Source organism: Schistocerca nitens, chromosome 6 (assembly GCF_023898315.1).
Source record: "Schistocerca nitens isolate TAMUIC-IGC-003100 chromosome 6, iqSchNite1.1, whole genome shotgun sequence".
Classification (NCBI taxonomy): Eukaryota; Metazoa; Arthropoda; class Insecta; order Orthoptera; family Acrididae; genus Schistocerca; species Schistocerca nitens.
This window is the reverse complement of record NC_064619.1, coordinates 730,053,040-730,125,128: the sequence shown is the minus strand read 5'-3', so window position 1 is coordinate 730,125,128 and position 72,089 is coordinate 730,053,040.

Below are 72,089 nucleotides of genomic sequence, written 5' to 3'. Positions count from 1 at the left end.
GCAGTAAAGAAGGAATAGTGCATCGGAAAGGAGATAGTGGCATCCCAAAAGAAAATCCTGTCGTTTCCATAGAAACCTTACTCGATTTAGAAGGAGAGGTCGTAGAACCCACAGTATTTCATAGCGACGCAATTTCTGTGTTAATTCGTCAGTGTGAGGGAGGGAGGGATAAAGTAATGAAGGAATAGTGCATCGGAAAGGCGAAACTCGTATCCCAAAAGAAAATGCTGTCGTTTCCATAGAAACGTTAATGGATTTAGAAGGAAATGTCATAGAACACATAGTATTTCATAGCGACGCAATTTCTATGTTAATTCTTCAATGTGATGGAGCGAGATAGTCGTACCCCAAAAGAAAATCCTGTCGTTTCCATAGAAACGTTACTCGATTTAGAAGGAGAAGTCATAGAACTCATTTTATTTCATAGCGACACAATTTCTGTGTTAATTCTTCAGTGTGAGGGATCGGCGTATGCAGTAAAGATGGAATAGTGCATCGGAAAGGAGATACTCGTATCCCCTAAGTTAATCCTGTCGTTTCCATGGAAACGTTACTCGATTTAGAAGGAGAAGTCATAGAACACATAGTATTTCATAGCGACGCAATTTCTGTGTTAATTCGTCAATGTGAGGGAGCGAGGGATGCAGTAAAGAAGGAATAGTGCATCGGAAAGGAGATAGTGGTATCCCAAAAGAAAATCCCTTCGTTTCCATAGAAACTTTACTCGATTTAGAAGAAAATGTCATAAAACCCATAGTATTTCATAGCGACGCAATTTCTGTGTTAATTCGTCAATGTGAGGGAGCGAGGGATGCAGTAAAGAAGGAATAGTGCATCCGAAAGAAGACACTAGTACCCCAAAAGAAAATCCCTTCGTTTCCATAGAAACTTTACTCGATTTAGAAGAAAATGTCATAGAACCCATAGTATTTCATGGCGACGCAATTTCTGTGTTAATTCGTCAATGTGAGGGAGCGATATACTCGTATCCCAAAAGAAAATCCTGTCGTTTCCATAGAAACGTTACTCGATGTAGAAGGAGAAGTCATAGATCCCATAAAATTTCATAGCGACGAAATTTCTGTGTTAATTCGTCAATGTGAGGCAGCGAGGGATGCAGTAAAGATGGAATAGTGCATCGGAAAGCAGATAGTTGTATCATAAAAGAAAATCCTGTCGTTTGCATAGAAACGTTACTGGATTTAGAAGGAGAAGTCAGAGAACCCATATCATTTCATAGCGACGCAATTTCTGTGTTAATTATTCAGTGTGAGGGAGCGGGGATGCAGTAAAGATGGAATAGTGCTTCGGAAAGGAGATACTCGTATCCCAAAAGTAAATCCTGTCGTTTCCATGGAAACGTTACTCGATTTAGAAGGAGAAGTCATAGAACCCATAGTATTTCATAGCGAAGCAATTTCTGTTGTTAATTCGTCAATGTGCGGGAGCGAGGGATGCAGTAACGAAGGAATAGTGCATCGGAAAGGAGGTACTCGAATCCCAAAAGAAAATACTGTCCTTCCATAGAAACGTTACTCGATTTAGAAGGAGAAGTCATAGAACCCATAGTATTTAAAAGCGAAATAATTTCTGTGTTAATTCGTCAATGTGATCGAGCGAGGGATGCAGTAAAGAAGGCATAGTGCATCGGAAAGGAGATACCCGTATCCCAAAAGGAAGTCCTGTCGTTTCCATAGAAACGTTACTCGATTTAGAAGGAGAAGTCATAGAACCCATAGTATTTCATTGCGTCGCAATTTCTGTGTTAATTCGTCAATGTGAGGGAGCGACGGATGCAGTAAAGAAGGAATAGTGCATCCGAAAGGAGACAGTAGTACCCCAAAAGAAAATCCTGTCGTTTCCATAGAAACGTTACTCGATTTAGAAGGAGAAGTCATAGATCCCATAGTGTTTCATAGCGTGGCAATTTCTGTGTTAATTCGTCAATGTGAGGGAGCGAGGGATGCAGTAAAGAAGGAATAGTGCATCGGAAAGGAGATATTCGTATCCCAAGAGAAAATCGTGTCGTTTCCATATAAACGTTACTCGGTTTAGAAGGAGATGTCATAGAACCCATAGTATTTCTTAGCGACGAAATTTCTGCGTTAATTCGTCAATGTGAGGGTGCGAGGGATGCAGTAAAGAAGGAATAGTGCATCGGAAAGGAGGCAGTCGTATCCCAAAAGAAAATCCTGTCGTTTCCATAGAAACGTTACTCGATTTAGAAGGAGATGTCATAAAACCCACAGTATTTCATAGCGACGCAAATTCTGTGTTAATTCGTCAGTGTGAGGGAGCGAGGGTAAAGTAAAGAAGGAATAGTGCATCGGAAAGGCGAAACTCGTATCCCAAAAGAAAATGCTGTCGTTTCCATAGAAACGTTAATCGATTTAGAAAGAAATGTCATGGAACACATAGTATTTCATAGCGACGCAATTTCTATGTTAATTCGTCAATGTGATGGAGCGAGATAGTCGTACCCCAAAAGAAAATCCTGTCGTTTCCATAGAAACGTTACTCGATTTAGAAGGAGAAGTCATAGATCCCATAGTATTTCATAGCGACGCAATTTCTGTGTTAAATCGTCAATGTGAGGGTGCGAGGGATGGAGTAAAGATTGAATAGTGCATCGGAAAACAGATAGTCGTATCCCAAAAGAAAATCCTGTCGTTTCCATAGAAACGTTACTCGATTTAGAAGGAGAAGTCATAGAACTCATATTATTTCATACCGACGCAATTTCTGTGTTAATTCGTCAATGTGATGGAGCGAGATAGTCGTACCCCAAAAGAAAATCCTGTCGCTTCCATAGAAATGTTACTCGATTTAGAGGGAGAAGTCATAGATCCCATAGTATTTCATAGCGACGCAATTTCTGTGTTAATTCGTCAATGTGAGGGTGCGAGGGATGCAGTAAAGAAGGAATAGTGCATCGGAAAGGAGGCAGTCGTATCCCAAAAGAAAATCCTGTCGTTTCCATAGAAACGTTACTCGATTTAGAAGGAGATGTCATAAAACCCACAGTATTTCATAGCGACGCAAATTCTGTGTTAATTCGTCAGTGTGAGGGAGCGAGGGTAAAGTAAAGAAGGAATAGTGCATCGGAAAGGCGAAACTCGTATCCCAAAAGAAAATGCTGTCGTTTCCATAGAAACGTTAATCGATTTAGAAAGAAATGTCATAAAACCCATACTATTTCATACCGACGCAATTTCTGTGTTAATTCGTCAATGTGATGGAGCGAGATAGTCGTACCCCAAAAGAAAATCCTGTCGCTTCCATAGAAATGTTACTCGATTTAGAGGGAGAAGTCATAGATCCCATAGTATTTCATAGCGACGCAATTTCTGTGTTAATTCGTCAATGTGAGGGTGCGAGGGATGGAGTAAAGATTGAATAGTGCATCGGAAAGCAGATAGTCGTATCCCAAAAGAAAATCCTGTCGTTTCCATAGAAACGTTACTCGATTTAGAAGGAGAAGTCATACAACACATAGTATTTCATAGCGACGCAATTTCTGTGTCAATTCGTCAATGTGAGGGAGCGAGGGATGCAGTAAAGAAGGAATAGATCATCGGAAAGGAGATAGTCGTATCCCAAAAGAAAATCCCGTCGTTTCCATAGAAACTTGAATCGATTTAGACGGAGAAGTCATAGATCCCATAGTATTTCATAGCGACGCAATTTCTTTGTTAATTCGTCAATGTGAGGGAGCGAGGGATGCAGTAAAGAAGGAATAGGGCATCGGAAAGGAGATTCTCGTATCCGAAAAGAACATCCTGTCGTTTCCACGGAAACGTTAATCGATTTAGAAGGAGAAGTCATAGAACCCACAGTATTTCATAGCGACGCAATTTCTGTTGTTAATTCGTCAATGTGAGGGAGCGAGGGATGCAGTAACGAAGGAATAGTGCATCGGAAAGGAGGTACTCGAATCCCAAAAGAAAATACTGTCGTTCCATAGAAACGTTACTCGATTTAGAAGGAGAATTCATAGAACCCATAGTATTTCATAACGACGCAATTTCTGTGTTAATTCGTCAATGTGAGGCAGCGAGTGACGCAGTAAAGATGGAATAGTGCATCGGAAAGCAGATAGTTGTATCATAAAAGAAAATCCTGTCGTTTGCATAGAAACGTTACTGGATTTAGAAGGAGAAGTCAGAGAAGCCATAGCATTTCATAGCGACGCAATTTCTGTATTAATTATTCAGTGTGAGGGAGCGGGGATGCAGTAAAGATGGAATAGTGCATCGGAAAGGAGATACTCGTATCCCAAAAGTAAATCCTGTCGTTTCTATGTAAACGTTACTCGATTTAGAAGGAGAAGTCATAGAACCCATAGTATTTCATAGCGAAGCAATTTCAGTTGTTAATTCGTCAATGTGCGGGAGCGAGGGATGCAGTAACGAAGGAATAGTGCATCGGAAAGGAGGTACTCGAATCCCAAAAGAAAATACGGTCGTTCCATAGAAACGTTACTCGATTTAGAAGGAAAAGTCATAGAACCCATAGTATTTCAAAGCGAAGTAATTTCTGTGTTAATTCGTCAATGTGATCGAGCGAGGGATGCAGTAAAGAAGGAATAGTGCATCGGAAAGGAGATACTCGTATCCCAAAAGAAAGTCCTGTCGTTTCCATAGAAACGTTACTCGATTTAGAAGGATAAGTCATAGAACCCATAGTAATTCATTGCGTCGCAATTTCTGTGTTAATTCGTCAATGTGAGGGAGCGACGGATGCAGTAAAGAAGGAATAGTGCATCCGAAAGGAGACAGTGGTACCCCAAAAGAAAATCCTGTCGTTTCCATAGAAACGTTACTCGATTTAGAAGGAGAAGTCATAGATCCTATAGTGTTTCATAGCGCGGCAATTTCTGTGTTAATTCGTCAATGTGAGGGAGCGAGGGATGCAGTAAAGAAGGAATAGTGCATCGGAAAGGAGATACTCGTATCCCAAGAGAAAATCGTGTCGTTTCCATAGAAACGTTACTCGGTTTAGAAGGAGATGTCATAGAACCCATAGTATTTTTTAGCGACGAAATTTCTGCGTTAATTCGTCAATGTGAGGGTGCGAGGGATGCAGTAAAGAAGGAATAGTGCATCGGAAAGGAGGCAGTCGTATCCCAAAAGAAAATCCTGTCGTTTCCATAGAAACGTTACTCGATTTAGAAGGAGATGTCATAAAACCCATAGTATTTCATAGCGACGCAATTTCTGAGTTAATTCGTCAATGTGAGGGAGCGAGGGATGCAGTAAAGAAGGAGTAGTGCATCGGAAAGGAGATAGTCGTATCCCAAAAGTGAATCATGTCGTATCCTTAGAAACGTTACTCGATTTAGGAGAAGTCATAGAACACATAGTATTTCATAGCGACGCAATTTCTATGCTAATTCGTCAATGTGAGGGAGCGAGGGTTGCAGTAAAGAAGGAATAGTGCAACGGAAAGGAGATAGTCGCATCCCAAAATAAATTCCTGTCTTTTCCATAGAAACGTTCCTCGATTTAGTAGGAGAAGTCATAGAATCCATAGTATTTCATAGCAACGCATTTTCTCTGTTAATTCGTCAATGTGAGGGAGCGAGGGATGCAGTAAAGATATAATAGTGCATCGGAAAGGAGATACTCGTATCTCAAAAGAAAATCCTGTCGTTTCCATAGAAACGTTAATCGATTTAGAAGGAAATGTCATAGAACCCATAGTATTTCATAGCGTCGCAATTTCTATGTTAATTCGTCAATGTGATGGAGCGAGATAGTCGTACCCCAAAAGAAAATCCTCTCTTTTCCATAGAAACGTTACTCGATTTAGAAGGAGAAGTCATAGATCCCATAGTATTTCATAGCGACGCAATTTCTGTGTTAATTCGTCAATGTGAGGGTGCGAGGGTTGGAGTAAAGATTGAATAGTGCATCGGAAAGCAGATAGTCGTATCCCAAAAGAAAATCCTGTCGTTTCCATAGAAACGTTACTCGATTTAGAAGGAGAAGTCATACAAAACATAGTATTTCATAGCGACGCAATTTCTGTGTCAATTTGTCAATGTGAGGGAGCGAGGGATGCAGTAAAGAAGGAATAGATCATCGGAAAGGAGATAGTCGTATCCCAAAAGAAAATCCCGTCGTTTCCATAGAAACTTTACTCGATTTAGACGGAGAAGTCATAGAACCCATAGTATTTCATAGCGACGCAATTTCTTTGTTAATTCGTCAATGTGAGGGAGCGAGGGATGTAGTAAAGAAGGATTAGGGCATCGGAAAGGAGATACTCGTATCCGAAAAGAAAATCCTGTCGTTTCCACGGAAACGTTACTCGATTTAGAAGGAGAAGTCATAGAACCCATAGTATTTCATTGCGTCGCAATTTCTGTGTTAATTCGTCAATGTGAGGGAGCGACGGATGCAGTAAAGAAGGAATAGTGCATCCGAAAGGAGACAGTAGTACCCCAAAAGAAAATCCTGTCGTTTCCATAGAAACGTTACTCGATTTAGAAGGAGAAGTCATAGATCCCATAGTGTTTCATAGCGTGGCAATTTCTGTGTTAATTCGTCAATGTGAGGGAGCGAGGGATGCAGTAAAGAAGGAATAGTGCATCGGAAAGCAGATATTCGTATCCCAAGAGAAAATCGTGTCGTTTCCATATAAACGTTACTCGGTTTAGAAGGAGATGTCATAGAACCCATAGTATTTCTTAGCGACGAAATTTCTGCGTTAATTCGTCAATGTGAGGGTGCGAGGGATGCAGTAAAGAAGGAATAGTGCATCGGAAAGGAGGCAGTCGTATCCCAAAAGAAAATCCTGTCGTTTCCATAGAAACGTTACTCGATTTAGAAGGAGATGTCATAAAACCCACAGTATTTCATAGCGACGCAAATTCTGTGTTAATTCGTCAGTGTGAGGGAGCGAGGGTAAAGTAAAGAAGGAATAGTGCATCGGAAAGGCGAAACTCGTATCCCAAAAGAAAATGCTGTCGTTTCCATAGAAACGTTAATCGATTTAGAAAGAAATGTCATGGAACACATAGTATTTCATAGCGACGCAATTTCTATGTTAATTCGTCAATGTGATGGAGCGAGATAGTCGTACCCCAAAAGAAAATCCTGTCGTTTCCATAGAAACGTTACTCGATTTAGAAGGAGAAGTCATAGATCCCATAGTATTTCATAGCGACGCAATTTCTGTGTTAAATCGTCAATGTGAGGGTGCGAGGGATGGAGTAAAGATTGAATAGTGCATCGGAAAACAGATAGTCGTATCCCAAAAGAAAATCCTGTCGTTTCCATAGAAACGTTACTCGATTTAGAAGGAGAAGTCATAGAACTCATATTATTTCATAGCGACACAATTTCTGTGTTAATTCTTCAGTGTGAGGGAGCGGCGGATGCAGTAAAGATGGAATAGTGCATCGGAAAGGAGATACTCATATCCCCTAATTTAATCCTGTCGTTTCCATGGAAACTTTACTCGATTTAGAAGGAGAAGTCATAGAACACATAGTATTTCATAGCGACGCAATTTATGTGTTAATTCGTCAATGTGAGGGAGCGAGGGATGCAGTAAAGAAGGAATAGTGCATCGGAAAGGAGATAGTGGTATCCCAAAAGAAAATCCTTTCGTTTCCATAGAAACTTTACTCGATTTAGAAGAAAATGTCATAAAACCCATACTATTTCAAACCGACGCAATTTCTGTGTTAATTCGTCAATGTGATGGAGCGAGATAGTCGTACCCCAAAAGAAAATCCTGTCGCTTCCATAGAAATGTTACTCGATTTAGAAGGAGAAGTCATAGATCCCATAGTATTTCATAGCGACGCAATTTCTGTGTTAATTCGTCAATGTGAGGGTGCGAGGGATGGAGTAAAGATTGAATAGTGCATCGGAAAGCAGATAGTCGTATCCCAAAAGAAAATCCTGTCGTTTCCATAGAAACGTTACTCGATTTAGAAGGAGAAGTCATACAACACATAGTATTTCATAGCGACGCAATTTCTGTGTCAATTCGTCAATGTGAGGGAGCGAGGGATGCAGTAAAGAAGGAATAGATCATCGGAAAGGAGATAGTCGTATCCCAAAAGAAAATCCCGTCGTTTCCATAGAAACTTTAATCGATTTAGACGGAGAAGTCATAGATCCCATAGTATTTCATAGCGACGCAATTTCTTTGTTAATTCGTCAATGTGAGGGAGCGAGGGATGCAGTAAAGAAGGAATAGGGCATCGGAAAGGAGATTCTCGTATCCGAAAAGAACATCCTGTCGTTTCCACGGAAACGTTAATCGATTTAGAAGGAGAAGTCATAGAACCCACAGTATTTCATAGCGACGCAATTTCTGTTGTTAATTCGTCAATGTGAGGGAGCGAGGGATGCAGTAACGAAGGAATAGTGCATCGGAAAGGAGGTACTCGAATCCCAAAAGAAAATACTGTCGTTCCATAGAAACGTTACTCGATTTAGAAGGAGAATTCATAGAACCCATAGTATTTCATAGCGACGCAATTTCTGTGTTAATTCGTCAATGTGAGGCAGCGAGTGACGCAGTAAAGATGGAATAGTGCATCGGAAAGCAGATAGTTGTATCATAAAAGAAAATCCTGTCGTTTGCATAGAAACGTTACTGGATTTAGAAGGAGAAGTCAGAGAAGCCATAGCATTTCATAGCGACGCAATTTCTGTATTAATTATTCAGTGTGAGGGAGCGGGGATGCAGTAAAGATGGAATAGTGCATCGGAAAGGAGATACTCGTATCCCAAAAGTAAATCCTGTCGTTTCTATGTAAACGTTACTCGATTTAGAAGGAGAAGTCATAGAACCCATAGTATTTCATAGCGAAGCAATTTCAGTTGTTAATTCGTCAATGTGCGGGAGCGAGGGATGCAGTAACGAAGGAATAGTGCATCGGAAAGGAGGTACTCGAATCCCAAAAGAAAATACGGTCGTTCCATAGAAACGTTACTCGATTTAGAAGGAGAAGTCATAGAACCCATAGTATTTCAAAGCGAAGTAATTTCTGTGTTAATTCGTCAATGTGATCGAGCGAGGGATGCAGTAAAGAAGGAATAGTGCATCGGAAAGGAGATACTCGTATCCCAAAAGAAAGTCCTGTCGTTTCCATAGAAACGTTACTCGATTTAGAAGGATAAGTCATAGAACCCATAGTAATTCATTGCGTCGCAATTTCTGTGTTAATTCGTCAATGTGAGGGAGCGACGGATGCAGTAAAGAAGGAATAGTGCATCCGAAAGGAGACAGTGGTACCCCAAAAGAAAATCCTGTCGTTTCCATAGAAACGTTACTCGATTTAGAAGGAGAAGTCATAGATCCTATAGTGTTTCATAGCGCGGCAATTTCTGTGTTAATTCGTCAATGTGAGGGAGCGAGGGATGCAGTAAAGAAGGAATAGTGCATCGGAAAGGAGATACTCGTATCCCAAGAGAAAATCGTGTCGTTTCCATAGAAACGTTACTCGGTTTAGAAGGAGATGTCATAGAACCCATAGTATTTCTTAGCGACGAAATTTCTGCGTTAATTCGTCAATGTGAGGGTGCGAGGGATGCAGTAAAGAAGGAGTAGTGCATCGGAAAGGAGATAGTCGTATCCCAAAAGTGAATCATGTCGTATCCTTAGAAACGTTACTCGATTTAGGAGAAGTCATAGAACACATAGTATTTCATAGCGACGCAATTTCTATGCTAATTCGTCAATGTGAGGGAGCGAGGGTTGCAGTAAAGAAGGAATAGTGCAACGGAAAGGAGATAGTCGCATCCCAAAATAAATTCCTGTCTTTTCCATAGAAACGTTCCTCGATTTAGTACGAGAAGTCATAGAATCCATAGTATTTCATAGCAACGCATTTTCTCTGTTAATTCGTCAATGTGAGGGAGCGAGGGATGCAGTAAAGAAGGAATAGAGCATCGGAAAGGAGATACTCGTATCCGAAGAGAAAATCGTGTCGTTTCCATAGAAACGTTACTCGGTTTAGAAGGAGATGTCATAGAACCCATAGTATTTCTTAGCGACGCAATTTCTGTGTTAATTCGTCAATGTGAGGGTGCGAGGGTTGGAGTAAAGATTGAATAGTGCATCGGAAAGCAGATAGTCGTATCCCAAAAGAAAATCCTGTCGTTTCCATAGAAACGTTACTCGATTTAGAAGGAGAAGTCATACAAAACATAGTATTTCATAGCGACGCAATTTCTGTGTCAATTTGTCAATGTGAGGGAGCGAGGGATGCAGTAAAGAAGGAATAGATCATCGGAAAGGAGATAGTCGTATCCCAAAAGAAAATCCCGTCGTTTCCATAGAAACTTTACTCGATTTAGACGGAGAAGTCATAGAACCCATAGTATTTCATAGCGACGCAATTTCTTTGTTAATTCGTCAATGTGAGGGAGCGAGGGATGTAGTAAAGAAGGATTAGGGCATCGGAAAGGAGATACTCGTATCCGAAAAGAAAATCCTGTCGTTTCCACGGAAACGTTACTCGATTTAGAAGGAGAAGTCTTAGAACCCATAGTATTTCATAGCGACGCAATTTCTGTTGTTAATTCGTCAATGTGAGGGAGCGAGGGATGCAGTAACGAAGGAATAGTGCATCGGAAAGGAGGTACTCGAATCCCAAAAGAAAATACTGTCATTCCATAGAAACGTTACTCGATTTAGAAGGAGAAGTCATAGAACCCATAATATTTCAAAGCGAAGTAATTTCTGTGTTAATTCGTCAATATGATCAAGCGAGAGATGCAGTAAAGAAGGACTAGTGCATCGGAAAGGAGATACTCGTATCCCAAAAGAAAGTCCTGTCGTTTCCATAGAAACGTTACTCGATTTAGAAGGAGAAGTCATAGAACCCATAGTATTTCATTGCGTCGCAATTTCTGTGTTAATTCGTCAATGTGAGGGAGCGACGGATGCGGTAAAGAAAGAATAGTGCAACGGCTAGAGCGACGCAATTTCTGTGTTAATTCGTCAATGTGAGGGAGCGAGGGATGCAGTAAAGAAGGAATAGTGCATCCGAAAGGAGACAGTAGTACCCCAAAAGAAAATCCCTTCGTTTCCATAGAAACTTTACTCGATTTAGAAGAAAATGTCATAGAACCCATAGTATTTCATGGCGACGCAATTTCTGTGTTAATTCGTCAATGTGAGGGAGCGAGATACTCGTATCCTAAAAGAAAATCCTGTCGTTTCCATAGAAACGTTACTCGATTTAGAAGGAGATGTCATAAAACCCATAGTATTTCATAGCGACGCAATTTCTGTGTTAATTCGTCAATGTGAGGGAGCGAGGGATGCAGTAATGAAGGAATAGTGCATCGGAAAGGAGATAGTCGTATCCCAAAAGTGAATCACGTCGTTTCCTTAGAAACGTTACTCGATTTAGGAGAAGTCATAGAACACATAGTATTTCATAGCGACGCAATTTCTATGCTAATTCGTCAATGTGAGGGAGCGAGGGATGCAGTAAAGAAGGAATAGTTCAACGGATAGGAGATACTCGCATCCCAAAATAAATTCCTGTCTTTTCCATAGAAACGTTACTGGATTTAGTAGGAGAAGTCATAGAACCCATAGTATTTCATAGCGACGCAATTTCTCTGTTAATTCGTCAATGTGAGGGAGCGAGGGATGCAGTAAAGATATAATAGTGCATCGGAAAGGAGATACTCGTATCCCAAAAGAAAATCATGTCGTTTCCGTAGAAACATTACTCGATTTAGAAGGGGTAGTCATAGAACCCATAGTATTTCATAGCGACGCAATTTCTGTGTTAATTCGTCAATGTGAGGGAGCGAGGGATGCAGTAACGAAGGAATAGTGCATCGGAAAGGAGGTACTCGAATCCCAAAAGAAAATACTGTCGTTCCATAGAAACGTTACTCGATTTAGAAGGAGAATTCATAGAACCCATAGTATTTCATAGCGACGCAATTTCTGTGTTAATTCGTCAATGTGAGGCAGCGAGTGACGCAGTAAAGATGGAATAGTGCATCGGAAAGCAGATAGTTGTATCATAAAAGAAAATCCTGTCGTTTGCATAGAAACGTTACTGGATTTAGAAGGAGAAGTCAGAGAAGCCATAGCATTTCATAGCGACGCAATTTCTGTATTAATTATTCAGTGTGAGGGAGCGGGGATGCAGTAAAGATGGAATAGTGCATCGGAAAGGAGATACTCGTATCCCAAAAGTAAATCCTGTCGTTTCTATGTAAACGTTACTCGATTTAGAAGGAGAAGTCATAGAACCCATAGTATTTCATAGCGAAGCAATTTCAGTTGTTAATTCGTCAATGTGCGGGAGCGAGGGATGCAGTAACGAAGGAATAGTGCATCGGAAAGGAGGTACTCGAATCCCAAAAGAAAATACGGTCGTTCCATAGAAACGTTACTCGATTTAGAAGGAGAAGTCATAGAACCCATAGTATTTCAAAGCGAAGTAATTTCTGTGTTAATTCGTCAATGTGATCGAGCGAGGGATGCAGTAAAGAAGGAATAGTGCATCGGAAAGGAGATACTCGTATCCCAAAAGAAAGTCCTGTCGTTTCCATAGAAACGTTACTCGATTTAGAAGGATAAGTCATAGAACCCATAGTAATTCATTGCGTCGCAATTTCTGTGTTAATTCGTCAATGTGAGGGAGCGACGGATGCAGTAAAGAAGGAATAGTGCATCCGAAAGGAGACAGTGGTACCCCAAAAGAAAATCCTGTCGTTTCCATAGAAACGTTACTCGATTTAGAAGGAGAAGTCATAGATCCTATAGTGTTTCATAGCGCGGCAATTTCTGTGTTAATTCGTCAATGTGAGGGAGCGAGGGATGCAGTAAAGAAGGAATAGTGCATCGGAAAGGAGATACTCGTATCCCAAGAGAAAATCGTGTCGTTTCCATAGAAACGTTACTCGGTTTAGAAGGAGATGTCATAGAACCCATAGTATTTCTTAGCGACGAAATTTCTGCGTTAATTCGTCAATGTGAGGGTGCGAGGGATGCAGTAAAGAAGGAGTAGTGCATCGGAAAGGAGATAGTCGTATCCCAAAAGTGAATCATGTCGTATCCTTAGAAACGTTACTCGATTTAGGAGAAGTCATAGAACACATAGTATTTCATAGCGACGCAATTTCTATGCTAATTCGTCAATGTGAGGGAGCGAGGGTTGCAGTAAAGAAGGAATAGTGCAATGGAAAGGAGATAGTCGCATCCCAAAATAAATTCCTGTCTTTTCCATAGAAACGTTCCTCGATTTAGTAGGAGAAGTCATAGAATCCATAGTATTTCATAGCAACGCATTTTCTCTGTTAATTCGTCAATGTGAGGGAGCGAGGGATGCAGTAAAGATATAATAGTGCATCGGAAAGGAGATACTCGTATCTCAAAAGAAAATCCTGTCGTTTCCATAGAAACGTTAATCGATTTAGAAGGAAATGTCATAGAACCCATAGTATTTCATAGCGTCGCAATTTCTATGTTAATTCGTCAATGTGATGGAGCGAGATAGTCGTACCCCAAAAGAAAATCCTCTCATTTCCATAGAAACGTTACTCGATTTAGAAGGAGAAGTCATAGATCCCATAGTATTTCATAGCGACGCAATTTCTGTGTTAATTCGTCAATGTGAGGGTGCGAGGGTTGGAGTAAAGATTGAATAGTGCATCGGAAAGCAGATAGTCGTATCCCAAAAGAAAATCCTGTCGTTTCCATAGAAACGTTACTCGATTTAGAAGGAGAAGTCATACAAAACATAGTATTTCATAGCGACGCAATTTCTGTGTCAATTTGTCAATGTGAGGGAGCGAGGGATGCAGTAAAGAAGGAATAGATCATCGGAAAGGAGATAGTCGTATCCCAAAAGAAAATCCCGTCGTTTCCATAGAAACTTTACTCGATTTAGACGGAGAAGTCATAGAACCCATAGTATTTCATAGCGACGCAATTTCTTTGTTAATTCGTCAATGTGAGGGAGCGAGGGATGTAGTAAAGAAGGATTAGGGCATCGGAAAGGAGATACTCGTATCCGAAAAGAAAATCCTGTCGTTTCCACGGAAACGTTACTCGATTTAGAAGGAGAAGTCTTAGAACCCATAGTATTTCATAGCGACGCAATTTCTGTTGTTAATTCGTCAATGTGAGGGAGCGAGGGATGCAGTAACGAAGGAATAGTGCATCGGAAAGGAGGTACTCGAATCCCAAAAGAAAATACTGTCATTCCATAGAAACGTTACTCGATTTAGAAGGAGAAGTCATAGAACCCATAATATTTCAAAGCGAAGTAATTTCTGTGTTAATTCGTCAATATGATCAAGCGAGAGATGCAGTAAAGAAGGACTAGTGCATCGGAAAGGAGATACTCGTATCCCAAAAGAAAGTCCTGTCGTTTCCATAGAAACGTTACTCGATTTAGAAGGAGTAGTCATAGAACCCATAGTATTTCATTGCGTCGCAATTTCTGTGTTAATTCGTCAATGTGAGGGAGCGACGGATGCGGTAAAGAAAGAATAGTGCAACGGCTAGAGCGACGCAATTTCTGTGTTAATTCGTCAATGTGAGGGAGCGAGGGATGCAGTAAAGAAGGAATAGTGCATCCGAAAGGAGACAGTAGTACCCCAAAAGAAAATCCCTTCGTTTCCATAGAAACTTTACTCGATTTAGAAGAAAATGTCATAGAACCCATAGTATTTCATGGCGACGCAATTTCTGTGTTAATTCGTCAATGTGAGGGAGCGAGATACTCGTATCCTAAAAGAAAATCCTGTCGTTTCCATTGAAACGTTACTCGATTTAGAAGGAGATGTCATAAAACCCATAGTATTTCATAGCGACGCAATTTCTGTGTTAATTCGTCAATGTGAGGGAGCGAGGGATGCAGTAATGAAGGAATAGTGCATCGGAAAGGAGATAGTCGTATCCCAAAAGTGAATCACGTCGTTTCCTTAGAAACGTTACTCGATTTAGGAGAAGTCATAGAACACATAGTATTTCATAGCGACGCAATTTCTATGCTAATTCGTCAATGTGAGGGAGCGAGGGATGCAGTAAAGAAGGAATAGTTCAACGGATAGGAGATACTCGCATCCCAAAATAAATTCCTGTCTTTTCCATAGAAACGTTACTGGATTTAGTAGGAGAAGTCATAGAACCCATAGTATTTCATAGCGACGCAATTTCTCTGTTAATTCGTCAATGTGAGGGAGCGAGGGATGCAGTAAAGATATAATAGTGCATCGGAAAGGAGATACTCGTATCCCAAAAGAAAATCATGTCGTTTCCGTAGAAACATTACTCGATTTAGAAGGGGTAGTCATAGAACCCATAGTATTTCATAGCGACGCAATTTCTGTGTTAATTCGTCAATGTGAGGGAGCGAGGGATGCAGTAACGAAGGAATAGTGCATCGGAAAGGAGGTACTCGAATCCCAAAAGAAAATACTGTCGTTCCATAGAAACGTTACTCGATTTAGAAGGAGAATTCATAGAACCCATAGTATTTCATAGCGACGCAATTTCTGTGTTAATTCGTCAATGTGAGGCAGCGAGTGACGCAGTAAAGATGGAATAGTGCATCGGAAAGCAGATAGTTGTATCATAAAAGAAAATCCTGTCGTTTGCATAGAAACGTTACTGGATTTAGAAGGAGAAGTCAGAGAAGCCATAGCATTTCATAGCGACGCAATTTCTGTATTAATTATTCAGTGTGAGGGAGCGGGGATGCAGTAAAGATGGAATAGTGCATCGGAAAGGAGATACTCGTATCCCAAAAGTAAATCCTGTCGTTTCTATGTAAACGTTACTCGATTTAGAAGGAGAAGTCATAGAACCCATAGTATTTCATAGCGAAGCAATTTCAGTTGTTAATTCGTCAATGTGCGGGAGCGAGGGATGCAGTAACGAAGGAATAGTGCATCGGAAAGGAGGTACTCGAATCCCAAAAGAAAATACGGTCGTTCCATAGAAACGTTACTCGATTTAGAAGGAGAAGTCATAGAACCCATAGTATTTCAAAGCGAAGTAATTTCTGTGTTAATTCGTCAATGTGATCGAGCGAGGGATGCAGTAAAGAAGGAATAGTGCATCGGAAAGGAGATACTCGTATCCCAAAAGAAAGTCCTGTCGTTTCCATAGAAACGTTACTCGATTTAGAAGGATAAGTCATAGAACCCATAGTAATTCATTGCGTCGCAATTTCTGTGTTAATTCGTCAATGTGAGGGAGCGACGGATGCAGTAAAGAAGGAATAGTGCATCCGAAAGGAGACAGTGGTACCCCAAAAGAAAATCCTGTCGTTTCCATAGAAACGTTACTCGATTTAGAAGGAGAAGTCATAGATCCTATAGTGTTTCATAGCGCGGCAATTTCTGTGTTAATTCGTCAATGTGAGGGAGCGAGGGATGCAGTAAAGAAGGAATAGTGCATCGGAAAGGAGATACTCGTATCCCAAGAGAAAATCGTGTCGTTTCCATAGAAACGTTACTCGGTTTAGAAGGAGATGTCATAGAACCCATAGTATTTCTTAGCGACGAAATTTCTGCGTTAATTCGTCAATGTGAGGGTGCGAGGGATGCAGTAAAGAAGGAGTAGTGCATCGGAAAGGAGATAGTCGTATCCCAAAAGTGAATCATGTCGTATCCTTAGAAACGTTACTCGATTTAGGAGAAGTCATAGAACACATAGTATTTCATAGCGACGCAATTTCTATGCTAATTCGTCAATGTGAGGGAGCGAGGGTTGCAGTAAAGAAGGAATAGTGCAATGGAAAGGAGATAGTCGCATCCCAAAATAAATTCCTGTCTTTTCCATAGAAACGTTCCTCGATTTAGTAGGAGAAGTCATAGAATCCATAGTATTTCATAGCAACGCATTTTCTCTGTTAATTCGTCAATGTGAGGGAGCGAGGGATGCAGTAAAGATATAATAGTGCATCGGAAAGGAGATACTCGTATCTCAAAAGAAAATCCTGTCGTTTCCATAGAAACGTTAATCGATTTAGAAGGAAATGTCATAGAACCCATAGTATTTCATAGCGTCGCAATTTCTATGTTAATTCGTCAATGTGATGGAGCGAGATAGTCGTACCCCAAAAGAAAATCCTCTCATTTCCATAGAAACGTTACTCGATTTAGAAGGAGAAGTCATAGATCCCATAGTATTTCATAGCGACGCAATTTCTGTGTTAATTCGTCAATGTGAGGGTGCGAGGGTTGGAGTAAAGATTGAATAGTGCATCGGAAAGCAGATAGTCGTATCCCAAAAGAAAATCCTGTCGTTTCCATAGAAACGTTACTCGATTTAGAAGGAGAAGTCATACAAAACATAGTATTTCATAGCGACGCAATTTCTGTGTCAATTTGTCAATGTGAGGGAGCGAGGGATGCAGTAAAGAAGGAATAGATCATCGGAAAGGAGATAGTCGTATCCCAAAAGAAAATCCCGTCGTTTCCATAGAAACTTTACTCGATTTAGACGGAGAAGTCATAGAACCCATAGTATTTCATAGCGACGCAATTTCTTTGTTAATTCGTCAATGTGAGGGAGCGAGGGATGTAGTAAAGAAGGATTAGGGCATCGGAAAGGAGATACTCGTATCCGAAAAGAAAATCCTGTCGTTTCCACGGAAACGTTACTCGATTTAGAAGGAGAAGTCTTAGAACCCATAGTATTTCATAGCGACGCAATTTCTGTTGTTAATTCGTCAATGTGAGGGAGCGAGGGATGCAGTAACGAAGGAATAGTGCATCGGAAAGGAGGTACTCGAATCCCAAAAGAAAATACTGTCATTCCATAGAAACGTTACTCGATTTAGAAGGAGAAGTCATAGAACCCATAATATTTCAAAGCGAAGTAATTTCTGTGTTAATTCGTCAATATGATCAAGCGAGAGATGCAGTAAAGAAGGACTAGTGCATCGGAAAGGAGATACTCGTATCCCAAAAGAAAGTCCTGTCGTTTCCATAGAAACGTTACTCGATTTAGAAGGAGAAGTCATAGAACCCATAGTATTTCATTGCGTCGCAATTTCTGTGTTAATTCGTCAATGTGAGGGAGCGACGGATGCGGTAAAGAAAGAATAGTGCAACGGCTAGAGCGACGCAATTTCTGTGTTAATTCGTCAATGTGAGGGAGCGAGGGATGCAGTAAAGAAGGAATAGTGCATCCGAAAGGAGACAGTAGTACCCCAAAAGAAAATCCCTTCGTTTCCATAGAAACTTTACTCGATTTAGAAGAAAATGTCATAGAACCCATAGTATTTCATGGCGACGCAATTTCTGTGTTAATTCGTCAATGTGAGGGAGCGAGATACTCGTATCCTAAAAGAAAATCCTGTCGTTTCCATTGAAACGTTACTCGATTTAGAAGGAGATGTCATAAAACCCATAGTATTTCATAGCGACGCAATTTCTGTGTTAATTCGTCAATGTGAGGGAGCGAGGGATGCAGTAATGAAGGAATAGTGCATCGGAAAGGAGATAGTCGTATCCCAAAAGTGAATCACGTCGTTTCCTTAGAAACGTTACTCGATTTAGGAGAAGTCATAGAACACATAGTATTTCATAGCGACGCAATTTCTATGCTAATTCGTCAATGTGAGGGAGCGAGGGATGCAGTAAAGAAGGAATAGTTCAACGGATAGGAGATACTCGCATCCCAAAATAAATTCCTGTCTTTTCCATAGAAACGTTACTGGATTTAGTAGGAGAAGTCATAGAACCCATAGTATTTCATAGCGACGCAATTTCTCTGTTAATTCGTCAATGTGAGGGAGCGAGGGATGCAGTAAAGATATAATAGTGCATCGGAAAGGAGATACTCGTATCCCAAAAGAAAATCATGTCGTTTCCGTAGAAACATTACTCGATTTAGAAGGGGTAGTCATAGAACCCATAGTATTTCATAGCGACGCAATTTCTGTGTTAATTCGTCAGTGTGAGGGAGCGAGGGATAAAGTAAAGAAGGAATAGTGCATCGGAAAGGCGAAACTCGTATCCCAAAAGAAAATCCTGTCGTTTCCATAGAAACGTTAATCGATTTAGAAGGAAATGTCATAGAACCCATAGTATATTATAGCGACGCAATTTCTATGTTAATTCGTCAATGTGATGGAGTGAGATAGTCGTACCCCAAAAGAAAATCATGTCGTTTCCATAGAAACGTTACTCGATTTAGATGGAGAAGTCATAGATCCCATAGTATTTCATAGCGACGCAATTTCTGTGTTAATTCGACAATGTGAGGGTGCGAGGGATGGAGTAAAGACTGAATAGTGCATCGGAAAGCAGATAGTCGTATCCCAAAAGAAAATCCTGGCGTTTCCATAGAAACGTTACTCGATTTAGAAGGAGAAGTCATAGAACTCATATTATTTCATAGCGTCACAATTTCTGTGTTAATTCTTCAGTGTGAGGAAGCGGCGGATGCAGTAAAGATGGAATAGTGCATCGGAAAGGAGATACTCGTATCCCCTAAGTTAATCCTGTCGTTTCCATGGAAACGTTACTCGATTTAGAAGGAGAAGTCATAGAACACATAGTATTTCATAGCGACGCAATTTCTGTGTTAATTCGTCAATGTGAGGGAGCGAGGGATGCAGTAAAGAAGGAATAGTGCATCGGAAAGGAGATAGTGGTATCCCAAAAGAAAATCCCTTCGTTTCCATAGAAACTTTACTCGATTTAGAAGAAAATGTCATAAAACCCATAGTATTTCATACCGACGCAATTTCTGTGTTAATTCGTCAATGTGATGGAGCGAGATAGTCGTACCCCAAAAGAAAATCCTGTCGTTTCCATAGAATCGTTACTCGATTTAGAAGGAGAAGTCATAGATCCCATAGTATTTCACAGCGACGCAATTTCTGTGTTAATTCGTCAATGTGAGGTTGCGAGGGATGGAGTAAAGATTGAATAGTGCATCGGAAAGCACATAGTCGTATCCCAAAAGAAAATCCTGTCGTTTCCATAGAAACGTTACTCGATTTAGAAGGAGAAGTCATACAACACATAGTATTTTATAGCGACGCAATTTCTTTGTCAATTCGTCAATGTGAGGGAGCGAGGGATGCAGTAAAGAAGGAATAGATCATCGGAAAGGAGATAGTCGTATCCCAAAAGAAAATCCCGTCGTTTCCATAGAAACTTTACTCGATTTAGACGGAGAAGTCATAGAACCCATAGTATTTCATACCGACGCAATTTCTTTGTTAATTCGTCAATGTGAGGGAGCGAGGGATGCAGTAAAGAAGGAATAGTGCATCGGAAAGGAGATACTCGTATCCGAAAAGAACATCCTGTCGTTTCCACGGAAACGTTAATCGATTTAGAAGGAGAAGTCATAGAACCCACAGTATTTCATAGCGACGCAATTTCTGTTGTTAATTCGTCAATGTGAGGGAGCGAGGGATGCAGTAACGAAGGAATAGTGCATCGGAAAGGAGGTACTCGAATCCCAAAAGAAAATACTGTCGTTCCATAGAAACGTTACTCGATTTAGAAGGAGAAGTCATAGAACCCATAGTATTTCAAAGCGAAGTAATTTCTGTGTTAATTCGTCATAATGATCGAGAGAGATGCAGTAAAGAAGGAATAGTGCATCGGAAAGGAGATACTCGTATCCCAAAAGAAAGTCCTGCGGTTTCCATTGAAACGTTACTCGATTTAGAAGGAGAAGTCATAGGACCCATAGTATTTCATTGCATCGCAATTTCTGTGTTAATTCGTCAATGTGAGGGAGCGACGGATGCGGTAAAGAAAGAATAGTGCAACGGCTAGAGCGACGCAATTTCTGTGTAAATTCGTCAATGTGAGGGAGCGAGGGATGCAGTAAAGAAGGAATAGTGCATCCGAAAGGAGACACTAGTACCCCAAAAGAAAATCCCTTCGTTTCCATAGAAACTTTACTCGATTTAGAAGAAAATGTCATAGAACCCATAGTATTTCATGGCGACGCTATTTCTGTGTTAATTCGTCAATGTGAGGGAGCGAGATACTCGTATCCCAAAAGAAAATCCTGTCGTTTCCATAGAAACGTTACTCGATTTAGAAGGAGAAGTCATAGATCCCATAGTATTTCATAGCGACGCAATTTCTGTGTTAATTCGTCAATGTGAGGCAGCGAGGGATGCAGTAAAGATGGAATTGTGCATCGGAAAGCAGATAGTTGTATCATAAAAGAAAATCCTGTCGTTTGCATAGAAACGTTACTGGATTTAGAAGGAGAAGTCAGAGAACCCATAGCATTTCATAGCGACGCAATTTCTGTGTTAATTATTCAGTGTGAGGGAGCGGGGATGCAGTAAAGAAGGAATAGTGCATCGGAAAGGAGGTACTCGAATCCCAAAAGAAAATGCTGTCGTTCCATAGAAACGTTACTCGATTTAGAAGGAGAAGTCATAGAACCCATAGTATTTCAAAGCGAAGTAATTTCTGTGTTAATTCGTCAATGTGATCGAGCGAGGGATGCAGTAAAGAAGGAATAGTGCATCGGAAAGGAGATACTCGTATCCCAAAATAAATTCCTGTCTTTTCCATAGAAACGTTACTCGATTTAGAAGGAGAAGTCATAGAACCCATAGTAATTCATTGCGTCGCAATTTCTGTGTTAATTCGTCAATGTGAGGGAGCGACGGATGCAGTAAAGAAGGAATAGTGCATCCGAAAGGAGACAGTAGTACCCCAAAAGAAAATCCTGTCGTTTCCATAGAAACGTTACTCGATTTAGAAGGAGAAGTCATAGATCCTATAGTGTTTCATAGCGTGGCAATTTCTGTGTTAATTCGTCAATGTGAGGGAGCGAGGGATGCAGTAAAGAAGGAATAGTGCATCGGAAAGGAGATACTCGTATCCCAAGAGAAAATCGTGTCGTTTCCATAGAAACGTTACTCGGTTTAGAAGGAGATGTCATAGAACCCATAGTATTTCTTAGCGACGAAATTTCTGCGTTAATTCGTCAATGTGAGGGTGCGAGGGATGCAGTAAAGAAGGAATAGTGCATCGGAAAGGAGGCAGTCGTATCCCAAAAGAAAATCCTGTCGTTTCCATAGAAACGTTACTCGATTTAGAAGGAGATGTCATAAAACCCATAGTATTTCATAGCGACGCAATTTCTGTGTTAATTCGTCAATGTGAGGGAGCGAGGGATGCAGTAAAGAAGGAGTAGTGCATCGGAAAGGAGATAGTCGTATCCCAAAAGTGAATCATGTCGTTTCCTTAGAAACGTTACTCGATTTAGGAGAAGTCATAGAACACATAGTATTTCATAGCGACGCAATTTCTGTGTTAATTCGTCAATGTGAGGGAGCGAGGGATGCAGTAAAGAAGGAATAGTGCATCCGAAAGGAGACAGTAGTACCCCAAAAGAAAATCCTGTCGTTTCCATAGAAACGTTACTCGATTTAGAAGGAGAAGTCATAGAACCCATAGTATTTCAAAGCGAAGTAATTTCTGTGTTAATTCGTCAATGTGATCGAGCGAGGGATGCAGTAAAGAAGGAATAGTGCATCGGAAAGGAGATACTCGCATCCCAAAATAAATTCCTGTCTTTTCCATAGAAACGTTCCTCGATTTAGTAGGAGAAGTCATAGAACCCATAGTATTTCATAGCGACGCAATTTCTCTGTTAATTCGTCAATGTGAGGGAGCGAGGGATGCAGTAAAGATATAATAGTGCATCGGAAAGGAGATACTCGTATCTCAAAAGAAAATCCTGTCGTTTCCATAGAAACGTTAATCGATTTAGAAGGAAATGTCATAGAACCCATAGTATTTCATAGCGACGCAATTTCTATGTTAATTCGTCAATGTGATGGAGCGAGATAGTCGTACCCCAAAAGAAAATCCTCTCTTTTCCATAGAAACGTTACTCGATTTAGAAGGAGAAGTCATAGATCCCATAGTATTTCATAGCGACGCAATTTCTGTGTTAATTCGTCAATGTGAGGGTGCGAGGGTTGGAGTAAAGATTGAATAGTGCATCGGAAAGCAGATAGTCGTATCCCAAAAGAAAATCCTGTCGTTTCCATAGAAACGTTACTCGATTTAGAAGGAGAAGTCATACAACACATAGTATTTCATAGCGACGCAATTTCTGTGTCAATTCGTCAATGTGAGAGAGCGAGGGATGCAGTAAAGAAGGAATAGATCATCGGAAAGGAGATAGTCGTATCCCAAAAGAAAATCCCGTCGTTTCCATAGAAACTTTACTTGATTTAGACGGAGAAGCCATAGAACCCATAGTATTTCATAGCGACGCAATTTCTTTGTTAATTCGTCAATGTGAGGGAGCGAGGGATGTAGTAAAGAAGGAATAGGGCATCGGAAAGGAGGTACTCGTATCCGAAAAGAAAATCCTGTCGTTTCCACGGAAACGTTACTCGATTTAGAAGGAGAAGTCTTAGAACCCATAGTATTTCATAGCGACGAAATTTCTGTTGTTAATTCGTCAATGTGAGGGAGCGAGGGATGCAGTAACGAAGGAATAGTGCATCGGAAAGGAGGTACTCGAATCCCAAAAGAAAATTCTGTCATTCCATAGAAACGTTATTCGATTTAGAAGGAGAAGTCATAGAACCCATAGTATTTCAAAGCGAAGTAATTTCTGTGTTAATTCGTCAATATGATCGAGCGAGAGATGCATTAAAGAAGGACTAGTGCATCGGAAAGGAGATACTCGTATTCCAAAAGGAAGTCCTGTCGTTTCCATAGAAACGTTACTCGATTTAGAAGGAGAAGTCATAGAACCCATAGTATTTCATTGCGTCGCAATTTCTGTGTTAATTCGTCAATGTGAGGGAGCGACGGATGCGGTAAAGAAAGAATAGTGCAACGGCTAGAGCGACGCAATTTCTGTGTTAATTCGTCAATGTGAGGGAGCGAGGGATGCAGTAAAGAAGGAATAGTGCATCCGAAAGGAGACAGTAGTACCCCAAAAGAAAATCCCTTCGTTTCCATAGAAACTTTACTCGATTTAGAAGAAAATGTCATAGAACCCACAGTATTTCATGGCGACGCAATTTCTGTGTTAATTCGTCAATGTGAGGGAGCGAGATACTCGTATCCTAAAAGAAAATCCTGTCGTTTCCATAGAAACGTTACTCGATTTAGTAGGAGATGTCATAAAACCCATAGTATTTCATAGCGACGCAATTTCTGTGTTAATTCGTCAATGTGAGGGAGCGAGGGATGCAGTAAAGAAGGAATAGTGCATCGGAAAGGAGATAGTCGTATCCCAAAAGTGAATCATGTCGTTTCCTTAGAAACGTTACTCGATTTAGGAGAAGTCATAGAACACATAGTATTTCATAGCGACGCAATTTCTATGCTAATTCGTCAATGTGAGGGAGCGAGGGATGCAGTAAAGAAGGAATAGTTCAACGGAAAGGAGATAGTCGCATCCCAAAATAAATTCCTGTCTTTTCCATAGAAACGTTACTGGATTTAGTAGGAGAAGTCATAGAACCCATAGTATTTCATAGCGACGCAATTTCTCTGTTAATTCGTCAATGTGAGGGAGCGAGGGATGCAGTAAAGATATAATAGTGCATCGGAAAGGAGATACTCGTATCCCAAAAGAAAATCATGTCGTTTCCGTTGAAACATTACTCGATTTAGATGGGGATGTCATAGAACCCATAGCATTTCATAGCGACGCAATTTCTGTGTTAATTCGTCAGTGTGAGGAAGCGAGGGATAAAGTAAAGAAGGAATAATGCATCGGAAAGGCGAAACTCGTATCCCAAAAGAAAATCCTGTCGTTTCCATAGAAACGTTAATCGATTTAGAAGGAAATGTCATAGAACCCATAGTATTTCATAGCGACGCAATTTCTATGTTAATTCGTCAATGTGATGGAGCGAGATAGTCGTACCCCCAAAAAAAAAAAAATCATGTCGTTTCCATAGAAACGTTACTCGATTTAGAAGGAGAAGTCATACAACACATAGTGTTTCATAGCGACGCAATTTCTGTGTCAATTCGTCAATGTGAGGGAGCGAGGGATGCAGTAAAGAAGGAATAGATCATCGGAAAGGAGACAGTCGCATCCCAAAAGAAAATCCCGTCGTTTCCATAGAAACTTTACTCGATTTAGACGGAGAAGTCATAGAACCCATAGTATTTCATAGCGACGCAATTTCTTTGTTAATTCGTCAATGTGAGATAGCGAGGGATGCAGTAAAGAAGGAATATGGCATCGGAAAGGAGATACTCGTATCCGAAAAGAACATCCTGTTGTTTCCACGGAAACGTTACTCGATTTAGAAGGAGAAGTCATAGAACCCATAGTATTTCATAGCGACGCAATTTCTGTTGTTAATTCGTCAATGTGAGGGAGCGAGGGATGCAGTAACGAAGGAATAGTGCATCGGAAAGGAGGTACTCGAATCCCAAAAGAAAATACTGTTGTTCCATAGAAACGTTACTCGATTTAGAAGGAGAAGTCATAGAACACATAGTATTTCAAAGCGAAGTAATTTCTGTGTTAATTCGTCAATGTGATCGAGCGAGAAATGCAGTAAAGAAGGAATAGTGCATCGGAAAGGAGATACTCGTATCCCGAAAGAAAGTCCTGTCGTTTCCATAGAAACGTTACTCGATTTAGAAGGAGAAGTCATAGAACCCATAGTATACCATTGCGTCGCAATTTCTGTGTTAATTCGTCAATGTGAGGGAGCGACGGATGCGGTAAAGAAAGAATAGTGCAACGGCTAGAGCGACGCAATTTCTGTGTAAATTCGTCAATGTGAGGGAGCGAGGGATGCAGTAAAGAAGGAATAGTGCATCCGAAAGGAGACACTAGTACCCCAAAAGAAAATCCCTTCGTTTCCATAGAAACTTTACTCGATTTAGAAGAAAATGTCATAGAACCCATAGTATTCATGGCGAAGCAATTTCTGTGTTAATTCGCCAATGTGAGGGAGCGAGATACTCGTATCCCAAAAGAAAATCCTGTCGTTTCCATAGAAACGTTACTCGATTTAGAAGGAGAAGTCATAGATCCCATAGTATTTCATAGCGACGCAATTTCTGTGTTAATTCGTCAATGTGAGGCAGCGAGGGATGCAGTAAAGATGGAATAGTGCATCGGAAGGCAGATAGTTGTATCATAAAAGAAAATCCTGTCGTTTGCATAGAAACGTTACTGGATTTAGAAGGAGAAGTCAGAGAACCCATAGCATTTCATAGCGACGCCATTTCTGTGTTAATTATTATGTGTGAGGGAGCGGGGATGCAGTAAAGATGGAATAGTGCATCGGAAAGGAGATACTCGTATCCCAAAAGTAAATCCTGTCGTTTCCATGGAAACGTTACTCGATTTTGAAGGAGAAGTCATACAACACATAGTATTTCATAGCGACGCAATTTCTGTGTCAATTCGTCAATGTGAGGGAGCAAGGGATGCAGTAAAGAAGGAATAGATCATCGGAAAGGAGATAGTCGTATCCCAAAAGAAAGTCCCGTCGTTTCCATAGAAACTGTACTCGATTTAGACGGAGAAGTCATAGAACCCATAGTATTTCATAGTGACGCAATTTCTTTGTTAATTCGTCAATGTGAGGGAGCGAGGGATGCAGTAAAGGAGGAATAGGGCATCGGAAAGGAGATACTCGTATCCCCAAAGAAAATCCTGTCGTTTCCACGGAAACGTTACTCGATTTAGAAGGAGAAGTCATAGAACCCATAGTATTTCATATTGACGCAATTTCTGTTGTTAATTCGTCAATGTGAGGGAGCGACGGATGCGGTAAAGAAAGAATAGTGCAACGGCTAGAGCGACGCAATTTCTGTGTAAATTCGTCAATGTGATGGAGCGAGGGATGCAGTAAAGAAGGAATAGTGCATCCGAAAGGAGACAGTAGTACCCCAAAAGAAATCCTGTCGTTTCCATAGGAACGTTACTCGATTTAGAAGGAGAAGTCATAGATCCCATAGTGTTTCATAGCGTGGCAATTTCTGTGTTAATTCGTCAATGTGAGGGAGCTAGGGATGCAGTAAAGAAGGAATAGTGCATCGGAAAGGAGATACTCGTATCCCAAGAGAAAATCGTGTCGTTTCCATAGAAACGTTACTCGGTTTAGAAGGAGATGTCATAGAACCCATAGTATTTCATAGCGACGCAATTTCTGTGTTAATTCGTCAATGTGAGGGAGCGAGGGATGCAGTAAAGAAGGAATAGAGCATCGGAAAGCAGATAGTCGTATCCCAAAAGAAAATCCTGGCGTTTCCATAGAAACGTTACTCGATTTAGAAGGAGAAGTCATAGAACTCATATTATTTCATAGCGTCACAATTTCTGTGTTAATTCTTCAGTGTGAGGGAGCGGCGGATGCAGTAAAGATGGAATAGTGCATCGGAAAGGAGATACTCGTATCCCCTAAGTTAATCCTGTCGTTTCCATGGAAACGTTACTCGATTTAGAAGGAGAAGTCATAGAACACATAGTATTTCATAGCGACGCAATTTCTGTGTTAATTCGTCAATGTGAGGGAGCGAGGGATGCAGTAAAGAAGGAATAGTGCATCGGAAAGGAGATAGTGGTATCCCAAAAGAAAATCCCTTCGTTTCCATAGAAACTTTACTCGATTTAGAAGAAAATGTCATAAAACCCATAGTATTTCATACCGACGCAATTTCTGTGTTAATTCGTCAATGTGATGGAGCGAGATAGTCGTACCCCAAAAGAAAATCCTGTCGTTTCCATAGAATCGTTACTCGATTTAGAAGGAGAAGTCATAGATCCCATAGTATTTCACAGCGACGCAATTTCTGTGTTAATTCGTCAATGTGAGGTTGCGAGGGATGGAGTAAAGATTGAATAGTGCATCGGAAAGCACATAGTCGTATCCCAAAAGAAAATCCTGTCGTTTCCATAGAAACGTTACTCGATTTAGAAGGAGAAGTCATACAACACATAGTATTTTATAGCGACGCAATTTCTTTGTCAATTCGTCAATGTGAGGGAGCGAGGGATGCAGTAAAGAAGGAATAGATCATCGGAAAGGAGATAGTCGTATCCCAAAAGAAAATCCCGTCGTTTCCATAGAAACTTTACTCGATTTAGACGGAGAAGTCATAGAACCCATAGTATTTCATACCGACGCAATTTCTTTGTTAATTCGTCAATGTGAGGGAGCGAGGGATGCAGTAAAGAAGGAATAGTGCATCGGAAAGGAGATACTCGTATCCGAAAAGAACATCCTGTCGTTTCCACGGAAACGTTAATCGATTTAGAAGGAGAAGTCATAGAACCCACAGTATTTCATAGCGACGAAATTTCTGTTGTTAATTCGTCAATGTGAGGGAGCGAGGGATGCAGTAACGAAGGAATAGTGCATCGGAAAGGAGGTACTCGAATCCCAAAAGAAAATACTGTCGTTCCATAGAAACGTTACTCGATTTAGAAGGAGAAGTCATAGAACCCATAGTATTTCAAAGCGAAGTAATTTCTGTGTTAATTCGTCATAATGATCGAGAGAGATGCAGTAAAGAAGGAATAGTGCATCGGAAAGGAGATACTCGTATCCCAAAAGAAAGTCCTGCGGTTTCCATTGAAACGTTACTCGATTTAGAAGGAGAAGTCATAGGACCCATAGTATTTCATTGCATCGCAATTTCTGTGTTAATTCGTCAATGTGAGGGAGCGACGGATGCGGTAAAGAAAGAATAGTGCAACGGCTAGAGCGACGCAATTTCTGTGTAAATTCGTCAATGTGAGGGAGCGAGGGATGCAGTAAAGAAGGAATAGTGCATCCGAAAGGAGACACTAGTACCCCAAAAGAAAATCCCTTCGTTTCCATAGAAACTTTACTCGATTTAGAAGAAAATGTCATAGAACCCATAGTATTTCATGGCGACGCTATTTCTGTGTTAATTCGTCAATGTGAGGGAGCGAGATACTCGTATCCCAAAAGAAAATCCTGTCGTTTCCATAGAAACGTTACTCGATTTAGAAGGAGAAGTCATAGATCCCATAGTATTTCATAGCGACGCAATTTCTGTGTTAATTCGTCAATGTGAGGCAGCGAGGGATGCAGTAAAGATGGAATTGTGCATCGGAAAGCAGATAGTTGTATCATAAAAGAAAATCCTGTCGTTTGCATAGAAACGTTACTGGATTTAGAAGGAGAAGTCAGAGAACCCATAGCATTTCATAGCGACGCAATTTCTGTGTTAATTATTCAGTGTGAGGGAGCGGGGATGCAGTAAAGAAGGAATAGTGCATCGGAAAGGAGGTACTCGAATCCCAAAAGAAAATGCTGTCGTTCCATAGAAACGTTACTCGATTTAGAAGGAGAAGTCATAGAACCCATAGTATTTCAAAGCGAAGTAATTTCTGTGTTAATTCGTCAATGTGATCGAGCGAGGGATGCAGTAAAGAAGGAATAGTGCATCGGAAAGGAGATACTCGTATCCCAAAATAAATTCCTGTCTTTTCCATAGAAACGTTACTCGATTTAGAAGGAGAAGTCATAGAACCCATAGTAATTCATTGCGTCGCAATTTCTGTGTTAATTCGTCAATGTGAGGGAGCGACGGATGCAGTAAAGAAGGAATAGTGCATCCGAAAGGAGACAGTAGTACCCCAAAAGAAAATCCTGTCGTTTCGATAGAAACGTTACTCGATTTAGAGGGAGAAGTCATAGATCCTATAGTGTTTCATAGCGTGGCAATTTCTGTGTTAATTCGTCAATGTGAGGGAGCGAGGGATGCAGTAAAGAAGGAATAGTGCATCGGAAAGGAGATACTCGTATCCCAAGAGAAAATCGTGTCGTTTCCATAGAAACGTTACTCGGTTTAGAAGGAGATGTCATAGAACCCATAGTATTTCTTAGCGACGAAATTTCTGCGTTAATTCGTCAATGTGAGGGTGCGAGGGATGCAGTAAAGAAGGAATAGTGCATCGGAAAAGAGGCAGTCGTATCCCAAAAGAAAATCCTGTCGTTTCCATAGAAACGTTACTCGATTTAGAAGGAGATGTCATAAAACCCATAGTATTTCATAGCGACGCAATTTCTGTGTTAATTCGTCAATGTGAGGGAGCGAGGGATGCAGTAAAGAAGGAGTAGTGCATCGGAAAGGAGATAGTCGTATCCCAAAAGTGAATCATGTCGTTTCCTTAGAAACGTTACTCGATTTAGGAGAAGTCATAGAACACATAGTATTTCATAGCGACGCAATTTCTATGCTAATTCGTCAATGTGAGGCAGCGAGGGTTGCAGTAAAGAAGGAATAGTGCAACGGAAAGGAGATAGTCGCATCCCAAAATAAATTCCTGTCTTTTCCATAGAAACGTTCCTCGATTTAGTAGGAGAAGTCATAGAACCCATAGTATTTCATAGCGACGCAATTTCTCTGTTAATTCGTCAATGTGAGGGAGCGAGGGATGCAGTAAAGATATAATAGTGCATCGGAAAGGAGATACTCGTATCTCAAAAGAAAATCCTGTCGTTTCCATAGAAACGTTAATCGATTTAGAAGGAAATGTCATAGAACCCATAGTATTTCATAGCGACGCAATTTCTATGTTAATTCGTCAATGTGATGGAGCGAGATAGTCGTACCCCAAAAGAAAATCCTCTCTTTTCCATAGAAACGTTACTCGATTTAGAAGGAGAAGTCATAGATCCCATAGTATTTCATAGCGACGCAATTTCTGTGTTAATTCGTCAATGTGAGGGTGCGAGGGTTGGAGTAAAGATTGAATAGTGCATCGGAAAGCAGATAGTCGTATCCCAAAAGAAAATCCTGTCGTTTCCATAGAAACGTTACTCGATTTAGAAGGAGAAGTCATACAACACATAGTATTTCATAGCGACGCAATTTCTGTGTCAATTCGTCAATGTGAGAGAGCGAGGGATGCAGTAAAGAAGGAACAGATCATCGGAAAGGAGATAGTCGTATCCCAAAAGAAAATCCCGTCGTTTCCATAGAAACTTTACTTGATTTAGACGGAGAAGCCATAGAACCCATAGTATTTCATAGCGACGCAATTTCTTTGTTAATTCGTCAATGTGAGGGAGCGAGGGATGTAGTAAAGAAGGAATAGGGCATCGGAAAGGAGGTACTCGTATCCGAAAAGAAAATCCTGTCGTTTCCACGGAAACGTTACTCGATTTAGAAGGAGAAGTCTTAGAACCCATAGTATTTCATAGCGACGAAATTTCTGTTGTTAATTCGTCAATGTGAGGGAGCGAGGGATGCAGTAACGAAGGAATAGTGCATCGGAAAGGAGGTACTCGAATCCCAAAAGAAAATTCTGTCATTCCATAGAAACGTTACTCGATTTAGAAGGAGAAGTCATAGAACCCATAGTATTTCAAAGCGAAGTAATTTCTGTGTTAATTCGTCAATATGATCGAGCGAGAGATGCAGTAAAGAAGGACTAGTGCATCGGAAAGGAGATACTCGTATTCCAAAAGAAAGTCCTGTCGTTTCCATAGAAACGTTACTCGATTTAGAAGGAGAAGTCATAGAACCCATAGTATTTCATTGCGTCGCAATTTCTGTGTTAATTCGTCAATGTGAGGGAGCGACGGATGCGGTAAAGAAAGAATAGTGCAACGGCTAGAGCGACGCAATTTCTGTGTTAATTCGTCAATGTGAGGGAGCGAGGGATGCAGTAAAGAAGGAATAGTGCATCCGAAAGGAGACAGTAGTACCCCAAAAGAAAATCCCTTCGTTTCCATAGAAACTTTACTCGATTTAGAAGAAAATGTCATAGAACCCACAGTATTTCATGGCGACGCAATTTCTGTGTTAATTCGTCAATGTGAGGGAGCGAGATACTCGTATCCTAAAAGAAAATCCTGTCGTTTCCATAGAAACGTTACTCGATTTAGTAGGAGATGTCATAAAACCCATAGTATTTCATAGCGACGCAATTTCTGTGTTAATTCGTCAATGTGAGGGAGCGAGGGATGCAGTAAAGAAGGAATAGTGCATCGGAAAGGAGATAGTCGTATCCCAAAAGTGAATCATGTCGTTTCCTTAGAAACGTTACTCGATTTAGGAGAAGTCATAGAACACATAGTATTTCATAGCGACGCAATTTCTATGCTAATTCGTCAATGTGAGGGAGCGAGGGATGCAGTAAAGAAGGAATAGTTCAACGGAAAGGAGATAGTCGCATCCCAAAATAAATTCCTGTCTTTTCCATAGAAACGTTACTGGATTTAGTAGGAGAAGTCATAGAACCCATAGTATTTCATAGCGACGCAATTTCTCTGTTAATTCGTCAATGTGAGGGAGCGAGGGATGCAGTAAAGATATAATAGTGCATCGGAAAGGAGATACTCGTATCCCAAAAGAAAATCATGTCGTTTCCGTTGAAACATTACTCGATTTAGATGGGGATGTCATAGAACCCATAGCATTTCATAGCGACGCAATTTCTGTGTTAATTCGTCAGTGTGAGGAAGCGAGGGATAAAGTAAAGAAGGAATAATGCATCGGAAAGGCGAAACTCGTATCCCAAAAGAAAATCCTGTCGTTTCCATAGAAACGTTAATCGATTTAGAAGGAAATGTCATAGAACCCATAGTATTTCATAGCGACGCAATTTCTATGTTAATTCGTCAATGTGATGGAGCGAGATAGTCGTACCCCCCAAAAAAAAAATCATGTCGTTTCCATAGAAACGTTACTCGATTTAGAAGGAGAAGTCATACAACACATAGTGTTTCATAGCGACGCAATTTCTGTGTCAATTCGTCAATGTGAGGGAGCGAGGGATGCAGTAAAGAAGGAATAGATCATCGGAAAGGAGACAGTCGCATCCCAAAAGAAAATCCCGTCGTTTCCATAGAAACTTTACTCGATTTAGACGGAGAAGTCATAGAACCCATAGTATTTCATAGCGACGCAATTTCTTTGTTAATTCGTCAATGTGAGATAGCGAGGGATGCAGTAAAGAAGGAATATGGCATCGGAAAGGAGATACTCGTATCCGAAAAGTACATCCTGTTGTTTCCACGGAAACGTTACTCGATTTAGAAGGAGAAGTCATAGAACCCATAGTATTTCATAGCGACGCAATTTCTGTTGTTAATTCGTCAATGTGAGGGAGCGAGGGATGCAGTAACGAAGGAATAGTGCATCGGAAAGGAGGTACTCGAATCCCAAAAGAAAATACTGTTGTTCCATAGAAACGTTACTCGATTTAGAAGGAGAAGTCATAGAACACATAGTATTTCAAAGCGAAGTAATTTCTGTGTTAATTCGTCAATGTGATCGAGCGAGAAATGCAGTAAAGAAGGAATAGTGCATCGGAAAGGAGATACTCGTATCCCGAAAGAAAGTCCTGTCGTTTCCATAGAAACGTTACTCGATTTAGAAGGAGAAGTCATAGAACCCATAGTATACCATTGCGTCGCAATTTCTGTGTTAATTCGTCAATGTGAGGGAGCGACGGATGCGGTAAAGAAAGAATAGTGCAACGGCTAGAGCGACGCAATTTCTGTGTAAATTCGTCAATGTGAGGGAGCGAGGGATGCAGTAAAGAAGGAATAGTGCATCCGAAAGGAGACACTAGTACCCCAAAAGAAAATCCCTTCGTTTCCATAGAAACTTTACTCGATTTAGAAGAAAATGTCATAGAACCCATAGTATTCATGGCGAAGCAATTTCTGTGTTAATTCGCCAATGTGAGGGAGCGAGATACTCGTATCCCAAAAGAAAATCCTGTCGTTTCCATAGAAACGTTACTCGGTTTAGAAGGAGAAGTCATAGATCCCATAGTATTTCATAGCGACGCAATTTCTGTGTTAATTCGTCAATGTGAGGCAGCGAGGGATGCAGTAAAGATGGAATAGTGCATCGGAAAGCAGATAGTTGTATCATAAAAGAAAATCCTGTCGTTTGCATAGAAACGTTACTGGATTTAGAAGGAGAAGTCAGAGAACCCATAGCATTTCATAGCGACGCCATTTCTGTGTTAATTATTATGTGTGAGGGAGCGGGGATGCAGTAAAGATGGAATAGTGCATCGGAAAGGAGATACTCGTATCCCAAAAGTAAATCCTGTCGTTTCCATGGAAACGTTACTCGATTTTGAAGGAGAAGTCATACAACACATAGTATTTCATAGCGACGCAATTTCTGTGTCAATTCGTCAATGTGAGGGAGCAAGGGATGCAGTAAAGAAGGAATAGATCATCGGAAAGGAGATAGTCGTATCCCAAAAGAAAATCCCGTCGTTTCCATAGAAACTGTACTCGATTTAGACGGAGAAGTCATAGAACCCATAGTATTTCATAGTGACGCAATTTCTTTGTTAATTCGTCAATGTGAGGGAGCGAGGGATGCAGTAAAGGAGGAATAGGGCATCGGAAAGGAGATACTCGTATCCCCAAAGAAAATGCTGTCGTTTCCACGGAAACGTTACTCGATTTAGAAGGAGAAGTCATAGAACCCATAGTATTTCATATTGACGCAATTTCTGTTGTTAATTCGTCAATGTGAGGGAGCGACGGATGCGGTAAAGAAAGAATAGTGCAACGGCTAGAGCGACGCAATTTCTGTGTAAATTCGTCAATGTGATGGAGCGAGGGATGCAGTAAAGAAGGAATAGTGCATCCGAAAGGAGACAGTAGTACCCCAAAAGAAATCCTGTCGTTTCCATAGGAACGTTACTCGATTTAGAAGGAGAAGTCATAGATCCCATAGTGTTTCATAGCGTGGCAATTTCTGTGTTAATTCGTCAATGTGAGGGAGCTAGGGATGCAGTAAAGAAGGAATAGTGCATCGGAAAGGAGATACTCGTATCCCAAGAGAAAATCGTGTCGTTTCCATAGAAACGTTACTCGGTTTAGAAGGAGATGTCATAGAACCCATAGTATTTCATAGCGACGCAATTTCTGTGTTAATTCGTCAATGTGAGGGAGCGAGGGATGCAGTAAAGAAGGAATAGAGCATCGGAAAGCAGATAGTCGTATCCCAAAAGAAAATCCTGGCGTTTCCATAGAAACGTTACTCGATTTAGAAGGAGAAGTCATAGAACTCATATTATTTCATAGCGTCACAATTTCTGTGTTAATTCTTCAGTGTGAGGGAGCGGCGGATGCAGTAAAGATGGAATAGTGCATCGGAAAGGAGATACTCGTATCCCCTAAGTTAATCCTGTCGTTTCCATGGAAACGTTACTCGATTTAGAAGGAGAAGTCATAGAACACATAGTATTTCATAGCGACGCAATTTCTGTGTTAATTCGTCAATGTGAGGGAGCGAGGGATGCAGTAAAGAAGGAATAGTGCATCGGAAAGGAGATAGTGGTATCCCAAAAGAAAATCCCTTCGTTTCCATAGAAACTTTACTCGATTTAGAAGAAAATGTCATAAAACCCATAGTATTTCATACCGACGCAATTTCTGTGTTAATTCGTCAATGTGATGGAGCGAGATAGTCGTACCCCAAAAGAAAATCCTGTCGTTTCCATAGAATCGTTACTCGATTTAGAAGGAGAAGTCATAGATCCCATAGTATTTCACAGCGACGCAATTTCTGTGTTAATTCGTCAATGTGAGGTTGCGAGGGATGGAGTAAAGATTGAATAGTGCATCGGAAAGCACATAGTCGTATCCCAAAAGAAAATCCTGTCGTTTCCATAGAAACGTTACTCGATTTAGAAGGAGAAGTCATACAACACATAGTATTTTATAGCGACGCAATTTCTTTGTCAATTCGTCAATGTGAGGGAGCGAGGGATGCAGTAAAGAAGGAATAGATCATCGGAAAGGAGATAGTCGTATCCCAAAAGAAAATCCCGTCGTTTCCATAGAAACTTTACTCGATTTAGACGGAGAAGTCATAGAACCCATAGTATTTCATACCGACGCAATTTCTTTGTTAATTCGTCAATGTGAGGGAGCGAGGGATGCAGTAAAGAAGGAATAGTGCATCGGAAAGGAGATACTCGTATCCGAAAAGAACATCCTGTCGTTTCCACGGAAACGTTAATCGATTTAGAAGGAGAAGTCATAGAACCCACAGTATTTCATAGCGACGCAATTTCTGTTGTTAATTCGTCAATGTGAGGGAGCGAGGGATGCAGTAACGAAGGAATAGTGCATCGGAAAGGAGGTACTCGAATCCCAAAAGAAAATACTGTCGTTCCATAGAAACGTTACTCGATTTAGAAGGAGAAGTCATAGAACCCATAGTATTTCAAAGCGAAGTAATTTCTGTGTTAATTCGTCATAATGATCGAGAGAGATGCAGTAAAGAAGGAATAGTGCATCGGAAAGGAGATACTCGTATCCCAAAAGAAAGTCCTGCGGTTTCCATTGAAACGTTACTCGATTTAGAAGGAGAAGTCATAGGACCCATAGTATTTCATTGCATCGCAATTTCTGTGTTAATTCGTCAATGTGAGGGAGCGACGGATGCGGTAAAGAAAGAATAGTGCAACGGCTAGAGCGACGCAATTTCTGTGTAAATTCGTCAATGTGAGGGAGCGAGGGATGCAGTAAAGAAGGAATAGTGCATCCGAAAGGAGACACTAGTACCCCAAAAGAAAATCCCTTCGTTTCCATAGAAACTTTACTCGATTTAGAAGAAAATGTCATAGAACCCATAGTATTTCATGGCGACGCAATTTCTGTGTTAATTCGTCAATGTGAGGGAGCGAGATACTCGTATCCCAAAAGAAAATCCTGTCGTTTCCATAGAAACGTTACTCGATTTAGAAGGAGAAGTCATAGATCCCATAGTATTTCATAGCGACGCAATTTCTGTGTTAATTCGTCAATGTGAGGCAGCGAGGGATGCAGTAAAGATGGAATTGTGCATCGGAAAGCAGATAGTTGTATCATAAAAGAAAATCCTGTCGTTTGCATAGAAACGTTACTGGATTTAGAAGGAGAAGTCAGAGAACCCATAGCATTTCATAGCGACGCAATTTCTGTGTTAATTATTCAGTGTGAGGGAGCGGGGATGCAGTAAAGAAGGAATAGTGCATCGGAAAGGAGGTACTCGAATCCCAAAAGAAAATGCTGTCGTTCCATAGAAACGTTACTCGATTTAGAAGGAGAAGTCATAGAACCCATAGTATTTCAAAGCGAAGTAATTTCTGTGTTAATTCGTCAATGTGATCGAGCGAGGGATGCAGTAAAGAAGGAATAGTGCATCGGAAAGGAGATACTCGTATCCCAAAATAAATTCCTGTCTTTTCCATAGAAACGTTACTCGATTTAGAAGGAGAAGTCATAGAACCCATAGTAATTCATTGCGTCGCAATTTCTGTGTTAATTCGTCAATGTGAGGGAGCGACGGATGCAGTAAAGAAGGAATAGTGCATCCGAAAGGAGACAGTAGTACCCCAAAAGAAAATCCTGTCGTTTCGATAGAAACGTTACTCGATTTAGAGGGAGAAGTCATAGATCCTATAGTGTTTCATAGCGTGGCAATTTCTGTGTTAATTCGTCAATGTGAGGGAGCGAGGGATGCAGTAAAGAAGGAATAGTGCATCGGAAAGGAGATACTCGTATCCCAAGAGAAAATCGTGTCGTTTCCATAGAAACGTTACTCGGTTTAGAAGGAGATGTCATAGAACCCATAGTATTTCTTAGCGACGAAATTTCTGCGTTAATTCGTCAATGTGAGGGTGCGAGGGATGCAGTAAAGAAGGAATAGTGCATCGGAAAAGAGGCAGTCGTATCCCAAAAGAAAATCCTGTCGTTTCCATAGAAACGTTACTCGATTTAGAAGGAGATGTCATAAAACCCATAGTATTTCATAGCGACGCAATTTCTGTGTTAATTCGTCAATGTGAGGGAGCGAGGGATGCAGTAAAGAAGGAGTAGTGCATCGGAAAGGAGATAGTCGTATCCCAAAAGTGAATCATGTCGTTTCCTTAGAAACGTTACTCGATTTAGGAGAAGTCATAGAACACATAGTATTTCATAGCGACGCAATTTCTATGCTAATTCGTCAATGTGAGGCAGCGAGGGTTGCAGTAAAGAAGGAATAGTGCAACGGAAAGGAGATAGTCGCATCCCAAAATAAATTCCTGTCTTTTCCATAGAAACGTTCCTCGATTTAGTAGGAGAAGTCATAGAACCCATAGTATTTCATAGCGACGCAATTTCTCTGTTAATTCGTCAATGTGAGGGAGCGAGGGATGCAGTAAAGATATAATAGTGCATCGGAAAGGAGATACTCGTATCTCAAAAGAAAATCCTGTCGTTTCCATAGAAACGTTAATCGATTTAGAAGGAAATGTCATAGAACCCATAGTATTTCATAGCGACGCAATTTCTATGTTAATTCGTCAATGTGATGGAGCGAGATAGTCGTACCCCAAAAGAAAATCCTCTCTTTTCCATAGAAACGTTACTCGATTTAGAAGGAGAAGTCATAGATCCCATAGTATTTCATAGCGACGCAATTTCTGTGTTAATTCGTCAATGTGAGGGTGCGAGGGTTGGAGTAAAGATTGAATAGTGCATCGGAAAGCAGATAGTCGTATCCCAAAAGAAAATCCTGTCGTTTCCATAGAAACGTTACTCGATTTAGAAGGAGAAGTCATACAACACATAGTATTTCATAGCGACGCAATTTCTGTGTCAATTCGTCAATGTGAGAGAGCGAGGGATGCAGTAAAGAAGGAACAGATCATCGGAAAGGAGATAGTCGTATCCCAAAAGAAAATCCCGTCGTTTCCATAGAAACTTTACTTGATTTAGACGGAGAAGCCATAGAACCCATAGTATTTCATAGCGACGCAATTTCTTTGTTAATTCGTCAATGTGAGGGAGCGAGGGATGTAGTAAAGAAGGAATAGGGCATCGGAAAGGAGGTACTCGTATCCGAAAAGAAAATCCTGTCGTTTCCACGGAAACGTTACTCGATTTAGAAGGAGAAGTCTTAGAACCCATAGTATTTCATAGCGACGAAATTTCTGTTGTTAATTCGTCAATGTGAGGGAGCGAGGGATGCAGTAACGAAGGAATAGTGCATCGGAAAGGCGGTACTCGAATCCCAAAAGAAAATTCTGTCATTCCATAGAAACGTTACTCGATTTAGAAGGAGAAGTCATAGAACCCATAGTATTTCAAAGCGAAGTAATTTCTGTGTTAATTCGTCAATATGATCGAGCGAGAGATGCAGTAAAGAAGGACTAGTGCATCGGAAAGGAGATACTCGTATTCCAAAAGAAAGTCCTGTCGTTTCCATAGAAACGTTACTCGATTTAGAAGGAGAAGTCATAGAACCCATAGTATTTCATTGCGTCGCAATTTCTGTGTTAATTCGTCAATGTGAGGGAGCGACGGATGCGGTAAAGAAAGAATAGTGCAACGGCTAGAGCGACGCAATTTCTGTGTTAATTCGTCAATGTGAGGGAGCGAGGGATGCAGTAAAGAAGGAATAGTGCATCCGAAAGGAGACAGTAGTACCCCAAAAGAAAATCCCTTCGTTTCCATAGAAACTTTACTCGATTTAGAAGAAAATGTCATAGAACCCACAGTATTTCATGGCGACGCAATTTCTGTGTTAATTCGTCAATGTGAGGGAGCGAGATACTCGTATCCTAAAAGAAAATCCTGTCGTTTCCATAGAAACGTTACTCGATTTAGTAGGAGATGTCATAAAACCCATAGTATTTCATAGCGACGCAATTTCTGTGTTAATTCGTCAATGTGAGGGAGCGAGGGATGCAGTAAAGAAGGAATAGTGCATCGGAAAGGAGATAGTCGTATCCCAAAAGTGAATCATGTCGTTTCCTTAGAAACGTTACTCGATTTAGGAGAAGTCATAGAACACATAGTATTTCATAGCGACGCAATTTCTATGCTAATTCGTCAATGTGAGGGAGCGAGGGATGCAGTAAAGAAGGAATAGTTCAACGGAAAGGAGATAGTCGCATCCCAAAATAAATTCCTGTCTTTTCCATAGAAACGTTACTGGATTTAGTAGGAGAAGTCATAGAACCCATAGTATTTCATAGCGACGCAATTTCTCTGTTAATTCGTCAATGTGAGGGAGCGAGGGATGCAGTAAAGATATAATAGTGCATCGGAAAGGAGATACTCGTATCCCAAAAGAAAATCATGTCGTTTCCGTTGAAACATTACTCGATTTAGATGGGGATGTCATAGAACCCATAGCATTTCATAGCGACGCAATTTCTGTGTTAATTCGTCAGTGTGAGGAAGCGAGGGATAAAGTAAAGAAGGAATAATGCATCGGAAAGGCGAAACTCGTATCCCAAAAGAAAATCCTGTCGTTTCCATAGAAACGTTAATCGATTTAGAAGGAAATGTCATAGAACCCATAGTATTTCATAGCGACGCAATTTCTATGTTAATTCGTCAATGTGATGGAGCGAGATAGTCGTACCCCCCAAAAAAAAAATCATGTCGTTTCCATAGAAACGTTACTCGATTTAGAAGGAGAAGTCATACAACACATAGTGTTTCATAGCGACGCAATTTCTGTGTCAATTCGTCAATGTGAGGGAGCGAGGGATGCAGTAAAGAAGGAATAGATCATCGGAAAGGAGACAGTCGCATCCCAAAAGAAAATCCCGTCGTTTCCATAGAAACTTTACTCGATTTAGACGGAGAAGTCATAGAACCCATAGTATTTCATAGCGACGCAATTTCTTTGTTAATTCGTCAATGTGAGATAGCGAGGGATGCAGTAAAGAAGGAATATGGCATCGGAAAGGAGATACTCGTATCCGAAAAGTACATCCTGTTGTTTCCACGGAAACGTTACTCGATTTAGAAGGAGAAGTCATAGAACCCATAGTATTTCATAGCGACGCAATTTCTGTTGTTAATTCGTCAATGTGAGGGAGCGAGGGATGCAGTAACGAAGGAATAGTGCATCGGAAAGGAGGTACTCGAATCCCAAAAGAAAATACTGTTGTTCCATAGAAACGTTACTCGATTTAGAAGGAGAAGTCATAGAACACATAGTATTTCAAAGCGAAGTAATTTCTGTGTTAATTCGTCAATGTGATCGAGCGAGAAATGCAGTAAAGAAGGAATAGTGCATCGGAAAGGAGATACTCGTATCCCGAAAGAAAGTCCTGTCGTTTCCATAGAAACGTTACTCGATTTAGAAGGAGAAGTCATAGAACCCATAGTATACCATTGCGTCGCAATTTCTGTGTTAATTCGTCAATGTGAGGGAGCGACGGATGCGGTAAAGAAAGAATAGTGCAACGGCTAGAGCGACGCAATTTCTGTGTAAATTCGTCAATGTGAGGGAGCGAGGGATGCAGTAAAGAAGGAATAGTGCATCCGAAAGGAGACACTAGTACCCCAAAAGAAAATCCCTTCGTTTCCATAGAAACTTTACTCGATTTAGAAGAAAATGTCATAGAACCCATAGTATTCATGGCGAAGCAATTTCTGTGTTAATTCGCCAATGTGAGGGAGCGAGATACTCGTATCCCAAAAGAAAATCCTGTCGTTTCCATAGAAACGTTACTCGGTTTAGAAGGAGAAGTCATAGATCCCATAGTATTTCATAGCGACGCAATTTCTGTGTTAATTCGTCAATGTGAGGCAGCGAGGGATGCAGTAAAGATGGAATAGTGCATCGGAAAGCAGATAGTTGTATCATAAAAGAAAATCCTGTCGTTTGCATAGAAACGTTACTGGATTTAGAAGGAGAAGTCAGAGAACCCATAGCATTTCATAGCGACGCCATTTCTGTGTTAATTATTATGTGTGAGGGAGCGGGGATGCAGTAAAGATGGAATAGTGCATTGGAAAGGAGATACTCGTATCCCAAAAGTAAATCCTGTCGTTTCCATGGAAACGTTACTCGATTTTGAAGGAGAAGTCATACAACACATAGTATTTCATAGCGACGCAATTTCTGTGTCAATTCGTCAATGTGAGGGAGCAAGGGATGCAGTAAAGAAGGAATAGATCATCGGAAAGGAGATAGTCGTATCCCAAAAGAAAATCCCGTCGTTTCCATAGAAACTGTACTCGATTTAGACGGAGAAGTCATAGAACCCATAGTATTTCATAGTGACGCAATTTCTTTGTTAATTCGTCAATGTGAGGGAGCGAGGGATGCAGTAAAGGAGGAATAGGGCATCGGAAAGGAGATACTCGTATCCCCAAAGAAAATCCTGTCGTTTCCACGGAAACGTTACTCGATTTAGAAGGAGAAGTCATAGAACCCATAGTATTTCATATTGACGCAATTTCTGTTGTTAATTCGTCAATGTGAGGGAGCGACGGATGCGGTAAAGAAAGAATAGCGCAACGGCTAGAGCGACGCAATTTCTGTGTAAATTCGTCAATGTGATGGAGCGAGGGATGCAGTAAAGAAGGAATAGTGCATCCGAAAGGAGACAGTAGTACCCCAAAAGAAATCCTGTCGTTTCCATAGGAACGTTACTCGATTTAGAAGGAGAAGTCATAGATCCCATAGTGTTTCATAGCGTGGCAATTTCTGTGTTAATTCGTCAATGTGAGGGAGCTAGGGATGCAGTAAAGAAGGAATAGTGCATCGGAAAGGAGATACTCGTATCCCAAGAGAAAATCGTGTCGTTTCCATAGAAACGTTACTCGGTTTAGAAGGAGATGTCATAGAACCCATAGTATTTCATAACGACGCAATTTCTGTGTTAATTCGTCAATGTGAGGGAGCGAGGGATGCAGTAAAGAAGGAATAGAGCATCGGAAAGTAGATAGTTGTATCCCAAAAGAAAATCCTGTCGTTTCCATAGAAACGTTATTCGATTTAGAAGGAGATGTCATAAAACCCATAGTATTTCATAGCGACGCAATTTCTGTGTTAATTCGTCAATGTGAGGGAGCGAGGGATGCAGTAAAGAAGGAATAGTGCATCGGAAAGGAGTTAGTCGTATCCCAGAAGTGAATCATGTCGTTTCCTTAGAAACGTTACTCGATTTAGGAGAAGTCATAGAACACATAGTATTTCATAGCGACGCAATTTCTATGTTAATTCGTCAATGTTAGGGAGCGAGGGATGGAGTAAAGATTGAATAGTGCATCGGAAAGCAGATAGTCGTATCCCAAAAGAAAATCCTGTCGTTTCCATAGAAACGTTACTCGATTTAGAAGGAGAAGTCATAGAATTCATATTATTTCATAGCGACACAATTTCTGTGTTAATTCGTCAATGTGAGGGAGCGAGGGATGCAGTAACGAAGGAATAGTGCATCGGAAAGGAGGTACTCGAATCCCAAAAGAAAATACTGTCGTTCCATAGAAACGATACTCGATTTAGAAAGAGAAGTCACAGAACCCATAGTATTTCATAGCGACGAAATTTCTGTGTTAATTCGTCAATGTGAGGGATAGAGGGATGCAGTAAAGAAGGAATAGTGCATCGGAAAGGAGATAGTGGTATCCCAAAAGAAAATCCTCTCGTTTCCATAGAAACGTTACTCGATTTAGAAGGAGAGGTCGTGGAACCCACAGTATTTCATAGCGACGCAATTTCTGTGTTAATTCGTCAGCGTGAGGGAGCGAGGGATAAAGTAAAGAAGGAATAGTGTATCGGAAAGGAGCAACTCGTATCCCAAAAGATAATCCTGTCGTTTCCATAGAAACGTTACTCGATTTAGAAGGAAATGTCATAGAACCCATATTATTTCATAGCGACGCAATTTCTGTGTTAATTCGTCAATGTGATGGAGCGAGATAGTCGTACCCCAAAAGAAAATCCTGTCGTTTCCATAGAAACGTTACTCGATTTAGAAGGAGAAGTCATAGATCCCATAGTATTTCATAGCGACGACATTTCTGTGTTAATTCGTCAATGTGAGGGTGCGAGGGATGGAGTAAAGATTGAATAGTGCATCGGAAAGCAGATAGTCGTATCCCAAAAGAAAATCCTGTCGTTTCCATAGAAACGTTACTCGATTTAGAAGGAGAAGTCATAGAATTCATATTATTTCATAGCGACACAATTTCTGTGTTAATTCGTCAATGTGAGGGAGCGAGGGATGCAGTAACGAAGGAATAGTGCATCGGAAAGGAGGTACTCGAATCCCAAAAGAAAATACTGTCGTTCCATAGAAACGATACTCGATTTAGACGGAGAAGTCATAGAACCCATAGTATTTCTAAGCGAAGTAATTTCTGTGTTAATTCGTCATAATGATCGAGCGAGAGATGCAGTAAAGAAGGAATAGTGCATCGGAAAGGAGATACTCGTATCCCAAAAGTAAATCCTGTCGTTTCCATGGAAACGTTACTCGATTTAGAAGGAGAAGTCATAGAACCCATAGTATTTCATAGCGAAGTAATTTCTGTTGTTAATTCGTCAATGTGCGGGAGCGAGGGCTGCAGTAACGAAGGAATAGTGCATCGGAAAGGAGGTACTCGAATCCCAAAAGAAAATCCTGTCGTTTCCATAGAAACGTTACTCGATTTAGAAGGAGAAGTCATAGAACCCATAGTATTTCAAAGCGAAGTAATTTCTGTGTTAATTCGTCAATGTGATCGAGCGAGGGATGCAGTAAAGAAGGAATAGTGCATCGGAAAGGAGATACTCGTATCCCAAAAGAACGTCCTGTCGTTTCCATAGAAACGTTACTCGATTTAGAAGGAGAAGTCATAGAACCCATAGTAATTCATTGCGTCGCAATTTCTGTGTTAATTCGTCAATGTGAGGGAGCGACGGATGCAGTAAAGAAGGAATAGTGCATCCGAAAGGAGACAGTAGTACCCCAAAAGAAAATCCTGTCGTTTCCATAGAAACGTTACTCGATTTAGAAGGAGAAGTCATAGATCCTATAGTGTTTCATAGCGTGGCAATTTCTGTGTTAATTCGTCAATGTGAGGGAGCGAGGGATGCAGTAAAGAAGGAATAGTGCATCGGAAAGGAGATGATCGTATCCCAAGAGAAAATCGTGTCGTTTCCATAGAAACCTTACTCGGTTTAGAAGGAGATGTCATAGAACCCATAGTATTTCTTAGCGACGAAATTTCTGCGTTAATTCGTCAATGTGAGGGTGCGAGGGATGCAGTAAAGAAGGAATAGTGCATCGGAAAGGAGGCAGTCGTATCCCAAAAGAAAATCCTGTCGTTTCCATAGAAACGTTACTCGATTTAGAAGGAGATGTCATAAAACCCTTAGTATTTCATAGCGACGCAATTTCTGTGTTAATTCGTCAATGTGAGGGCGCGAGGGATGCAGTAAAGAAGGAGTAGTGCATCGGAAAGGAGATAGTCGGATCCAAAAAGTGAATCATGTCGTTTCCTTAGAAACGTTACTCGATTTAGGAGAAGTCATAGAACACATAGTATTTCATAGCGACGCAATTTCTATGCTAATTCGTCAATGTGAGGGAGCGAGGGTTGCAGTAAAGAAGGAATAGTGCAACGGAAAGGAGATAGTCGCATCCCAAAATAAATTCCTGTCTTTTCCATAGAAACGTTCCTCGATTTAGTAGGAGAAGTCATAGAACCCATAGTATTTCATAGCGACGCAATTTCTCTGTTAATTCGTCAATGTGAGGGAGCGAGGGATGCAGTAACGAAGGAATAGTGCATCGCAAAGGAGGTACATGAATCCCAAAAGAAAATACTGTCGTTCCATAGAAACGTTACTCGATTTAGAAGGAGAAGTCATAGAACCCACAGTATTTCAAAGCGAAGTAATTTCTGTGTTAATTCGTAATGTGATCGAGCGAGGGATGCAGTAAAGAGGGAATAGTGCATCGGAAAGGAGATACTCTTTTCCATAGAAACGTTAATCGATTTAGAAGGAGAAGTCATAGATCCCATAGTATTTCATAGCGACGCAATTTCTGTGTTAATTCGTCAATGTGAGGGTGCGAGGGTTGGAGTAAAGATTGAATAGTGCATCGGAAAGCAGATAGTCGTATCCCAAAAGAAAATCATGTCGTTTCCATAGAAACGTTACTCGATTTAGAAGGAGAAGTCATACAACACATAGTATTTCATAGCGACGCAATTTCTGTGTCAATTCGTCAATGTGAGGGAGTGAGGGATGCAGTAAAGGAGGAATAGATCATCGGAAAGGAGATAGTCGTATCCCAAAAGAAAATCCCGTCGTTTCCATAGAAACTTTACTCGATTTAGACGGAGAAGCCATAGAACCCATAGTATTTCATAGCGACGCAATTTCTTTGTTAATTCGTCAATGTGAGGGAGCGAGGGATGTAGTAAAGAAGGAATAGGGCATCGGAAAGGAGATACTCGTATCCGAAAAGAAAATCCTGTCGTTTCCACGGAAACGTTACTCGATTTAGAAGGAGAAGTCTTAGAACCCATAGTATTTCATAGCGACGCAATTTCTGTTGTTAATTCGTCAATGTGAGGGAGCGAGGGATGCAGTAACGAAGGAATAGTGCATCGGAAAGGAGGTACTCGAATCCCAAAAGAAAATTCTGTCATTCCATAGAAACGTTACTCGATTTAGGAGAAGTCATAGAACCCATAGTATTTCAAAGCGAAGTAATTTCTGTGTTAATTCGTCAATATGATCGAGCGAGAGATGCAGTAAAGAAGGACTAGTGCATCGGAAAGGAGATACTCGTATCTCAAAAGAAAGTCCTGTCGTTTCCATAGAAACGTTACTCGATTTAGAAGGAGAAGTCATAGAACCCATAGTAATTCATTGCGTCGCAATTTCTGTGTTAATTCGTCAATGTGAGGGAGCGACGGATGCGGTAAAGAAAGAATAGTGCAACGGCTAGAGCGACGCAATTTCTGTGTTAATTCGTCAATGTGAGGGAGCGAGGGATGCAGTAAAGAAGGAATAGTGCATCCGAAAGGAGACAGTAGTACCCCAAAAGAAAATCCCTTCTTTTCCATGGAAACTTTACTCGATTTAGAAGAAAATGTCATAGAACCCATAGTATTTCATGGCGACACAATTTCTGTGTTAATTCGTCAATGTGAGGGAGCGAGATACTCGTATCCTAAAAGAAAACGTTATTCGATTTAGAAGGAGATGTCATAAAACCCATAGTATTTCATAGCGACGCAATTTCTGTGTTAATTCGTCAATGTGAGGGAGCGAGGGATGCAGTAAAGAAGGAATAGTGCATCGGAAAGGAGTTAGTCGTATCCCAAAAGTGAATCATGTCGTTTCCTTAGAAACGTTACTCGATTTAGGAGAAGTCATAGAACACATAGTATTTCATAGCGACGCAATTTCTATGTTAATTCGCCAATGTGAGGGAGCGAGGGATGGAGTAAAGATTGAATAGTGCATCGGAAAGCAGATAGTCGTATCCCAAGAGAAAATCCTGTCGTTTCCGTAGAAACGTTAATCGATTTAGAAGGGGAAGTCATAGAACCCATAGTATTTCATAGCGACGAAATTTCTGTGTTAATTCGTCAATGTGAGGGATAGAGGGATGCAGTAAAGAAGGAATAGTGCATCGGAAAGGAGATAGTGGTATCCCAAAAGAAAATCCTCTCGTTTCCATGGGAACGTTACTCGATTTAGAAGGAGAGGTCGTGGAACCCACAGTATTTCATAGCGACGCAATTTCTGTGTTAATTCGTCAGCGTGAGGGAGCGAGGGATAAAGTAAAGAAGGAATAGTGCATCGGAAAGGAGAAACTCGTATCCCAAAAGAAAATCCTGTCGTTTCCATAGAAACGTTACTCGATTTAGAAGGAAATGTCATAGAACCCATATTATTTCATAGCGACGCAATTTCTGTGTTAATTCGTCAATGTGATGGAGCGAGATAGTCGTACCCCAAAAGAAAATCCTGTCGTTTCCATAGAAACGTTACTCGATTTAGAAGGAGAAGTCATAGATCCCATAGTATTTCATAGCGACGCAATTTCTGTGTTAATTCGTCAATGTGAGGGTGCGAGGGATGGAGTAAAGATTGAATAGTGCATCGGAAAGCAGATAGTCGTATCCCAAAAGAAAATCCTGTCGTTTCCATAGAAATGTTACTCGATTTAGAAGGAGAAGTCATACAACACATAGTATTTCATAGCGACGCAATTTCTGTGTCAATTCGTCAATGTGGGGGAGCGAGGGATGCAGTAAAGAAGGAATAGATCATCGGAAAGGAGATAGTCGTATCCCAAAAGAAGATCCCGTCGTTTCCATCGAAACTTTACTCGATTTAGATGGCTCTGAGCACTATGGGACTCAACTGCTGAGGTCATTAGTTAAACATAACTAAAGAAAGGACATCACACACATCCATGCCCGAGGCAGGATTCGAACCTGCGACCGTAGCGGTCCTGCGGTTCAGGACTGCAGCGCCAGAACCGCGCGGCCACTTCGGAGGCTCGATTTAGACGGAGAAGTCATAGAACCCATAGTATTTCATAGCGACGCAATTTCTTTGTTAATTCGTCAATGTGAGGGAGCAAGGGATGCAGTAAAGGAGGAATAGGGCATCGGAAAGGAGATACTCGTATCCGAAAAGAAAATCCTGTCGTTTCCACGGAAACGTTACTCGATTTAGAAGGAGAAGCCATAGAACCCATAGTATTTCATAGCGACGCAATTTCTGTTGTTAATTCGTCAATGTGGGGGAGCGAGGGATGCAGTAACGAAGGAATAGTGCATCGCAAAGGAGGTACATGAATCCCAAAAGAAAATACTGTCGTTCCATAGAAACGTTACTCGATTTAGAAGGAGAAGTCATAGAACCCATAGTATTTCAAAGCGAAGTAATTTCTGTGTTAATTCGTCAATGTGATCGAGCGAGGGTTGCAGTAAAGAAGGAATAGTGCATCGGAAAGGAGATACTCGTATCCCAAAAGAAAGTCCTGTCGTTTCCATAGAAACGTTACTTGATTTAGAAGGAGAGGTCATAGAACCCATAGTATTTCATTGCGTCGCAATTTCTGTGTTAATTCGTGAATGTGAGGGAGCGACGGATGCGGTAAAGAAAGAATAGTGCAACGGCTAGAGCGACGCAATTTCTGTGTTAATTCGTCAAAGTGAGGGAGCGAGATACTCGTATCCCAAAAGAAAATCCTGTCGTTTCCATAGAAACGTTACTCGATTTAGAAGGAGAAGTCATAGATCCCATAGTATTTCATAGCGACGCAATTTCTGTGTTAATTCGTCAATGTGAGGCAGCGAGGGATTCAGTAAAGATGGAATAGTGCATCGGAAAGCAGATAGTTGTATCATAAAAGAAAATCCTGTCGTTTGCATAGAAACGTTACTCGATTTAGAAGGAGAAGTCAGAGAACACATAGCATTTCATAGCGACGCAATTTCTGTGTTAATTATTCAGTGTGAGGTAGCGGGGATGCAGTAAAGATGGAATAGTACATCGGAAAGGAGATACTCGTATCCCTAATGTAAATCCTGTCGTTTCCATGGAAACGTTACTCGATTTAGAAGGAGAAGTCATACAACACATAGTATTTCATAGCGACGCAATTTCTGTGTCAATTCGTCAATGTGAGGGAGCGAGGGATGCAGTAAAGAAGGAATAGATCATCGGAAAGGAGATAGTCGTATCCCAAAAGAAAATCCCGTCGTTTCCATAGAAACTTTACTCGATTTAGACGGAGAAGCCATAGAACCCATAGTATTTCATAGCGACGCAATTTCTTTGTTAATTCGTCAATGTGAGGGAGCGAGGGATGTAGTAAAGAAGGAATAGGGCATCGGAAAGGAGATACTCGTATCCGAAAAGAAAATCCTGTCGTTTCCACGGAAACGTTACTCGATTTAGAAGGAGAAGTCTTAGAACCCATAGTATTTCATAGCGACGCAATTTCTGTTGTTAATTCGTCAATGTGAGGGAGCGAGGGATGCAGTAACGAAGGAATAGTGCATCGGAAAGGAGGTACTCGAATCCCAAAAGAAAATTCTGTCATTCCATAGAAACGTTACTCGATTTAGGAGAAGTCATAGAACCCATAGTATTTCAAAGCGAAGTAATTTCTGTGTTAATTCGTCAATATGATCGAGCGAGAGATGCAGTAAAGAAGGACTAGTGCATCGGAAAGGAGATACTCCTATCTCAAAAGAAAGTCCTGTCGTTTCCATAGAAACGTTACTCGATTTAGAAGGAGAAGTCATAGAACCCATAGTAATTCATTGCGTCGCAATTTCTGTGTTAATTCGTCAATGTGAGGGAGCGACGGATGCGGTAAAGAAAGAATAGTGCAACGGCTAGAGCGACGCAATTTCTGTGTTAATTCGTCAATGTGAGGGAGTGAGATACTCGTATCCTAAAAGAAAATCCTGTCGTTTCCATAGAAACGTTATTCGATTTAGAAGGAGATGTCATAAAACCCATAGTATTTCAAAGCGACGCAATTTCTGTGTTAATTCGTCAATGTGAGGGAGCGAGGGATGCAGTAAAGAAGGAATAGTGCATCGGAAAGGAGTTAGTCGTATCCCAAAAGTGAATCATGTCGTTTCCTTAGAAACGTAACTCGATTTAGGAGAAGTCATAGAACACATAGTATTTCATAGCGACGCAATTTCTATGTTAATTCGCCAATGTTAGGGAGCGAGGGATGGAGTAAAGATTGAATAGTGCATCGGAAAGCAGATAGTCGTATCCCAAAAGAAAATCCTGTCGTTTCCGTAGAAACGTTAATCGATTTAGAAGGGGAAGTCATAGAACCCATAGTATTTCATAGCGGCGAAATTTCTGTGTTAAGTCGTCAATGTGAGGGATAGAGGGATGCAGTAAAGAAGGAATAGTGCATCGGAAAGGAGATAGTGGTATCCCAAAAGAAAATCCTCTCGTTTCCATGGGAACGTTACTCGATTTAGAAGGAGAGGTCGTGGAACCCACAGTATTTCATAGCGACGCAATTTCTGTGTTAATTCGTCAATGTGAGGGTGCGAGGGATGGAGTAAAGATTGAATAGTGCATCGGAAAGCAGATAGTCGTATCCCAAAAGAAAATCCTGTCGTTTCCATAGAAATGTTACTCGATTTAGAAGGAGAAGTCATACAACACATAGTATTTCATAGCGACGCAATTTCTGTGTCAATTCGTCAATGTGGGGGAGCGAGGGATGCAGTAAAGAAGGAATAGATCATCGGAAAGGAGATAGTCGTATCCCAAAAGAAGATCCCGTCGTTTCCATCGAAACTTTACTCGATTTAGATGGCTCTGAGCACTATGGGACTCAACTGCTGAGGTCATTAGTTAAACATAACTAAAGAAAGGACATCACACACATCCATGCCCGAGGCAGGATTCGAACCTGCGACCGTAGCGGTCCTGCGGTTCAGGACTGCAGCGCCAGAACCGCGCGGCCACTTCGGAGGCTCGATTTAGACGGAGAAGTCATAGAACCCATAGTATTTCATAGCGACGCAATTTCTTTGTTAATTCGTCAATGTGAGGGAGCAAGGGATGCAGTAAAGAAGGAATAGGGCATCGGAAAGGAGATACTCGTATCCGAAAAGAAAATCCTGTCGTTTCCACGGAAACGTTACTCGATTTAGAAGGAGAAGCCATAGATCCCATAGTATTTCATAGCGACGCAATTTCTGTGTTAATTCGTCAATGTGAGGCAGCGAGGGATGCCTTAAAGATGGAATAGTGCATTGGAAAGCAGATAGTTGTATCATAAAAGAAAATCCTGTCGTTTGCATAGAAACGTTACTTGATTTAGAAGGTGAAGTCAGAGAACCCATAGCATTTCATAGCAACGCAATTTCTGTGTTAATTATTCAGGGTGAGGGAGCGGGGATGCAGTAAAGATGGAATAGTGCATCGGAAAGGAGATACTCGTATCCCAAAAGAAAATCCTGTCGTTTCCATGGAAACGTTACTCGATTTAGAAGGAGAAGTCATACAACACATAGTATTTCGTAGCGACGCAATTTCTGTGTCAATTCGTCAATGTGAGGGAGCGAGGGATGCAGTAAAGAAGGAATAGATCATCGGAAAGGAGATAGTCGTATCCCAAAAGAAAATCCTGGTTTCCATAGAAACTTTACTCGATTTAGACGGAGAAGTCATAGAACCCATAGTATTTCATAGCGACGCAATTTCTTTGTTAATTCGTCAATGTGAGGGAGCGAGGGATGCAGTAAAGAAGGAATATGGCATCGGAAAGGAGATACTCGTATCCGAAAAGAAAATGCTGTCGTTTCCACGGAAACGTTACTCGATTTAGAAGGAGAAGTCATAGAACCCATAGTATTTCATAGCGACGCAATTTCTGTTGTTAATTCGTTAATTTGAGGGAGCGAGGGTTGCAGTAACGAAGGAATAGTGCATCGGAAAGGAGGAACTCGAATCCCAAAAGAAAATACTGTCGTTCCATAGAAACGTTACTCGATTTAGAAGGAGAAGTCATAGAACCCATAGTATTTCAAAGCGAAGTAATTTCTGTGTTAATTCGTCAATGTGATCGAGCGAGGGTTGCAGTAAAGAAGGAATAGTGCATCGGAAAGGAGATACTCGTATCCCAAAAGAAAGTCCTGTCGTTTCCATAGAAACGTTACTTGATTTAGAAGGAGAAGTCATAGAACCCATAGTATTTCATTGCGTCGCAATTTCTGTGTTAATTCGTGAATGTGAGGGAGCGACGGATGCGGTAAAGAAAGAATAGTGCAACGGCTAGAGCGACGCAATTTCTGTGTTAATTCGTCAAAGTGAGGGAGCGAGATACTCGTATCCCAAAAGAAAATCCTGTCGTTTCCATAGAAACGTTACTCGATTTAGAAGGAGAAGTCATAGATCCCATAGTATTTCATAGCGACGCAATTTCTGTGTTAATTCGTCAATGTGAGGCAGCGAGGGATTCAGTAAAGATGGAATAGTGCATCGGAAAGCAGATAGTTGTATCATAAAAGAAAATCCTGTCGTTTGCATAGAAACGTTACTCGATTTAGAAGGAGAAGTCAGAGAACACATAGCATTTCATAGCGACGCAATTTCTGTGTTAATTATTCAGTGTGAGGTAGCGGGGATGCAGTAAAGATGGAATAGTACATCGGAAAGGAGATACTCGTATCCCAAATGTAAATCCTGTCGTTTCCATGGAAACGTTACTCGATTTAGAAGGAGAAGTCATACAACACATAGTATTTCATAGCGACGCAATTTCTGTGTCAATTCGTCAATGTGAGGGAGCGAGGGATGCAGTAAAGAAGGAATAGATCATCGGAAAGGAGATAGTCGTATCCCAAAAGAAGATCCCGTCGTTTCCATCGAAACTTTACTCGATTTAGATGGCTTTGAGCACTATGGGACTCAACTGCTGAGGTCATTAGTCCCCTAGAACTTAGAACTAGTTAAACATAACTAACCAAAGGACATCACACACATCCATGCCCGAGGCATAATTCGAACCTGCGACCGTAGCGGTCTCGCGGTTCAGGACTGCAGCGCCAGAACCGCGCGGCCACTTCGGCCGGCTCGATTTAGACGGAGAAGTCATAGAACCCATAGTATTTCATAGCGACGCAATTTCTTTGTTAATTCGTCAATGTGAGGGAGCAAGGGATGCAGTAAAGAAGGAATAGGGCATCGGAAAGGAGATACTCGTATCCGAAAAGAAAATCCTGTCGTTTCCACGGAAACGTTACTCGATTTAGAAGGAGAAGCCATAGAACCCATAGTATTTCATAGCGACGCAATTTCTGTTGTTAATTCGTCAATGTCAGGGAGCGAGGGATGCAGTAACGAAGGAATAGTGCATCGCAAAGGAGGTACATGAATCCCAAAAGAAAATACTGTCGTTCCATAGAAACGTTACTCGATTTAGAAGGAGAAGTCATAGAACCCATAGTATTTCAAAGCGAAGTAATTTCTGTGTTAATTCGTAATGTGATCGAGCGACGGATGCAGTAAAGAGGGAATAGTGCATCGGAAAGGAGATACTCGTATCCCAAAAGAAAGTCCTGTCGTTTCCATAGAAACGTTACTCGATTTAGAAGGAGAAGTCATAGATCCCATAGTATTTCATAGCGACGCAATTTCTGTGTTAATTCGTCAATGTGAGGCAGCGAGGCATGCAGTATAGATGGAATAGTGCATCGGAAAGCAGATAGTTGTATCATAAAAGAAAATCCTGTCGTTTGCATAGAAACGATACTCGATTTAGAAGGAGAAGTCAGAGAACCCATAGCATTTCATAGCAACGCAATTTCTGTGTTAATTATTCAGTGTGAGGGAGCGGGGATGCAGTAAAGATGGAATAGTGCATCGGAAAGGAGATACTCGTATCCCAAAAGAAAATCCTGTCGTTTCCATGGATACGTTACTCGATTTAGAAGGAGAAGTCATACGACACATAGTATTTCATAGCGACGCAATTTCTGTGTCAATTCGGCAATGTGAGGGAGCGAGGGATGCAGTAAAGAAGGAATAGATCATCGGAAAGGAGATAGTCGTATCCCAAAAGAAAATCCTGGTTTCCATAGAATCTTTACTCGATTTAGACGGAGAAGTCATAGAACCCATACTATTTCATAGCGACGCAATTTCTTTGTTAATTCGTCAATGTGAGGGAGCGAGGGATGCAGTAAAGAAGGAATAGGGCATCGGAAAGGAGATACTCGTATCCGAAAAGAAAATGCTGTCGTTTCCACGGAAACGTTACTCGATTTAGAAGGAGAAGTCATAGAACCCATAGTATTTAATAGCGACGCAATTTCTGTTGTTAATTCGTCAATTTGAGGGAGCGAGGGTTGCAGTAACGAAGGAATAGTGCATCGGAAAGGAGGTACTCGAATCCCAAAAGAAAATACTGTCGTTCCATAGAAACGTTACTCGATTTAGAAGGAGAAGTCATAGAACCCATTGTATTTCAAAGCGAAGTAATTTCTGTGTTAATTCGTCAATGTGATCGAGCGAGGGTTGCAGTAAAGAAGGAATAGTGCATCGGAAAGGAGATACTCGTATCCCAAAAGAAAGTCCTGTCGTTTCCATAGAAACGTTACTCGATTTAGAAGGAGAAGTCATAGAACCCATAGTATTTCATTGCGTCGCAATTTCTGTGTTAATTCGTCAATGTGAGGGAGCGACGGATGCGGTAAAGAAAGAATAGTGTAACGGCTAGGGCGACGCAATTTCTGTGTTAATTCGTCAAAGTGAGGGAGCGAGATACTCGTATCCCAAAAGAAAATCCTGTCGTTTCCATAGAAACGTTACTCGATTTAGAAGGAGAAGTCATAGATCCCATAGTATTTCATAGCGACGCAATTTCTGTGTTAATTCGTCAATGTGAGGCAGCGAGGGATTCAGTAAAGATGGAATAGTGCATCGGAAAGCAGATAGTTGTATCATAAAAGAAAATCCTGTCGTTTGCATAGAAACGTTACTCGATTCAGAAGGAGAAGTCAGAGAACACATAGCATTCCATAGCGACGCAATTTCTGTGTTAATTATTCAGTGTGAGGTAGCGGGGATGCAGTAAAGATGGAATAGTGCATCGGAAAGGAGATACTCGTATCCCAAAAGTAAATCCTGTCGTTTCCATGGAAACGTTACTCGATTTAGAATGAGAAGTCATAGAACACATAGTATTTCATAGCGACGCAATTTCTGTGTCAATTCGTCAATGTGAGGGAGCGAGGGATGCAGTAAAGAAGGAATAGTGCATCGGAAAAGAGGTAGTCGAATCCCAAAAGAAAATACTGTCGTTCCATTGAAACGTTACTCGATTTAGAAGGAGAAGTCATGGAACCCATAGTATATCAAAGCGAAGTAATTTCTGTGTTAATTCGTCAATGTGATCGAGCGAGGGATGCAGTAAATAAGGAATAGTGCATCGGAAAGGAGTTACTCGTATCCCAAAAGAAAGTCCTGTCGTTTCCATAGAAACGTTACTCGATTTAGAAGGAGAAGTCATAGAACCCATAGTATTTCATTGCGTCGCAATTTCTATGTTAATTCGTCAATGTGAGGGAGCGACGGATGCGGTGAAGAAAGAATAGTGCAACGGCTAGAGCGACGCTATTTCTGTGTTAATTCGTCAATGTGAGGGAGCGGGGGATGCAGTAAAGAAGGAATAGTGCATCCGAAAGGAGACAGTAGTACCCCAAAAGAAAATCCTGTCGTTTCCATAGAAATGTTACTCGATTTAGAAGGACAAGTCATAGATCACATACTGTTTCATAGCGTGGCAATTTCTGTGTTAATTCGTCAATGTGAGGGAGCGAGGGATGCAGTAAAGAAGGAATAGTGCATCGGAAAGGAGATACTCGTATCCCAATAGAAAATCCTGTCGTTTCCATAGAAACGTTACTCGATTTAGAATTAGATGTCATAGAACACATAGTATTTCAAAGCGACGCAATTTCTGTGTTAATTCGTCAATGTGAGTGTGCGAGGAATGCAGTAAAGAAGGAATAGTGCATCGGAAAGGAGATAGACGTATCCCAAAAGAAAATCATGTCGTTTCCATAGAAACGTTACTCGATTTAGAAGGAGATGTCATAAAACCCATAGTATTTCATAGCGACGCAATTTAGGTCTTAATTCGTCAATGTGAGGGAGGGAGGGATGCAGTAAAGAAGGAATAGTGCATCGGAAAGGAGATAGTCGTATCCCAAAAGTGAATCCTGTCGTTTCCTTAGAAACTTTACTCGATTTAGAAGGAGAAGTCATAGAACACATAGTATTTCATAGCGACGCAATTTTTGAGTTAGTTCGTCGATGTGAGGGTGCGAAGGATGCAGTAAAGAAGCAATAGTGCAACAGAATGGAGATAGTCGCATCCCAAAATAAATTCGTGTCTCTTCCATAGAAACGTTGCTCGATTTAGTAGGAGAAGTCATAGAACCCATAGTATTTTTATAGCGACGCAATTTCTCTGTTAATTCGTCAATGTGAGGTAGCGAGGGATGCAGTAAAGAAGGAATAGTGCATCGGAAAGGATATAGTCGTATCCCAAAAGAAAATCCTGTCGTTTCCATAGAAACGTTACTCGATTTAGAAGGAGATGTCATAGAACACATAGCATTTCATAGCGACGCAATTTCTGTGTTAATTCGTCAATGTGAGGGAGCGAGGGATACAGTAAAGAAGGAATAGTGCATCGGAAAGGAGATAGTCTTATCTCAAAAGAAAATCCTGTGGTTTCCATAGAAATGTTACTCGATTTAGAAGGAGATGTCATTGAACGAATAGTATTTCTTAGCGACGCAATTTCTGTGATAATTCGTCAATGTGAGGGAGCGAGAGATGCAGTAAAGAAGGAAAAGTGCATCGGGAAGAGGTACTCGTATCCCAAAAGAAAATCCTGTCCTTTCCATAGAAACGTTACTCGATTTAGAAGGAGATGTCATAGAACGAATAGTATTTCTTAGCGACGCAATTTCTGTGTTAATTCGTCAATGTGAGGGAGCGAGGGATGCAGTAAAGAAGGAAAAGTGCATCGGGAAAAAGGTACTCGTACCCCAAAAGTGAATCCTGTCGTTTCCTTAGAAACGATACTCGATTTAGAAGGAGAAGTCATAGAACACATTGTATTTCATAGCGACGCAATTTCTATGTTAATTCGTCAATGTGAGGGAGCGAGGGATGCAGTAAAGAAGAAATAGTGCAACGGAAAGGAGATAGTCGCATCCCAAAGTAAATTCCTGGCTTTTCCATAGAAACGTTACTCGATTTAGTAGGAGATGTCATAAAACCCATAGTATTTCATAGCGACGCAATTTCTCTGTTAATTCGTCAATGGGAGGGAGCGAGGGATGCAGTAAAGAAATAATAGTGCTTCGGAAAGGAGATACTCGTATCCCAAAATAAAATCCTGTCGTTTCCGTACAAACGTTACTCGATTTAGAAGGAGATGTCATAGAACACATAGCATTTCATAGCGACGCATTTTCTGTGTCAATTCGTCAATGTGAGGTAGCGAGGGATGCAGTAAAGAAGGAATAGTGCATCGGAAAGGAGATAGTCGTATCCCAAAAGAAAACCCTGTCGTTTCCATAGAAACGTTACTCGATTTAGAAGGAGATGTCATAGAACACATAGTATTTCATAGCGACGCAATTTCTGTGTTAATTCGTCAATGTGAGGGAGCGAGGGATACAGTAAAGAAGGAATAGTGCATCGGAAAGGAGATAGTCGTATCCCAAAAGAAAATCCTGTCGTTTCCATAGAAACGTTATTCGATTTAGAAGGTGATGTCATAGAACCAATAGTGTTTCTTAGCGACGCGGTTTCTGTGTTAATTTGTCAATGTGAGAGAGTGAGGGATGCAGTAAAGAAGGAAAAGTGCATCGGAAAGGAGATACTCGTATCCCAAAAGTAAATCCTCTCCCTTCCATAGAAACGTTACTCGATTTAGAAGGAGATGTCATAGAACCCATAGTATATCATGGCGACGCAATTTCTGTGTTAATTCGTCAATGTGAGGGAGCGATGGATGCAGTAAAGAAATAATTGTGCATCGGAAAGGAGATACTCGTATCCGAAAAGAAAATCCTGTCGTTTCCATAGAAACGTTACTCGATTTAGAAGGAGATGTCATAGAAACAATAGTACTTCTTAGCGACGCAATTTCTGTGTTAATTCGTCAATGTGAAGGAGCGAGGAATGCAGTAAAGAAGGAAAAGTGCATCGGGAAGGAGATACTCGTATCCCAAAAGAAAATCCTGTCCTTTGCATAGAAACGTTACTCGATTTAGAAGGAGAAGTCATAGAACACATAGTATTTCATTGCGACGCAATTTCTATGATAATTCGTCAATGTGAGGGAGCGAGGGATGCAGTAAAGAAGGAATAGTGCATCGGAAAGGAGATAGTGGTATCCCAAAAAAAAATCCCGTCGTTTCCACAGAAATTTTACTCGATTTAGAAGGAGAAGTCATAGAACACATAGTATTTCATTGCGACGCAATTTCTGTTTTAATTCGTCAATGTGAGGGAGCGAGGGATGCAGTAAAGAAGAAATAGTGCATCGGAAAGGAGATAGTCGTATCCCAAAAGTGAATCCTGTCGTTTCCTTAGAAACGTTACTCGATTTAGAAGGAGATGTCATAGAACACATAGTATTTCATAGCGACGCAATTTCTGTGTTAATTCGTCAATGTGAGGGAGCGAGGGATGCAGTAAAGAAGGAATAGTGCATCGGAAAGGAGATAGTGGTATCCCAAAAGAAAATCCCGTCGTTTCCTCAGAAATTTTACTCGATTTAGAAGGAAAAGTCATAGAACACATAGTATTTCATAGCGACGCAATTTCTGTGTTAATTCGTCAATGTGAAGGAGCGAGGGATGCAGTAAAGAAGAAATAGGGCATCGGAAAGCTGATACTTATATCCCAAAAGAAAATCCTGTCGTTTCCACGGAAACGTTACTCGATTTAGAAGGAGAAGTCATAGAACACATAGTATTTCATAGCGACGCAATTTCTGTGTTAGATCGTCAATGTGAGGGAGCGAGGGATGCAGTAACGATGGAATAGTGCATCGGAAAGGAGATACTCGAATCCCAAAAGAAAATACTGTCGTTCCATTGAAACGTTACTCGATTTAGAAGGAGAAGTCATAGAACCCATAGTATTTCATAGCGACGCATTTTCTGTGTCAATTCGTCAATGTGAGGTAGAGAGGGATACAGTAAAGAAGGAATAGTGCATCGGAAAGGAGATATTCGTATCCCAAAAGAAAACCCTGTCGTTTCCATAGAAACGTTACTCGATTTAGAAGGAGATGTCACAGAACCAATAGTATTTCTTAGCGAAGGGATTTCTTTCTTAATTCGTCAATGTGAGGGAGCGAGGGATGCAGTAAAGAAGGAAAAGTGCATCGGAAAAGAGATACTCGTATCCCAAAAGTAAATCCTGTCCTTTCCATAGAAACGTTACTCGATTTAGAAGGAGAAGTCATAGAACCCATAGTATTTCGTGGCGACGCAACTTTTCTGATAATTCGTCAATGTGAGGGAGCGGGGATGCAGTAAAGAAGGAATAGTGCATCGGAAAGGAGATAGTCGTATCCCAAAAGAAAATCCTGTCGTTTCCATAGAAACGTTACTCGATTTAGAAGGAGATGTCATAGAATACATAGTATTTCATAGCGACGCAATTTCTGTGTTAATTCGTCAATGTGAGGGAGCGAGGGATGCAGTAAAGAAGGAATAGTGCATCGGAAAGGAGATAGTGGTATCCCAAAAGAAAATCCCGTCGTTTCCTCAGAAATTTTACTCGATTTAGAAGGAAAAGTCATAGAACACATAGTATTTCATAGCGACGCAATTTCTGTGTTAATTCGTCAATGTGAAGGAGCGAGGGATGCAGTAAAGAAGAAATAGGGCATCGGAAAGCTGATACTTATATCCCAAAAGAAAATCCTGTTGTTTCCACGGAAACGTTACTCGATTTAGAAGGAGAAGTCATAGAACACATAGTATTTCATAGCGACACAATTTCTGTGTTAAATCGTCAATGTGAGGGAGCGAGGGATGCAGTAACGATGGAATAGTGCATCGGAAAGGAGATACTCGAATCCCAAAAGAAAATACTGTCGTTCCATTGAAACGTTACTCGATTTAGAAGGAGAAGTCATAGAACCCATAGTATTTCATAGCGACGCATTTTCTGTGTCAATTCGTCAATGTGAGGTAGAGAGGGATACAGTAAAGAAGGAATAGTGCATCGGAAAGGAGATAGTCGTATCCCAAAAGAAAACCCTGTCGTTTCCATAGAAACGTTACTCGATTTAGAAGGAGATGTCATAGAACCAATATCATTCCTTAGCGACGCAATTTCTGTGTTAATTCGTCAATGTGAGGGAGCGAGGGATGCAGTAAAGAAGGAAAAGTTCATCGGAAAGGAGATAGTCGTATCCGAAAAGAAAATCCTGTCCTTTCCATAGAAACGTTACTCGATTTAGAAGGAGAAGTCATAGAACCCATAGTATTTCATTGCGTCGCAATTTCTGTGTTTATTCGTCAATGTGTGGGAGCGACGGATGCGGTGAAGAAAGAATAGTGCAACGGCTAGAGCGACGCAATTTTGTGTTAATTCGTCAATGTGAGGGAGCGGGGGATGCAGTAAAGAAGGAATAGTGCATCCGAAAGGAGACAGTAGTACCCCAAAAGAAAATCCTGTCGTTTCCATAGAAACGTTACTCGATTTAGAAGGACAAGTCATAGATCACATACTGTTTCATAGCGTGGCAATTTCTGTGTTAATTCGTCAATGTGAGGGAGCGAGGGATGCAGTAAAGATGGAATAGGGCATCGGAAAGGAGATACTCGTATCCGAAAAGAAAATCCTGTCGTTTCCACGGAAACGTTACTCGATTTAGAAGGAGAAGCCATAGAACCCATAGTATTTCATAGCGACGCAATTTCTGTTGTTAATTCGTCAATGTGAGGGAGCGAGGGATGCAGTAAAGATGGAATAGTGCTAGGAAAGGAGATACTCGAATCCCAAAAGAAAATACTGTCGTTCCATTGAAACGTTACTCGATTTAGAAGGAGAAGTCATAGAACCCATAGTATTTCATAGCGACGCATTTTCTGTGTCAATTCGTCAATGTGAGGTAGAGAGGGACACAGTAAAGAAGGAATAGTGCATCGGAAAGGAGATAGTCGTATCCCAAAAGAAAACCCTGTCGTTTCCATAGAAACGTTACTCGATTTAGAAGGAGATGTCATAGAACCAATAGTATTTCTTAGCGAAGGGATTTCTTTGTTAATTCGTCAATGTGAGGGAGCGAGGGATGCAGTGAAGAAGGAAAAGTGCATCGGAATGGAGATAGTCGTATCCCAAAAGAAATTGCTGTCGTCTCCATAGAAACTTTACTCGATTTAGAAGGAGAAGTCATAGAACCCATAGTATTACGTGGCGACGCAATTTTTTTGATAATTCGTCAATGTGAGGGAGCGGGGATGCAGTAAAGAAGGAATAGTGCATCGGAAAGGAGATAGTCGTATCCCAAAATAAAATCCTGTCGTTTCCCTAGAAACGTTACTCGATTTAGAAGGAGAAGTCATAGAACCCGTTGTATTTCTAAGCGACGCAATTTCTGTGTTAATTCGTCAATGTGAGGGAGCGAGATACTCGTTTCCCAAAAGAAAATCCTGTCGTTTCCATAGAAACGTTACGCGTTTTTGGAGAAGTCATAGATCCCATAGTATTTCATAGCAACGCAATTTCTGTGTTAATTCGACAATGTGAGGGAACGAGGGATGCAGTAAAGATGTTATAGTGCATCGGAAAGCAGATAGTCGTATCCCAAAAGAAAATCCTGTCGTTTCCATAGAAACGTTACTCGATTCAGAAGGAGAAGTCATAGAACACATAGTATTTCATAGCGACGCAATTTCTCTGTCAATTCGTCAATGTGAGGTAGCGAGGGATGCAGTAAATAAGGAATAGTGCATCAGAAAGGAGATAGTCGTATCCCAAAAGAAAACCCTGGCGGTTCCATAGAAACGTTACTCGATTTAGAAGGAGATGTCATAGAACCCATAGTATTTCATAGCGACGCATTTTCTGTGTCAATTCGTCAATGTGAGGTAGCGAGGGATGCAGTAAAGAAGGAATAGTGCATCGGAAAGGAGATAGTCGTATCCCAAAAGAAAACCCTGTCGTTTCCATATAAACGTTACTCGATTTAGAAGGAGATGTCATACAACCAATAGTATTTCTTAGCGACGCGATTTCTGTGTTAATTCGTCAATGTGAGGGAGCGAGGGATGCAGTAAAGAAGGAAAAGTGCATCGGGAAGGAGATACTCGTATCCCAAAAGAAAATCCTCTGCTTTCCATAGAAACGTTACTCGATTTAGATGGAGATGTCATAGAACCCATAGTATTTCATAGCGACGCATTTTCTGTGTCAATTCGTCAATGTGAGGTAGCGAGGGATGCAGTAAAGAAGGAATAGTGCATCGGAAAGGAGATAGTCGTATCCCAAAAGAAAACCCTGTCGTTTCCATAGAAACGTTACTCGATTTAGAAGGAGATGTCATAGAACACAGAGTATTGAATAGCGACGCAATTTCTGTGTTAATTCGTCAATGTGAGGGAGCGAGGGATGCAGTAAAGAAGGAATAGTGCATCGGAAAAAATATAGTCGTATCCCAAAAGAAAACCCTGTCGTTTCCATAGAAACATAATTCGATTTAGAAGGAGATGTCATAGAACACATAGTATTTCATTGCGTCGCAATTTCTGTGTTAATTCGTCAATGTGAGGGAGCGACGGATGCGGTGAAGAAAGAATAGTGCAACGGCTAGAGCGACGCAATTTCTGTGTTAATTCGTCAATGTGAGGGAGCGGGGGATGCAGTAAAGAAGGAATAGTGCATCCGAATGGAGACAGTAGTACCCCAAAAGAAAATCCTGTCGTTTCCATAGAAACGTTACTCGATTTAGAAGGACAAGTCATAGATCACATACTGTTTCATAGCGTGGCAATTTCTGTGTTAATTCGTCAATGTGAGGGAGCGAGGGATGCAGTAAAGAAGGAATAGTGCATCGGAAAGGAGATACTCGTATCCCAAAAGAAAATCCTGTCGTTTCCATAGAAACGTTACTCGATTTAGAAGGAGATGTCATAGAACACATAGTATTTCAAAGCGACGCAATTTCTGTGTTAATTCGTCAATGTGAGTGTGCGAGGAATGCAGTAAAGAAGGAATAGTGCATCGGAAAGGAGATAGTCGTATCCCAAAAGAAAATCATGTCGTTTCCATAGAAACGTTACTCGATTTAGAAGGAGATGTCATAAAACCCATAGTATTTCATAGCGACGCAATTTCGGTGTTAATTCGTCAATGTGAGGGAGCGAGGGATGCAGTAAAGAAGGAATAGTGCATCGGAAAGGAGATAGTCGTATCCCAAAAGTGAATCATGTCGTTTCCTTAGAAACGTTACTCGATTTAGTAGAAGTCATAGAACACGTAGTATTTCATAGCGACGCAATTTCTATGCTAATTCGTCAATGTGAGGGAGCGAGGGTTGCAGTAAAGAAGGAATAGTGCAACGGAAAGGAGATAGTCGCATCCCAAAAGAAAATCCTCTCGTTTCCATAGAAATGTTACTCGATTTAGAAGGAGAAGTCATACAACACATAGTATTTCATAGCGACGCAATTTCTGTGTCAATTCGTCAATGTGAGGGAGCGAGGGATGCAGTAAAGAAGGAATAGATCATCGGAAAGGTGATAGTCGCATCCCAAAAGAAGATCCCGTCGTTTCCATCGAAACTTTACTCGATTTAGATGGCTCTGAGCACTATGGGACTCAACTGCTGAGGTCATTAATCCCCTAGAACTTAGAACTAGTTAAACATAACTAACCAAAGGACATCACACACATCCATGCCCGAGGCATAATTCGAACCTGCGACCGTAGCGGTCTCGCGGTTCAGGACTCCAGCGCCAGACCCGCGCGGCCACTTCGGCCGGCTCGATTTAGACGGAGAAGTCATAGAAACCATAGTATTTCATAGCGACGCAATTTCAGTGTTGATTCGTCAATGTGAGGGAGCGAGGGATGCAGTAACGATGGAATAGTGCATCGGAAAGGAGATACTCGAATCCCAAAAGAAAATACTGTCGTTCCATTGAAACGTTACTCGATTTAGAAGGAGAAGTCATAGAACCCATAGTATTTCAAAGCGAAGTAATTTCTGTGTTAATTCGTAATGTGATCGAGCGAGGGATGCAGTAAAGAGGGAATAGTGCATCGGAAAGGAGATACTCGTATCCCAAAAGAAAGTCCTGTCGTTTCCATAGAAACGTTACTCGATTTAGAAGGAGAAGTCATAGATCCCATAGTATTTCATAGCGCAGCAATTTCTGTGTTAATTCGTCAATGTGAGGCAGCGAGGGATGCAGTAAAGATGGAATAGTGCATCGGAAAGCAGATAGTTGTATCATAAAAGAAAATCCTTTCGTTTGCATAGAAACGTTACTCGATTTAGAAGGAGAAGTCATACAACACATAGTATTTCATAGCGACGCAATTTCTGTGTCAATTCGTCATTGTGAGGGAGCGAGGGATGCAGTAAAGAAGGAATAGATCATCGGAAAGGAGATAGTCGTATCCCAAAAGAAAATCCTGGTTTCCATAGAAACTTTACTCGATTTAGACGGAGAAGTCATAGAACCCATAGTATTTCATAGCGACGCAATTTCTTTGTTATTTCGTCAATGTGAGGGAGCGAGGGATGCAGTAAAGAAGGAATAGGGCATCGGAAAGGAGATACTCGTATCCGAAAAGAAAATGCTGTCGTTTCCACGGAAACGTTACTCGATTTAGAAGGAGAAGTCATAGAACCCATAGTATTTCATAGCGACGCAATTTCTGTTGTTAATTCGTCAATTTGAGGGAGCGAGGGTTGCAGTAACGAAGGAATAGTGCATCGGAAAGGAGGTACTCGAATCCCAAAAGAAAATACTGTCGTTCCATAGAAACGTTACTCGATTTAGAAGGAGAAGTCATAGAACCCATAGTATTTCAAAGCGAAGTAATTTCTGTGTTAATTCGTCAATGTGATCGAGCGAGTGTTGCAGTAAAGAAGGAATAGTGCACCGGAAGGAGATACTCGTATCCCAAAAGAAAGTCCTGTGGTTTCCATAGAAACGTTACTCGATTTAGAGGGAGAAGTCATAGAACCCATAGTATTTCATTGCGTCGCAATTTCTGTGTTAATTCGTCAATGTGAGGGAGCGACGGATGCGGTAAAGAAAGAATAGTGCAACGGCTAGACCGACGCAATTTCTGTGTTAATTCGTCAAAGTGAGGGAGCGAGATACTCGTATCCCAAAAGAAAATCCTGTCGTTTCCATAGAAACGTTACTCGATTTAGAAGGAGAAGTCATAGATCACATAGTATTTCATAGCGACGCAATTTCTGTGTTAATTCGTCAATGTGAGGCAGCGAGGGATTCAGTAAAGATGAAATAGTGCATCGGAAAGCAGATAGTTGTATCATAAAAGAAAATCCTGTCGTTTGCATAGAAACGTTACTCGATTTAGAAGGAGAAGTCAGAGAACACATAGCATTTCATAGCGACGCAATTTCTGTGTTAATTATTCAGTGTGAGGTAGCGGGGATGCAGTAAAGATGGAATAGTGCATCGGAAAGGAGATACTCGTATCCCAAAAGTAAATCGTGTCGTTTCCATGGAAACGTTACTCGATTTAGAAGGAGAAGTCATACAACACATAGTATTTCATAGCGACGCAATTTCTGTGTCAATTCGTCAATGTGAGGGAACGAGGGATGCAGTAAAGAAGGAATAGATCATCGGAAAGGAGATAGTCGTATCCCAAAAGAAAATCCCGTCGTTTCCATAGAAACTTTACTCGATTTAGACGGAGAAGTCATAGAACCCATAGTATTTCATAGCGACGCAATTTCTTTGTTAATTCGTCAATGTGAGGGAGCGAGGGTTGCAGTAAAGAAGGAATAGGGCATCGGAAAGGAGATACTCGTATCCCCAAAGAAAATACTGTCGTTTCCACGGAAACGTTACTCGATTTAGAAGGAGAAGTCATGGAACCCATAGTATTTCAAAGCGAAGTAATTTCTGTGTTAATTCGTCAATGTGATCGAGCGAGGGATGCAGTAAATAAGGAATAGTGCGTCGGAAAGGAGATACTCGTATCCCAAAAGAAAGTCCTTTCGTTTCCATAGAAACGTTACTCGATTTAGAAGGAGAAGTCATAGAACCCATAGTATTTCATTGCGTCGCAATTTCTGTGTTAATTCGTCAATGTGAGGGAGCGACGGATGCGGTGAAGAAAGAATAGTGCAACGGCTAGAGCGACGCAATTTCTGTGTTAATTCGTCAATGTGAGGGAGCGGGGGATGCAGTAAAGAAGGAATAGTGCATCCGAAAGGAGACAGTAGTACCCCAAAAGAAAATCCTGTCGTTTCCATAGAAACGTTACTCGATTTAGAAGGACAAGTCATAGATCACATACTGTTTCATAGCGTGGCAATTTCTGTGTTAATTCGTCAATGTGAGGGAGCGAGGGATGCAGTAAAGAAGGAATAGTGCATCGGAAAGGAGATACTCGTATCCCAAAAGAAAATCCTGTCGTTTCCATAGAAACGTTACTCGATTTAGAAGGAGATGTCATAGAACACATAGTATTTCAAAGCGACGCAATTTCTGTGTTAATTCGTCAATGTGAGTGTGCGAGGAATGCAGTAAAGAAGGAATAGTGCATCGGAAAGGAGATAGTCGTATCCCAAAAGAAAATCATGTCGTTTCCATAGAAACGTTACTCGATTTAGAAGGAAATGTCATAAAACCCATAGTATTTCATAGCGACGCAATTTCGGTGTTAATTCGTCAATGTGAGGGAGCGAGGGATGCAGTAAAGAAGGAATAGTGCATCGGAAAGGAGATAGTCGTATCCCAAAACAAAACCCTGTCGTTTCCATAGAAATATTACTCGATTTAGAAGGAGATGTCATAGAACGAATAGTATTTCTTAGCGACGCAATTTCTGTGTTAATTCGTCAATGTGAGGGAGCGAGGGATGCAGTAAAGAAGGAAAAGTTCATCGGGAAGGAGGTACTCGTATCCCACAAGAACATCCTGTCCTTTCCATAGAAACGTTACTCGATTTAGAAGGAGATGTCATAGAACGAATAGTATTTCTTAGCGACGCAATTTCTGTGTTAATTCGTCAATGTGAGGGAGCGAGGGATGCAGTAAAGAAGGAAAAGTGCATCGGGAAGGAGGTACTCGTACCCCAAAAGTGAATCCTGTCGTTTCCTTAGAAACGATACTCGATTTAGAAGGAGAAGTCATAGAACACATTGTATTTCGTAGCGACGCAATTTCTATGTTAATTCGTCAATGTGAGGGAGCGAGGGATGCAGTAAAGAAGAAATAGTGCAACGGAAAGGAGATAGTCGCATGCCAAAATAAATTCCTGTCTTTTCCATAGAAACGTTATTCGATTTAGAAGGTGATGTCATAGAACCAATAGCATTTCATAGCGACGCATTTTCTGTGTCAATTCGTCAATGTGAGGTAGCGAGGGATGCAGTAAAGAAGGAATAGTGCATCGGAAAGGAGATAGTCGTATCCCAAAAGAAAACCCTGTCGTTTCCATAGAAACGTTACTCGATTTAGAAGGAGATGTCATAGAACACATAGTATTTCATAGCGATGCAATTTCTGTGTTAATTCGTCAATGTGAGGGAGCGAGGGATACAGTAAAGAAGGAATAGTGCATCGGAAAGGAGATAGTCGTATCCCAAAAGAAAATCCTGTCGTTTCCATAGAAACGTTATTCGATTTAGAAGGTGATGTCATAGAACCAATAGTATTTCATAGCGACGCAATTTCTCTGTTAATTCGTCAATGGGAGGGAGCGAGGGATGCAGTAAAGAAATAATAGTGCATCGGAAAGGAGATACTCGTATCCCAAAAAAAATCCTGTCGTTTCCGTACAAACGTTACTCGATTTAGAAGGAGATGTCATAGAACCCATAGCATTTCATAGCGACGCATTTTCTGTGTCAATTCGTCAATGTGAGGGAGCGAGGGATGCAGTAAAGAAGGAAAAGTGCATCGGAAAGGAGATACTCGTATCCCAAAAGTAAATCCTCTCCTTTCCATAGAAACGTTACTCGATTTAGAAGGAGATGTCATAGAACCCATAGTATATCATAGCGACGCAATTTCTGTGTTAATTCGTCAATGTGAGGGAGCGATGGATGCAGTAAAGAAATAATTGTGCATCGGAAAGGAGATACTCGTGTCCGAAAAGAAAATCCTGTCGTTTCCATAGAAACGTTTCTCGATTTAGAAGGAGATGTCATAGAAACAATAGTACTTCTTAGCACGCAATTTCTGTGTTAATTCGTCAATGTGAAGGAGCGAGGGATGCAGTAAAGAAGGAAAAGTGCATCGGGAAGGAGATACTCGTATCCCAAAAGAAAATCCTGTCCTTTCCATAGAAACGTTACTCGATTTAGAAGGAGAAGTCATAGAACACATAGTATTTCATTGCGACGCAATTTCTATGATAATTCGTCAATGTGAGGGAGCGAGGGATGCAGTAAAGAAGGAATAGTGCATCGGAAAGGAGATAGTGGTATCCCAAAAGAAAATCCCGTCATCTCCACAGAAATTTTACTCGATTTAGAAGGAGAAGTCATAGAACACATAGTATTTCATTGCGACGCAATTTCTGTTTTAATTCGTCAATGTGAGGGAGCGAGGGATGCAGTAAAGAAGAAATAGTGCATCGGAAAGGAGATAGTCGTATCCCAAAAGTGAATCCTGTCGTTTCCTTAGAAACGTTACTCGATTTAGAAGGAGATGTCATAGAACACATAGTATTACATAGCGACGCAATTTCTGTGTTAATTCGTCAATGTGAGGGAGCGAGGGATACAGTAAAGAAGGAATAGTGCATCGGAAAGGAGATAGTCGTATCCCAAAAGAAAATCCTGTCGTTTCCGTACAAACGTTACTCGATTTAGAAGGAGATGTCATCGAACCCATAGCATTTCATAGCGACGCATTTTCTGTGTTAATTCGTCAATGTGAGTGTGCGAGGAATGCAGTAAAGAAGGAATAGTGCATCGGAAAGGAGATAGTCGTATCCCAAAAGAAAATCATGTCGTTTCCATAGAAACGTTACTCGATTTAGAAGGAGATGTCATAAAACCCATAGTATTTCATAGCGACGCAATTTCGGTGTTAATTCGTCAATGTGAGGGAGCGAGGGATGCAGTAAAGAAGGAATAGTGCATCGGAAAGGAGATAGTCGTATCCCAAAAGAAAACCCTGTCGTTTCCATAGAAATATTACTCGATTTAGAAGGAGATGTCATAGAACGAATAGTATTTCTTAGCGACGCAATTTCTGTGTTAATTCGTCAATGTGAGGGAGCGAGGGATGCAGTAAAGAAGGAAAAGTTCATCGGGAAGGAGGTACTCGTATCCCACAAGAACATCCTGTCCTTTCCATAGAAACGTTACTCGATTTAGAAGGAGATGTCATAGAACGAATAGTATTTCTTAGCGACGCAATTTCTGTGTTAATTCGTCAATGTGAGGGAGCGAGGGATGCAGTAAAGAAGGAATAGTGCATCGGGAAGGAGGTACTCGTACCCCAAAAGTGAATCCTATCGTTTCCTTAGAAACGATACTCGATTTAGAAGGAGAAGTCATAGAACACATTGTATTTCGTAGCGACGCAATATCTATTTCAATTCGTCAATGTGAGGTAGCGAGGGATGCAGTAAAGAAGGAATAGTGCATCGGAAAGGAGATAGTCGTATCCCAAAAGAAAACCCTGTCGTTTCCATAGAAACGTTACTCGATTTAGAAGGAGATGTCATAGAACACATAGTATTTCATAGCGATGCAATTTCTGTGTTAATTCGTCAATGTGAGGGAGCGAGGGATACAGTAAAGAAGGAATAGTGCATCGGAAAGGAGATAGTCGTATCCCAAAAGAAAGTCCTGTCGTTTCCATAGAAACGTTATTCGATTTAGAAGGTGATGTCATAGAACCAATAGTATTTCATAGCGACGCAATTTCTCTGTTAATTCGTCAATGGGAGGGAGCGAGGGATGCAGTAAAGAAATAATAGTGCATCGGAAAGGAGATACTCGTATCCCAAAAAAAATCCTGTCGTTTCCGTACAAACGTTACTCGATTTAGAAGGAGATGTCATAGAACCCATAGCATTTCATAGCGACGCATTTTCTGTGTCAATTCGTCAATGTGAGGGAGCGAGGGATGCAGTAAAGAAGGAAAAGTGCATCGGAAAGGAGATACTCGTATCCCAAAAGTAAATCCTCTCCTTTCCATAGAAACGTTACTCGATTTAGAAGGAGATGTCATAGAACCCATAGTATATCATAGCGACGCAATTTCTGTGTTAATTCGTCAATGTGAGGGAGCGATGGATGCAGTAAAGAAATAATTGTGCATCGGAAAGGAGATACTCGTGTCCGAAAAGAAAATCCTGTCGTTTCCATAGAAACGTTACTCGATTTAGAAGGAGATGTCATAGAAACAATAGTACTTCTTAGCGACGCAATTTCTGTGTTAATTCGTCAATGTGAAGGAGCGAGGGATGCAGTAAAGAAGGAAAAGTGCATCGGGAAGGAGATACTCGTATCCCAAAAGAAAATCCTGTCCTTTCCATAGAAATGTTACTCGATTTAGAAGGAGAAGTCATAGAACACATAGTATTTCATTGCGACGCAATTTCTATGATAATTCGTCAATGTGAGGGAGCGAGGGATGCAGTAAAGAAGGAATAGTGCATCGGAAAGGAGATAGTGGTATCCCAAAAGAAAATCCCGTCGTCTCCACAGAAATTTTACTCGATTTAGAAGGAGAAGTCATAGAACACATAGTATTTCATTGCGACGCAATTTCTGTTTTAATTCGTCAATGTGAGGGAGCGAGGGATGCAGTAAAGAAGAAATAGTGCATCGGAAAGGAGATAGTCGTATCCCAAAAGTGAATCCTGTCGTTTCCTTAGAAACGTTACTCGATTTAGAAGGAGATGTCATAGAACACATAGTATTACATAGCGACGCAATTTCTGTGTTAATTCGTCAATGTGAGGGAGCGAGGGATACAGTAAAGAAGGAATAGTGCATCGGAAAGGAGATAGTCGTATCCCAAAAGAAAATCCTGTCGTTTCCGTACAAACGTTACTCGATTTAGAAGGAGATGTCATCGAACCCATAGCATTTCATAGCGACGCATTTTCTGTGTCAATTCGTCAATGTGAGGTAGCGAGGGATGCAGTAAAGAAGGAATAGTGCATCGGAAAGGAGATAGTCGTATCCCAAAAGAAAACCCTGTCGTTTCCATAGAAACGTTACTCGATTTAGAAGGAGATGTCATAGAACACATAGTATTACATAGCGACGCAATTTTTGTGATTATTCGTCAATTTGAGGGAGCGGGGATGCAGTAAAGAAGGAATAGTGCATCGGAAAGGAGATACTCGTATCCCAAAAGTAAATCCTCTCCTTTCCATAGAAACGTTACTCGATTTAGAAGGAGATGTCATAGAACCCATAGTATATCATAGCGACGCAATTTCTGTGTTAATTCGTCAATGTGAGGGAGCGATGGATGCAGTAAAGAAATAATTTTGCATCGGAAAGGAGATACTCGTGTCCGAAAAGAAAATCCTGTCGTTTCCATAGAAACGTTACTCGATTTAGAAGGAGATGTCATAGAAACAATAGTACTTCTTAGCGACGCAATTTCTGTGTTAATTCGTCAATGTGAAGGAGCGAGGGATGCAGTAAAG